Source organism: Vicia villosa, linkage group LG3 (genome assembly GCF_029867415.1).
Source record: "Vicia villosa cultivar HV-30 ecotype Madison, WI linkage group LG3, Vvil1.0, whole genome shotgun sequence".
Classification (NCBI taxonomy): Eukaryota; Viridiplantae; Streptophyta; class Magnoliopsida; order Fabales; family Fabaceae; genus Vicia; species Vicia villosa.
This window is the reverse complement of record NC_081182.1, coordinates 89,339,971-89,412,059: the sequence shown is the minus strand read 5'-3', so window position 1 is coordinate 89,412,059 and position 72,089 is coordinate 89,339,971. Positions and strand designations below refer to the sequence as shown.

At 33.8% G+C, this 72,089-nt stretch overlaps 2 protein-coding genes, 1 long non-coding RNA gene and 1 pseudogene across 3 annotated transcripts; 2 read left to right on the top strand and 2 right to left on the bottom strand.

The window, feature by feature from the left end:
• Positions 1–2,052: 2,052 nt before the first annotated feature.
• On the bottom strand, positions 2,053–2,532 carry LOC131658504 (uncharacterized). The gene has a single exon (XM_058927790.1). The coding sequence runs from the start codon at positions 2,530–2,532 to the stop codon at positions 2,053–2,055; it is 480 nt and encodes a 159-aa protein (XP_058783773.1).
• A 28,501-nt stretch (positions 2,533–31,033) lies between these two features.
• On the top strand, positions 31,034–38,731 carry LOC131662144 (probable disease resistance protein At4g27220; annotated as a pseudogene).
• Positions 38,732–45,935: 7,204 nt separating this feature from the next.
• Positions 45,936–47,098, top strand: LOC131662145 (uncharacterized). The gene is made up of 3 exons (XR_009301403.1): positions 45,936–46,318; positions 46,411–46,950; positions 47,043–47,098. It is a non-coding gene; the product is annotated as an uncharacterized LOC131662145 (long non-coding RNA).
• A 13,226-nt stretch (positions 47,099–60,324) lies between these two features.
• Positions 60,325–62,338, bottom strand: LOC131656309 (UPF0481 protein At3g47200-like). The gene is made up of 3 exons (XM_058926050.1): positions 62,204–62,338; positions 62,079–62,114; positions 60,325–61,990 (listed from the first exon to the last, which is right to left on the bottom strand). Exons 1-3 carry the CDS (start codon positions 62,228–62,230, stop codon positions 60,545–60,547), a joined length of 1,509 nt encoding a protein of 502 aa, XP_058782033.1. The 5' UTR covers positions 62,231–62,338; the 3' UTR covers positions 60,325–60,544.
• Between the last annotated feature and the right edge of the window lie 9,751 nt (positions 62,339–72,089).

Genomic DNA, 72,089 nt, shown 5'->3' with positions numbered 1-72,089 from the left:
ACTTTGAAGTTAAGCACATAACTAATGTTTTAAAAATTGGACTGAACATCAAACCGAATAGGGTACTAGATCACTGATTTATTGATCGAACCATTGAGCCACTAGTCGAACTGCATGACTAAATTAGATTGAACTGGATAATTCTATTGAATAAACGGGTCCCTGTAACAAAATAATATTTTTATTAAATCGATCGAACCGAATGACTCGATCTCTAAAAAATCATAGAACACCTACAAAATTTCAAAATTTTAAAATATCATAATTTCCCATTATAATTAATTGTTCAAATTTTAAATATAATCATCACACACAACAAAGCAATACAAATTACAAATCTAAATAAATTTAAAAGTAGATCTAATTGCAAATAAGAGAAAATTGTTCTAAATAATATTTAAATAAAGTCTAATTACATTTTAATCATATGTATTTTTAAAAATATATTTTAAAACGGCGTAGTTTTGTCTGAGAAAAAAACATGCATTTGACCAGTTAGTTTTTCAAAACTGAAAATTCAGCTGTTTTTATCAATTTATATCAGTTTTGGCCGATTTTTACTGGTTCAATAGAATGCACAATCCAACAGTCAAATTAGATCGATGACCCTTCCAATATTCATTTTGATCCGTGCGACGGATTAATTCGGTTCATTTTTAAAAAACTATGAAACTTAAATAATGAAGAAAATAAATTGAAACTTTTTAATAATTTGTAGGGATTAATATATAATCATACGGTATTAGTTTCTTCTAGAGTAGACATGGATAGAGGAATGCTCAATAAAATACAAAATTATGTTATCATCTATATGTGTATGTATGGCTCAATAAAATATTTTTAAAAAACCGAACCAACCGAACCGAACCAAACCGCATTAGTTTGGTTTGGTTTGGTTCGGATTTTTTTTAAAAGCCAACCGAACCAAATCAAACCGCACTATTTTTTCTCTTGCGGTTCGGATGATTTTTTTCGTCAAAACCGCCCAAACCGCACCGCGAGCACCCCTAATGCTCAGTCCTTATTTTTGTTCCTTTTTAATTCTTTCTTCTTCCATGTCAGTTTATTTTCCCAAAAAGAAATAGGAACCCAAAACCCCCCATTTTGTGATGGAAGTTCAATTTATGTGTTTCTTCTCCTTGCTTAACTTGTTTTCATCACTCAATGAATGAATGCACTTTACGTGTTTGTATTAATGTTCTTCCTTACATTACCGCTATTTTACTTTATTCCATCCTTCTTCTTTTCTCCACCATATATTAGGGGCTACAATACATATACATGAGTTGTAAGTTGTAACAAACCAAAAAAGAGAAAGGAGAACTTGAAATAAGGTAATTTTTTAGTCTTTTAAATTAGCTGTTGCTCATAACACTAGCATGCTTGATAACATAGCGTACCGGCACCCGTGCCACATATACCATATTTAGGTTACTTATTATTATTATTATTATTATTATTATTATTATTATTATTATTATTATTATTATTATTATTATTATTATTATTATTATTATTATTATTATTATTATTATTATTATTATTATTATTATTATTATTATTATTATTATTATTATTATTATTATTATTATTATTATTATTATTATTATTATTATTATTATTATTATTATTATTATTATTATTATTATTATTATTATTATTATTATTATTATTATTATTATTATTATTATTATTATTATTATTATTATTATTATTATTATTATTATTATTATTATTATTATTATTATTATTATTATTATTATTATTATTATTATTATTATTATTATTATTATTATTATTATTATTATTATTATTATTATTATTATTATTATTATTATTATTATTATTATTATTATTATTATTATTATTATTATTATTATTATTATTATTATTATTATTATTATTATTATTATTATTATTATTATTTTTTTATTTTTTTTTGAATCAATAAATTTTGATTAATTCAAAAAACAGTTTTTACACGGCGATCGCTCACGATCCAGCCAAGCACAAATCAAATACACAAGGGGGGGCTAAACAAAAACTGCACCCCTAACTCATAAGACTTGCAATATGACTCCTATACTTCTTAATGTTCCAAATTCTATAGACAATTCTATCTATAATATCTTTCTCAATATCATTACTGGTAGAGTTACCAAAAACCCTGTCGTTCCTCAATTTCCAAGCAGCATATCTAACTTCCGTTACAGCACAATTTAGAATACTAGCTCTCCATCTCCTTCCCTTACAATTACGAGATATCCAATCTACTTCTCCATCCCAAGGCAATGGATTATGAACAACTTGGATCCATCTTAAGATCTTCACCCAAACATCTTTCAAAAGAGGGCAGCTGAAAAAGAGGTGGTTCAAAGTTTCCTTTTCCTCACAGAAAACACACCTGTCATCCTGAGTCATCCCAAAATTCTTCAATCTCACTTTGGTGGCCAATCTCCCATTACAAGCAAGCCAAAGAATGAAAACAGCACGCGGCCTTGCAAAATTACCAAACATGAGATGACTCCACATAGGTCTCGGTTCGGTAGTTTTAATTGCAGTGTACACCCTCTTAGCATGGAAAGGCCCATTATTATTATTATTATTATTATTATTATTATTATTATTATTATTATTATTATTATTATTATTATTATTATTATTATTATTATTATTATTATTATTATTATTATTATTATTATTATTATTATTATTATTATTATTATTATTATTATTATTATTATTATTATTATTATTATTATTATTATTATTATTATTATTATTATTATTATTATTATTATTATTATTATTATTATTATTATTATTATTATTATTATTATTATTATTATTATTATTATTATTATTATTATTATTATTATTATTATTATTATTATTATTATTATTATTATTATTATTATTATTATTATTATTATTATTATTATTATTATTATTATTATTATTATTATTATTATTATTATTATTATTATTATTATTATTATTATTATTATTATTATTATTATTATTATTATTATTATTATTATTATTATTATTATTATTATTATTATTATTATTATTATTATTATTATTATTATTATTATTATTATTATTATTATTATTATTATTATTATTATTATTATTATTATTATTATTATTATTATTATTATTATTATTATTATTATTATTATTATTATTATTATTATTATTATTATTATTATTATTATTATTATTATTATTATTATTATTATTATTATTATTATTATTATTATTATTATTATTATTATTATTATTATTATTATTATTATTATTATTATTATTATTATTATTATTATTATTATTATTATTATTATTATTATTATTATTATTATTATTATTATTATTATTATTATTATTATTATTATTATTATTATTATTATTATTATTATTATTATTATTATTATTATTATTATTATTATTATTATTATTATTATTATTATTATTATTATTATTATTATTATTATTATTATTATTATTATTATTATTATTATTATTATTATTATTATTATTATTATTATTATCTAATTCATACCTTAATTTTTTTAAATGTCATATTCTATACTGGTATGAGTATCTGCACCGAGTACCATATTCATACCTATGTATCATAGGACAATCCTCATCGTAAAAGGGAATTTTGTAAGTTTGAGTTGTGTAGTTTTTGCTCATTGCTTGTTATATCCTACTTGTATATTCTTTATCTCACTTTCCTCTAGATTGATATCATAATTTTCTAAGAATTAAAGAAATTTAAGAATATGTTTTCAATTTATAAATTAATTAAAATCAGCTGAATTCATTTTATATTTTATGCTAGCAAATTAAATTTGAAATAATATTAAACTATTAGGAAATATATATATATATATATATATATATATATATATATATATATATATATATATATATATATATATATATATATATATATATATATATATATATATATATATATATATATATATATATATATATATATATATATATATATATTTTGAAAGTGGTATTTGCTTATAACCCAAAATCATTGTATCACCGTAGACAAAATTGTGTATAGTTTGTTTTTTGTTCTGCTTATTGTCATAAGCAATTACATAATATATCATAATTAATTTTTACATAGATCTGTGGATGTTTTATTTGTATCACCATATATTATAGTTTTTATTTTTTGTTGATCGCGATTTTAAATTAGTCTTGTTGTTCTTCGGGTTTTGTTTTGGTGGTAAACTTATTTATATGTTATATTGTGTTGAAGTATCTCTTATACTCCCAATTTATAATTTCTTTTTTATGGTTAAAACAATCCTAGCTTTAAACTTTATATATGTGGCTGGTTTAATGCATAATTTGATGAAATGTTTCTTGGAGTGTGTGGGATGTTGAGACATATTATATTTTGAGGGAGAGCATATAAGTGAATGAATTAATAGTTGAGGGGGTCGTTGTGATATAAGTGTGAGTTAGAAATCTCTTATTGCTTGAAAAAAGTAGAAGTCGATCAATATATGACTAAGAGGACCCATGAACCTAATGTCTTAAGTGGTATCTCTCACTTGTGTGGTTGCTCTTGACCCAATGTGGTTGTCCCCATCATGACCCATCACCTATATACCTTAAATCCAAAATATTTTGTTTAACTTTATGCGTTGTCATACCCCAAAATTTGCCCATACTATTTCTCTAATACAAATTCAAATCAACACATAAAGCTTCAAAACACACTCTCCTATACAAAACTCTGAAACCATGTTTTGGCTCACTCAGAGGAAAATCAGTGAATCAAGGGATCCAAGACATCTCATATGGCTCAATACATCTCACATTATCTCTATGACAAGTATCAAGGCTCATTTCAAAGAATTGGTCGCTCAATTGTTCAGGAAGTCAACAGTCGACTAAGTTAACCTAGAAGTCAACTGTGGTCAAAGTAAAGTCAAAACTCCTGATTTTTTGTCAAGATCCGCATATTGAAGTATAATTCACCACTTGATCAAGAATTGATCATGGTTCATCAAGGAAAGATCAAAAATCAACAAATCAAAAAGTTTCTAAATTAGGGTTTTGTATAGGAAAAGTCAACTGAACTTTGACCAGCCATAACTCTCACATGGAACATCCAAAATTTTCCATTCAAAGCTCACTTTGAATGAAATTTGATTCTCTACAAAATAGTGTCTCACATGCCAAGTCTAAAATTGCTTCATTTGAGAGATATGGACCAAAACATTATAGGTCCTTTTCAAAAGTCAACAAAAAGACACTTTTTTCAAAAGGACATAAAATGAGCATGGAAAATCATTTTGATATGAGACCAAAGACACTGGTTAGAGGGCTCTCTAAGGTTTCTAAAAAGTCCTAGAACACTCCCATACCTCAAAAATTGAGAGAGATAGGCCTTGTCAAAGTTGGACTATTTTTGAAGGAAAAATGTGAAAGAACTTGGATTTTTTACAAAATAAGCCCAAGTTATTTTGGTTCAATCTTGATCCCCAAGTATCCAAAGGCCCAAAAGCTCTTTCCCACGAAATTATATGATTTATTTGATTTATTATGAATTTTTAATTCATTTAAAAATGATTAAAATCAAATAAATTACTAGAAAATCAAATATTTTATAAAAGATGTGATTTGGATCTATTTTAATCATCAAATATATTCCAAAATCAATCTAATTTCGTGCATAAATAAAATTGGACAAGATTGAATCAATATTGGCCTATTTTAGAAAGTTTCATAACTTATTTCCAATCAAATTTTCTCAATATGCAAATCAAAGATTAAAGGAGATTTGATTCAATTTATCAATCCTAATTCATCCTCTATAAGTATGTGAGCAAGGCCAGACACAAGGTTTCACGTTTTTGCAGTCAAAGAGTTCCATACCCGAGCTCCCAAGTTCAAGAAAAAACTCAAATTGGTTTTAGGAATTGGAGGCGTTTCAAAGAGTTTCAAGCATCCCAATACGTTCCCTGGATAATTCTGAAGCTATCCAAATCATTCACATCGAATCACACGTTCAAGAACTTCTCCAATCTCTCACGGTTTGTAGTTATTGTTTTTTGTTCGATTTGCATGTTGCACGCATTCTCCATGAATTTAGATGATATATTTGTGATTATATGAGTATGTAGATCGTTTCTGGAAATTTTGGTTGAGTTTGAACGCATGAATAAGGATCCACCATGGACGGATTTTAGAGCTCCGAATTAGGGCTTTACGATCTAGCCTAAATTAGATCAAATTAAAGCCGTGGTTAAGTTCGTGTGGAAAAACCGAGTCCATCCCTGATCTTATCTTGAATTTCTATGCATATATGTGTGTTGTAAGCATTTAACAGGTGTGATAGATCAAGACTTTGTTAGACGCTGGCCTTAGGATCTAGAGGGGGGGTGAATAGATCGTTCACAGTTTTACGGATTTAAACGACTTTTCAGCGGAAGTAATTCTGAATCGACTCGCGTCTATTCCGAACCACTATCGAAACGATTATATATGTGTTTAAAAGAACCAGTCAAAGACTTGAAGTAAATGATAAGAGTATATGTTGCAGAATCAAGACGTTTCTCTTATGAAAATCAGATTAACTTTTTGTATGATGGACAATGTTTGCAATGCAAAGAGTGATAGAAACAAATATACAAACACTTGGTGATAATGATCAAATTGAAGGTAATTCAATGTGTGATGGATTGTGATGTTTATGAACGAACTTAATTCACAATCTTAACACTCGAATTGTTGATCAATTTGCTATTATAACCAAATATGAACAGAATGTAAATGAAAAGGTAAAAGCGACAAGAACACGATATTTGTTTAGGCAGTTCGTCGATCGTCCTCGCTACGACTACGTCTGCCCCCAATTCCAAATTGAAATTGGGTAATCTTTCATTAATGTTGAAAGTAGTATATACAAAGAAGGTAACAAAGCGATAAACGATAAACCAATTATGTCGATCCTTTGAATCTTTTCCCCCTTAATCTTGAACAAGATCAAGGTTATCCAAGAGCTTCACTTTGATTCCCTTCTGCAGTGTCTTGATTCCTTGAACTCCCCGTTCCTCAATCGTTACACTCAGCCGAATCCTCAATGAACGCCTCTTGATAAAAACCCCCAAGAACCACCCGTCGTGGAGGACAAAACCCGCAGATTTTATTCACCAACAAACCCCACAAACCTTCACCCACTAGGAATCTTCAATTCCGTTCCATGGACGTTATCGAACTCATCACTAACCCGCAACGCAAGAATGATTATGTGTAATTGTGTTGGAGATGATGAAGAACGAAGATGAGAAGCATTTGTGTATCTTTCAGTCGTTGGTCTTGTTGAATAATTAACATGGAATGATATATATAGTTGCTGGTATGTTGGAGCAGAGAAAACACATAATTTGGGAAGTTTTCAGCAATTAGGTTGACCTACTTTAGTGCTTAGGTCGACCTAACAGAAGCAGAGTTGAAGTTGTCCCAGTTAGGTTGACCTGTTAGGTTGGCCTAAAATCTGTTAGGTTGACCTACTGAAGGTTTAGGTCGACCTAAAGTCAGTTAGGTTGACCTGTTGAAGGTTTAGGTCGACCTAAATGCAGTTGTTTCCAGTTAGGTCGACCTGTTGAAGGTTTAGGTCGACCTAAAGTCAGTTGAAATGCATTTTTGTGACTTTTCTTCAGTTTAGGTCGACCTAGGAGTGTGGGTAGGTCGACCTAACAGTGACATCTGTAAATCCCTTCAGTTTAGGTCGACCTAGGAGTGTGGGTAGGTCGACCTAACAGTGACCTTGTCAGTTTTGCTGAGTTTGCTCTAGTTTTGAGTCGACCTAGGGCTTTGCTTGGTCGACCTAACAGATGCAATACCATTTTCTGAGTGATTTGAGCTTCATAATCTTCCATTGTCTTGAGTCATTCATTTATGCTTTTGTATTTGGTTGCTTGTGATGTTTGCCATGAATCAAAAACTCATTTGTGAGTGTATGCTTGTTCTTACAAACTCCCCCTTTTTGATGATGGCAAACATTTGATTAAATGACGAAAGCTCCCCCGGTCTTGTATGCGTAAGCTCCCCCGTACTAAGCTCCCCCGTACTCTCAACTCATCTCCCCCTTTGTCAACATCAAAAAGAAAGAAACCAGGAGAATAGTAGAAGAGAATAACAAAATAATCTAAACAAAACAATGTCTTACATAACACAATAGTAAAGAAATAGAGCATAATATCCAAACATATTTAAAGGTACAAACCAAGCTTAAGTTCAAGTAATAAAAGACATAACAACATGACAGAAATGAGATGCAATGCAATGAAATGAACTAATGCAATACTCGCTAACGTTTGCCCAAACATGTTAGATGTATGCTTATTCTACTATTTTTATGTCCAAACATGATATGTTATGAGTAATGATGAACAACATATACATGTAAATGAGATAGGTGGAGAAGCATATAAGAAGTCACTATAAACATGTTAATTGACAGCATATTATAGCATCAATGATATTTTTGTAAGTGAACAACAAACATGTTACCACTTTCTCAATTGTAGGTATCTCGTCATCATTTCGTATAATGAAGTATATTCCTCTAGTCAATGTGGAATGATGCTTGATTTGATGATGAACTACCTTCATACTGAGAGAGATGTTAACTTGAGCATAATCAATATATATATAAAGTAAAGGAATAAAATTAAGGAAACAAACGCATTTAGCTCAAAATTAGAGATATCTAATATCCCTAATTCCCTATGAATGTTGAAGAACTGCTCCGTTGCAAGAGGTTTGGTGAAGATGTCAGCTAGTTGCTTCTTGCTCTTCAAGTTTATGGCACTTGTGTTGTCGCACATGATGGGTATACGATCAAGCTTAATACCAAAGTCAAGAAGTTGTTGCTTGAGCCATAATATCTGCGCACAGCAGCTTCCGACAGCTACATATTTTGCCTCAGTAGTAGATAATGCAACGGATACTTGTTTCTTGCTATGCCAACTTATCAATGAATTTGAGAATAGATGACATGTTCCACTGGTGCTCTTTCTATCGGATTTGCAGCCAGCAAAATCTGAGTCGGAGAATCCTACCAAATAACACTCATTTCCCTTCGGATACCATAGGCCATATGTAGGAGTTCCACGTAGATGTCGCAGAATTCTTTTGACAACTTTTAAGTGAGATTCCTTTGGACAAGATTGATATCTTTCTCATCTTTGTCTAGGTTAGTATTTGTTGCCATAGGTGTGTCAATCTCTTTTGCTTCACTCATTCCAAATCTTTTGAGCAGCTCCGTACAGTATTTAGTTTGATTCACAAACGTTCCATGACTGAGTTGCTTGATTTGTAGGCCAAGGAAGAAATTTAGCTCACCCATGAGACTCATCTCAAATTCACTCTGCATAAGCTTAGAAAAATCTTTGACAAGTTTTGCATTAGTCGACCCAAATATAATGTCATCTACATAAATTTGGACTAAGAGAATATCTTTATCTTTTCTTTTAATAAAGAGAGTAGTGTCAACTTTACCCCTAGAGTACCCTTGACTAAGGAGAAATTTGCTCAAACGTTCGTACCAAGCCCGAGGGGCTTGTTTAAGACCGTATAGAGCACGTTTCAGCTTATAGACATGAGTTGGATACATGTAATTCTCAAAGCCGGGTGGCTGAGCAACATAGACTTCTTCATTTATATAGCCATTTAGAAAGGCACTTTTAACATCCATTTGGAATAGTTTGAAGTCTTTAGAACAAGCATAAGCAAGTAAGAGACGAATAGCTTCGAGACGTGCTACAGGAGCGTATGTCTCTTCATAATCAATACCTTCCTCTTGATTATAACCTTGGGCAACTAATCTAGCTTTGTTTCTAGTAATAACGCCGTTTTCATCAAGTTTGTTACGAAAAACCCATCTAGTGCCTATTACTTGATGATCTCCCGGATGAGGGACTAAGTCCCAAACATCATTCCGTTTAAATTGGTTTAATTCTTCTTGCATGGCCATTAGCCAATGCTCATCAAGTAATGCATCCTTAGCGTTTTTCGGCTCAACTTGTGAAACAAAAGCAAAATGATGACAGAAGTTACTTATCTTTGAGCGCACGCCCCTTGAGATGTCTCCTATTATATTGTCAATTGGATGGTCTTTCACATTTTTCCAGGCCTTGGGAAGTTCTTCATTGTTTGAGATGCTTTCTTTTTCATTTTCATTGTGAGACTCATCTTTCTCTCTCTCAGCATCTTTCTTTACAATACTTTCATTTTCGTCTTCCTTATTCTTGACAATGTCTTCAGTGGACGGACCTGCACCATTATATGAAAGACCTTTCTCGACATATTTTGCATAAGATTCATCAAAAGACACGTGTACTGACTCTTCTACTATAAGTAATCTCTTATTATATATCCGATATGCTTTGCTAGATTGTGAGTAACCAAGGAATATTCCCTCATCAGCTTTAGCATGTAGATGTTGTTTACTCTTAAGCCCTTAAACATAATGTCTCTTTTCTTAGTATGTTCTATTGTGCAGCCAGAATTTGTAAACATTACTTTAAAATCTTTGTCACACAATTAACTTATACTTAAAAGATTATGTTTAAGACCTTCTACTAGCAGCACATCAGTTATAGTAGTGGTAGAAGGGTTACCTACACTTCCTTTACCAAGTATGACTCCCCGATTGTTATCTCCATAGGTGACATACCCCTTTTTCTTTGCTTGAAACTCAACGAAAAGAGATAGGTCTCCAGTCATGTGTCTTGAACATCCGCTATCAAGGAACCACAACCTTTCGGCAATGTCAAGACACTTTTCCTGCAAGATTAATTTAAAGAGGGAGGTCCCCAATTTTCATTGGGTCCTTGGTAGTGAGTACACAATTTGTTGCACTTAGGCAACCATTGAAATACTCCTTTAGGAACTAAAATTCTCCTAAATTTGCATTTTTCAATGGTATGTCCTTTTTTGCAACAATAATGACAGGTAATATGATGAGAATATGGAGTTTTGCTAGTTGATACTTTTGGTACAAAAGTGTATTTACTATATAAAGGAGTATACGATCTTTTGCCTTTGTCGGAATGTTTTGCTCCATTTTTCTTTAGATATTTGTTGTATCTTCGCACAAACAGTCCCATTTCCTCATCATCGGAGTCTTCGTCATCACTTGTGTCACTATCCTTTGGCTCTCGTTTTGAGGTCTTGGAGCTCGAAGCTTTTAGAGCTATTGACTTCTTCTCTACCTCTTTCTCCATGTTCTTTTCTTTCTTTGTCCTTTTCTCATGCATGTCAAGGCATTTAAGGTGTTGTTCATGTTCCTCTAGTTTACCAAATAGAGTTGTGATGTCTAAAGTGTTTAGATCATTTGCTTCCTTTATTGCTGTAACTTTGGGTTGCCATTCCCTGTTCAAGCATCTTAAGATTTTGTTAGTAGCAACTGCATTGGAAACAGGTCTATCAAGTGAGTTTAACCGATTTTTCAGATGAACGAATCTCTTCTGCATGTTTTCGATGGATTCACCATCTTCCATGTGGAAGAGTTCGAACTCTTGAGTTAACGTATTGATCCTAGCTAGTTTGACATCATCCGTTCCCTCGTGGGCAACTTGCAATGTGTCCCTCATAGCTTTAGCTGATCTACAATGGGAAACGCGATAGTATTCATCAATTCCTAGAGCTGAGATTAGAATGTTTCTCGCTTTCCAATCGTATGCATATCTCTTTTCATCTTCAGCATTCCAAGTATCTTCTGGTTTTGGAACAACTGCACCAGCTGCATTTGTCATGGTGATCTGAAATGGACCATTGACAATAGCTGTCCAGATGTTCCTATCAATTGCATTGATATGGACACACATACAATCCTTCCAATAGCCGTAGTTTTCGCCGTTGAAAACTGGAGCTCTATTATGAGCCCCTTTAGGTCCGGAAGCCATCTTTCCAATAAGTGTTTCACGTAGCACGGAATAAACCAGAGCTCTTGATGCCACTTGTTAGACGCTGGCCTTAGGATCTAGAGGGGGGGTGAATAGATCGTTCACAGTTTTACGGATTTAAACGACTTTTCAGCGGAAGTAATTCTGAATCGACTCGCGTCTATTCCGAACCACTATCGAAACGATTATATATGTGTTTAAAAGAACCAGTCAAAGACTTGAAGTAAATGATAAGAGTATATGTTGCAGAATCAAGACGTTTCTCTTATGAAAATCAGATTAACTTTTTGTATGATGGACAATGTTTGCAATGCAGTAAGAGTGATAGAAACAAATATACAAACACTTGGTGATAATGATCAAATTGAAGGTAATTCAATGTGTGATGGATTGTGATGTTTATGAACGAACTTAATTCACAATCTTAACACTCGAATTGTTGATCAATTTGCTATTATAACCAAATATGAACAGAATGTAAATGAAAAGGTAAAAGCGACAAGAACACGATATTTGTTTAGGCAGTTCGTCGATCGTCCTCGCTACGACTACGTCTGCCCCCAATTCCAAATTGAAATTGGGTAATCTTTCATTAATGTTGAAAGTAGTATATACAAAGAAGGTAACAAAGCGATAAACGATAAACCAATTATGTCGATCCTTTGAATCTTCTTCCCCCTTAATCTTGAACAAGATCAAGGTTATCCAAGAGCTTCACTTTGATTCCCTTCTGCAGTGTCTTGATTCCTTGAACTCCCCGTTCCTCAATCGTTACACTCAGCCGAATCCTCAATGAACGCCTCTTGATAAAAACCCCCAAGAACCACCCGTCGTGGAGGACAAAACCCGCAGATTTTATTCACCAACAAACCCCACAAACCTTCACCCACTAGGAGTCTTCAATTCCGTTCCATGGACGTTATCGAACTCATCACTAACCCGCAACGCAAGAATGATTATGTGTAATTGTGTTGGAGATGATGAAGAACGAAGATGAGAAGCATTTGTGTATCTTTCAGTCGTTGGTCTTGTTGAATAATTAACATGGAATGATATATATAGTTGCTGGTATGTTGGAGCAGAGAAAACACATAATTTGGGAAGTTTTCAGCAATTAGGTTGACCTACTTTAGTGCTTAGGTCGACCTAACAGAAGCAGAGTTGAAGTTGTCCCAGTTAGGTTGACCTGTTAGGTTGGCCTAAAATCTGTTAGGTTGACCTGCTGAAGGTTTAGGTCGACCTAAAGTCAGTTAGGTTGACCTGTTGAAGGTTTAGGTCGACCTAAATGCAGTTGTTTCCAGTTAGGTCGACCTGTTGAAGGTTTAGGTCGACCTAAAGTCAGTTGAAATGCATTTTTGTGACTTTTCTTCAGTTTAGGTCGACCTAGGAGTGTGGGTAGGTCGACCTAACAGTGACATCTGTAAATCCCTTCAGTTTAGGTCGACCTAGGAGTGTGGGTAGGTCGACCTAACAGTGACCTTGTCAGTTTTGCTGAGTTTGCTCTAGTTTTGAGTCGACCTAGGGCTTTGCTTGGTCGACCTAACAGATGCAATACCATTTTCTGAGTGATTTGAGCTTCATAATCTTCCATTGTCTTGAGTCATTCATTTATGCTTTTGTATTTGGTTGCTTGTGATGTTTGCCATGAATCAAAAACTCATTTGTGAGTGTATGCTTATTCTTACAGACTTTTCGTAGCGTTTCCATCGCAAACGCTGTAAAAGGGGCTTCTGGTTGTTGGGTGAGGAAGACGGTACGTGGCACTCTCCGGCTGGCCCTTTCAAATTTACCCGCGCGCGTGTATTCAAAAGGGGATGAATGGATCTGATGCGTTTTGTCTCATGCACGTATGGTGGTCCCTCACGCAACATCCGTCAGATCTTATCCAAGGCAGATCCAACGCATCTGAAAGCGAGGGTGTATCATGCTCATCAGCGCGCAACCACACTGGATTATAAGTTAAGATTTTTAGAATTTTTTATTTATTTTTAATTATACAGTCCCTTTTTATTTGTTTTAATATATACATATGTTATTTTCTTTAACTAAAGTTGTTTCATATATATATATATATATATATATATATATATATATATATATATATATATATATATATATATATATATATATATATATATATATATATATATATATATAAACTACAAAAGTTTTGTTTTTTTTATATAAATTATTAATACTTATTATTTATTTTGCATAATATTTAATATATGTATTATTTATAAATAGTGATTTAAATTGATTTAATTATTAAAAACCTTTAAAAATTCGTATTTATGTTATTCTAGCTCCAAAAAATTCATGAAAATTATTTTACCCTCGATTTTATTTTCTTATCCCGATTTAATTAATTAGGTCGAGAGACCAATAATTAATTAAATCGATTGTGTTACGTTAATTCAATTTTTGCCCTAATCAGGGTTCACGACGAACATTCCAATACACTGAATATTTTCTTTTCGTGCCTTGCCTTTTCAGGGTTACCTTTCAACGCTCTCCGACTGCGCGCCACATCAAATACGAAGCTAAGTATTTAACTTATTTTATCTTAAAGGTCTATTTTGTTTCCTTTTGATTTTAGGGTTTGCCCTTATATTTATTTCTGAACTGTGCATACATTCATCTTTCTCTATTACTTGCTTTGCCATTTTTCAGGGTTAACCTCTAAGGCTTGCCTCCGAATGCCAACCATATCAGATCAAATTAAAAGATAAGTATTCTTCCTGTTCTAAATACTTGTTTATTAAGTTTTATTTTTACTTGTTAAATTAGGGTTAACCCTAATAGTCTCTGAACCGATAATGCACTCACTATATTTTGCCTTCTTATTTTCCCGCCTTTTTCAGGGTTTGTCAAATTGCCAAAGCTACGAACATTGGTAACCCTAAACCCTGTCCTCAATTATTACTTATGTTAAACCTTTTGTTTTAATTATATCCCGCTGGTTTCAATTCCCCTCTCCTCCGCTGGTTACAATTCCCCTTCCCCATTATTATTGCTTATGTTATTGTGTGGTTAGTAATCTTAGGGAGTGCAAGCCTTTAAATTAATTTAGATAATTAATTACAAGATAAAATTTCTGAATTAATCACGTGATTGTCGCACCCACGCACACTTTTGGGGTAACCTCTCTGTTGCCTTGTTGCCTGTTGCCTTGTGTTTTTTTTTGCAGAATAGCCATGTCCCTCGAATACGAGGATATCTCAGCCATGCTGCCTCGATAAATAAAGGTCATGCGACCCTAATGATGCTGCCTTCGATACACTGATATGACCTCGACCCTCGGAAGTTGCCTACGAAAAGGCTGAGATATCCTCTGGTTGCCTACGAAAAAGGCTATTCTGATCCTTCCCTTAGACTACCTGCCTCTCTATGGTATGGGTCAGTCTTATGGCGAAGGATATTTCGACGACCCTTCAACCTCCAAATGAAAGGCTTCCTGCCCTCTATGGCATGGATAGACCCTTTCACCCGGAAAGGCTAAAAGAACATTTTTCATCTAACCAGGTAATTGCCCCTAATTGCTTTGCCTTGCTCTAAAAATATTTTCCTTACACTTTTTCTAAAACACTTTCAAGGCTACGCTCATTTACGAGCTAAAGTCCTTGTTTCTTCATCTTCTATACATTTCTAAACTTTTGGTTTCAAAACGAGCAAAGCAATTAAGAGCCCATGGAAAACCATGGATGCAAAGGGTGCCTTACACCTTCCCTTTGCATAATTACCCCCCGAACCCTATTTTATTTAAAAGGTTTTTCCTGTTCTTTTAGCCTTTCTAATTAATTTGGATAAAATAAAAGTCGGTGGCGACTCTTGCTTACCGCGACATTTCGGTTATAAAAGTCAGTTCACCGTATTACAGAACTGGCGACTCTGCTGGGGATAAATTTCGATAAAAGAGGGGTTACCTTAAAAGTTTAGGATTCACCTTAAATGTTTTCTATTGTTTGCTTTGTTTGCTTTAATTTTGCAGGGTTGTTTTGGGTATTTTGCTGTGTGAAAGATCCTAACCCGGATCTGAGTACCTTAGGTATATGGCATGAGATCAAGGAGACTGCACAGCGTATACTGATGTGGTTGATCTGATGGCCATCGTTAGTGTGACACATTGGTTTGTCCTGGTGTTCCTTGGGATCCAACCTGAGGAAATGCTTGGCTGCTGCGTGGTGTCATTAAGCACTAATTCGCCCTTAGAACCTTAGTCGAACTTGACTTTGGCCTTTTAGAAAGTAGCGAGATGGCTGGCTTTGGTTCCGACTGAAGTTGGTTGATACTCGAAGCTACACTCATATGGACTGGACTTTCAGGACCTTTTCGGTTGGCGATTCGATTACCGAACTGAGATAAGCGCCTTCGAGAAAGGTCAATGATATGAGCTCCCTAGAACCCGATCTTTATATAGGACAGGTTTGAACCGACTAAACTTCAGGGGGAGGGTACGCACCTTTGGACTACATGCAAGCCTAACCTTAAGGCAAAATTGTGTGACTTGTTTGTGTTTGTTATCTACTTGACATCATGACATCATAAACATCATAAGCATCATAACATCATGACTAACCATTCGAGGACCAAAGAATTCATCTTTGTTCTGTTTTGTAGGTCATGGAGACTAGAAACACCATTCGAGTTAACTTTGTGAAGATACCTTCCGAACTAAAAGAATTGGTATTAGAGATTCCTGGAGGTTCCCGATTCACTGAAAGACATGGTCTCTTGCCTAGTTTGGTTACTTCAGGTTTTGACGAAGAAATGATGAGTGTACTATTTCAATTCTTCAATCCCGAGCATCATTGCTTTACTTTCCCGGATTATCAGTTGGTACCTACTATGGAGGAGTTTGCTGACATACTTGGACTCTCCATCCGAGATCAGATTCCGTTCACTGGTTTGGAAGAAATTCCAAAATTGGAAGTTATCGCTTCTGCTTTACATCTTAGGAAATCTGATATTGAAGGTCATTGGGAAACCAGAAGTGGAGTCAAAGGGTTCCTCGCTAAGTTCTTATTCGGAAAAGCTCGCATGTTTCTGAAGTCCATGAGTTATCAAGCCTTCGAAGACATATTAGCTTTACTCATTTATGGTTTAGTGCTATTTCCTAATCCTGATCAGTTCATTGATGTGCATGCCATAAAGATATTTCTGACACGCAATCCAGTTCCTACTTTGCTTGGGGATATCCTACACTCTCTTCACACTCGTACTATGAAGAAACGAGGGACTCTTATGTGTTGCATACCTTTGCTATCCAAGTGGTTTATTTCGCACTTCCCTCGCTCAATAATGAGGAACGACCAAGGGCTGAAATGGCATAAGAGGATAATGTCATTTTCTCACTCTGATATCCGTTGGCTTTCCTTATCCAAAGAGGATGTTACTATCATTGATCGTTGTGGACAATATCCCAATGTGCCTTTACTTGGCATACGAGGGGGTATTACTTATAATCCTTGCTTAGCTCTACGCCAGTTTGGATATGCTCGACGAGATGGTCCTCATCAGATGCTTATACAAGGGGTTGTGTTTGATTATGAAGATGATGCTCAAAACCACCGCCGGAAATTTATACGAGCATGGGATATGGTAAATAGAACTGAAAGCAAGAGTTTGGGGCAAAGGAACTCCATTCCTTTAGGACCTTACCTCAAATGGGTACGCACTCGTGCTCAACGACTCCTCATGCCTTATCCATATATCCGACCTGTGATTGTGGAACCCGATTGTGAAGAAAAGGTTCCTCAAGTTATTGCTCATCCAGACATGCCAACTGACATCGAAGAATTAAAAAGATCTTGGATTCAATTAAAGGAAGAAAGAGACACTTTTGAAGCTCAGTTTCGCGCTAAGGAAAAGAAAGTATTAGAGCTCACAAAGCTACTTCAAGCGGAGCAAGGCATCAACAACTTCATTGGTTCAAAAAGGAAGCGTCCATGGGAGACTTGAAGACTTTTGTTTTTATTATTTTTTTCCTAGTTTATTTTATTTCTAGTTTTATACTTTCATTATTGTAAAAGATAATAATAAAACAATTTACAATTTTTTCCTTAAGTATTATTAATAAAGTTTCTTTTTGTTTGGTTTTAAACAAATTTGAATTCCAAGGTCCTCGAAAACATTGCATATGCATAATCATATCATTCATAAACATCGCACCACAGGTTTTATAAATACAAATGCCTCATCTTTCTGATGTTTATTTCAGTAGGAAAGATGGATCTTGAACAATCTGTCAAGAATCTCCAAGCTCAGAATGCTGAATTTCAAGCCTTGATCTTGAACTTGTCCAAGGGGCAAGATGAACTGAAAGCTCTCCTGACTAAGAAGACGAAGACTCAGAAACCCAAAGGAGTGATCAACCTGGGAAGAAGGTTCAAAGGTCGTCCTAAGAAGGTCGAAGAAGCTGAAATTCCTAAGGATGAGGAAGAAGAAGAGCATGACGGCGACGCCGAAAGTGATGTGGGCTCTGATGGTCTAGGTGAGGAAGAAGAAGAGGATCCTCAAGACGAGGATGAAGCTGAGGAAAAGTATAGGCTACTAGAAGAGCGTCTGAGAAGCGTGGAAATTCAGAAGGTACCTGGGCTGGATTTTGAAGAACTAGGACTCGTTCCTGGAGTCGTTATTCCTCCGAAATTCAAAACTCCCGCATTTGCTAAGTATGATGGAGTCTCCTGTCCCAAGATGCACTTGAGATCTTATGTAAGGAAGATTCAGCCTCACACTGCTGATAAGAGGCTCTGGATCCATTTCTTTCAGGAAAGTTTATCTGGAACTCAACTCGAATGGTACTATCAACTGGAGGGTGCTAGCATCCGTACTTGGGAGGATTTGGTTGTTGCTTTCTACAAGCAATACCAATACAATTCTGATCTTGCACCAACTCGCATGCAACTACAAAGCATGTCTATGGGATCTAAGGAAAGTTTCAAGGAATATGCTCAAAAGTGGAGAGATCTAGCTGGGAGAGTCCAACCTTCCTTGACTGATAAGGAGTTGGTGGACATGTTCATGGGCACGCTAACTGGACCGTTCTATAGTCACTTGCTGGGTAGCTCCTCGTCTGGATTTACTGATCTTATCTTGACTGGAGAACGTGTTGAGAATGGTATTCGAAGTGGGAAGATTCAAGTGGGCTCATCTTCTAGTACTACAAAGAAGCCATATCAGGGGAGAAACGAGTCTAATGCTGTTCAAAGTCAGAAGGGCCGTGGTAAGAATGATCAGAACCAATCTGTTGGGGCTGTCCTCATCTCCACTCCAACATCTCAACAAGCTCCTAGACAAGATTATCAACGCAAAACTGATAGACCAAGGAGACAATACACCCCGATCAACATGTCTTTGTCTCAAGCCTTACAACATCTATTGAAGGCTAAACTGATCACCTTGAAGGATCCCCCGAAGTTTGTCAACACTGCTAGTCCAACTTATGATCCCAAGGCTACATGTGCTTATCATTCCAATGCTCCTGGACACCATACAGACAATTTTTGGGCCTTGAGAAATAAAGTCCAAGACATGATAGAAGCTGGCGAAATCGAGTTTGACGCCCCAGAAACTCCTAATGTCATCACTACTCCTATGCCAAAGCATGACAATACCGTTAATGCTATTATGGACACAATCCATGTCTATGATGTAAGAGATCTGTCAACTCCTCTCCCTGACATCAAGAGAAAGCTGCTGCGAGCTGGTTTATTTCCAGGTTGCGACCCTGATTTGTTATTACTGTGCATTCCTACCTAATGGCTGTGAGAATCTGAAAAGAGGTATCCAAGGATGGATGGATCGTGGCACCATCAGGTTTGAGAAGACTCCTTCCGTTGAGGAGTTGTGCGAAGGTTTCTCCCGTGGTTTGAAGTTCGAAGATGTATCCGTGATTTCCAAAGTCCCGCTAAAGATCCCTACCAAAGCTCCTTTCAAGATTTCTGCTGAACCTCGTGTGGCTCCGATTATTATCACTAAACCTGGTCCGATGCCATACTCATCTGATAAAGCCATCCCTTGGAATTATGGTGCCGAGGTCTATGTTCAAGGAGTTAAGCAAGAACTTGAATCTGATGAAGTTTCTGAAAATGCCAATCCTGATGTGGGTAATATTGCTGGAACTAGTAAAGTGACAAGAAGTGGAAGAGTGTTTTCTCCAGAGATCTCTCCAAACACTGCTTCACCTGCTGCTACTATTATACCAAGTGCTGATGATCGTGGTAAAAGACCACTGCATGAACCTGAGACCGTCACGGAAAATCCACCATCTGAAGAAACGAACGAATTCCTGAAGATCATTCGCAAGAGTGATTATGACATTGTTGAACAAATGGGGCATACTCCTTCTAAGATCTCTATGCTGTCACTCCTGAGTTGTTCCAAAACTCACGCCAAAGCTATGATGAAGTTTCTAGAGGCTGCCCATGTGCCACAAGAGATTACTGTCACTCAACTCGAGAATTGTATTGCAAACCTGACGACAGATAATTACCTTGGGTTCTCTGATGCTGATCTGAGTCCTAGTGGGAAGAATCATAACAAGGCACTGCATATCTCCATTGAATGTGGTGATACCACCCTGGCTCATGTACTGGTTGACAATGGCTCGTCTCTGAATGTGCTACCCAAGTTGGTGCTGGACAAACTCAAAGTTGACGAAATTGAGTTGAAATCTAGTGATGTGATAGTAAAAGCTTACGATGGCACAATGAGTACTGTGTATGGCGAAGTTGAGCTCCCGATCAGAGTAGGTTCCCAGACTTTCAATACTGTGTTCTATGTGATGGATATTCGTCCCGCCTATTCATGTCTACTTGGACGTCCTTGGATACATGGGGCAAATGCTGTGACTTCAACTCTCCATCAGAAACTGAAATACCCAGCGAAAGGCAAAATCGTCACTGTGTATGGTGAAGAAGAGTATGTGGTGAGCTTCATAGATGAAACCAAGTATCTTGAATTCACTGGAGAAGCTTTTGAATCTCCCCGTATAGCGTATGAATTAGTCCCCCAAGTGGTTCCCGAGACTAAGCACGTCTACACACCTCCTAAAGTTACTGGGGTTATTCCTGCAATGGCTTCTCTGAAAGACGCTAGAGCTGTGGTAGAAGAAGGTGGCTGCACCATTTGGGGGCAATTACCTGATATTCCATACAAGTCCAACAAATGGGGTTTAGGCCGCACTCCTAAGGATCATAAGGGAGAACAATATCCTCGTCCAGAAGGTTTGAAGCATCATTTCATCAGCAAGGGGGTCAATGCCATTGGAGAAGATGAAGATAATTACAACCTGGAGAAGTGGATCTTCCCAACATCAGACAAAGGGCTGGACAACTGGAAGACTGAAGACATTGTTTCTATCTCCTATAGTCAGAAGTAATTGCCGTTCTTAGTTTTATTTCCTGCTTTCCTTTTTTATTTCCAAGTTTAAATTATGTACTTCAATAAACAATAAACTCTAAAGCCGTGTGTCCTGCCCGAGGCACAACGGTCCATTATTAGGGCTTGTCATTTCATAAGCATATTTTCATTCAATAAAACATTGGACGTTTCGTATTCAAATTGTGTGTTCGCTTTTATTTTCCTTTACTTTTATAAGCTATGTGTTCTCACACACACCCACATGCACTGCAGATTCATATCCACTCTGGATCCTATTGATAACGACTCTGCTATTGCTAAATATGACTTTGAAAATCCGATCTACCAAGCTGAGGATGAAGTTGAGGAAGGTTGTGAAGTGCCTAGAGAACTTGCCAGATTACTAGAGCAAGAAGAGAAGACTATACAGCCGCACGAAGAGCCAATTGAGGTTGTGAACATAGGTACCGACGAAGAAAAGAAAGAGATCAAGATAGGGGCTAAATTAGAGGATACTGTCAAACAAAGATTGATTCAAATGTTACGAGACAATGTTGAGATCTTTGCTTGGTCCTACGAAGATATGCTTGGGCTCGATACTGATATTTTGGTTCATCGTCTACCTATCAAAGAAAACAGTCCTCCAGTTAAACAGAAGTTACGAAGAAGCAGACCTGACATGGCTCAGAAAATCAAGGAAGAGGTCGAGAAACAATTCAATGCTGGGTTCCTGAAAGTAGTGAGTTATCTGCCATGGATTGCCAACATAGTACCCGTACCCAAGAAGGATGGAAAGGTCAGAATGTGTGTAGACTATAGAGATTTGAATCGAGCAAGCCCTAAAGATGATTTTCCCTTACCACATATCGACATTCTGATTGATAGTACTGCACAATGCAAAGTATTTTCTTTAATGGATGGTTTCTCAGGTTACAATCAGATCAAGATGGCACCCGAAGATATGGAAAAGACAACTTTCACTACGCCTTGGGGCACCTTCTGTTACAAGGTCATGCCATTTGGGTTGAAGAACGCTGGGGCAACATACCAACGTGCGATGGTAGCCCTATTCCATGACATGATCCACAAAGAAATAGAGGTCTACGTTGATGATATGATTGCGAAGTCCAACACTGAAGAAGAACATCTAAACCATTTGCAGAAGTTGTTTGATAGGTTGAAGAAGTACAAGCTGAGACTGAATCCGAACAAGTGCACCTTTGGCGTAAGGTCTGGTAAGCTGTTGGGTTTCGTTGTTAGTAGTAAAGGTATTGAAGTCGATCCTGCAAAGGTAAAAGCTATACAAGAAATTCCTGCTCCGCGAAACGAGAAAGAAGTTAGAGGATTCTTGGGACGTCTGAACTATATCGCTAGGTTTATCTCCCATCTGACCGCTACTTGTGAGCCAATCTTCAAGTTACTGAGGAAAGATCAAGTAGTGAAATGGAACGACCAATGTCAAGAAGCCTTTGACAAGATAAAGAAGTACCTGCAAGAACCTCCGATCATGATACCACCTGCTGAAGGAAGACCTCTAATCATGTACTTAACAGTGTTAGAGAATTCGATGGGGTGCGTACTGGGGCAACATGACGAGTCTGGTCGAAAAGAGCATGCAATATACTACCTTAGCAAAAAGTTTACCGAGAACAAGATACTCACTGCTCGAGAAAACTTGTTGTGCTTTGGCATGGGCTGCTCGCCGACTAAGACAGTATATGTTGAACCATACCACTTTGTTGATTTCTAGAATGGATCCTATCAAGTAAGTGTTCGAAAAACCCGCTCTCTCTGGACGAATAGCAAGATGGCAAATGATACTAACAGAATACGACATCCAATATACAACACAGAAAGCAATCAAAGGAAGTGTAGTGGCAGATCATTTGGCCCAACAAGCTGTAGACGACTATCAATCTATGAGTTTTGAATTTCCAGATGAAGATGTGATGCTTGTTACTGATTATGAACAACCTGGCCCGGATGAAGGACCTGAACCAGGATCCCGATGGACTATGGTTTTTGATGGAGCTTCGAACGCACTTGGTAATGGTATTGGCGCTGTGATTGTCTCTCCCGCAGGTGGACACACCCCGTTCACAGCAAGACTATGTTTCGACTGTACCAATAATATGGCTGAATATGAAGCATGTATCTTGGGACTCAGAGCTGCTATCGACTTAAGAATCAAGTTCTTGGAAGTATATGGGGATTCAGCCTTAGTAATCAGTCAAATCAAAGGAGAATGGGACATGAAGCATCCTAATCTCATGCCTTATAAAGATTTGGTGCTATCTTTAATTCCACACTTCGAAGAGATTAATTTCGAACATATTCCCCGAGAAGAGAATCAACTAGCAGACGCGTTAGCTACTATGTCATCCATGTTCAAGGTCAGATGGGACAACGAGGCTCCTATAGTCATTATTGAAAGATATGACGAACCTGCATACTGTTACGAGATAGTTACTGACGAGGTTGAAGAGAAACCATGGTTTCACGAAGTAAAAAGATACCTCGAGACTCAAGAATACCCTGAAGGGGCATCCATCAATGACAAGAAATTCTTGAGAAGGTTCGCATCCAAGTTCTTTCTAAGCAATGGAACCTTATACAAGCGCAACCATGATTCAACCCTGATTCGTTGTGTGAACAAGAAGGAAGCTGAAGAGATCATGGAGGACATGCATGATGGCACTTTTGGAACCCATTCTAGTGGGCATACTATGGCTAAAAAGATTCTGAGAGCAGGCTACTATTGGTCCACTATGGAAACTGACTGTCACCAACACTCAAGAACTTGCCACAAGTGTCAGATATACGCCGATAAAGTACACGTGCCTCCTGTTCCTCTAAATGTGCTGACCGCTCCTTGGCCTTTTGCAATGTGGGGCATTGATATGATCGGAGAAATCAAACCTACCGCGTCCAACGGACACCGCTTCATCCTTGTAGCCATTGACTACTTTACCAAATGGGTAGAGTCTGCTTCCTTTGCTTCCGTAACCAAGAATGTGGTGGCTCGATTCATTAAGCACAATCTCATCTGTCGGTATGGCATCCCCGAGAGGATTATCACTGATAATGGTACCAATTTAAATAACAAGATGATCACCGAGCTCTGCACACAGTTCAACATCAAGCATCACAACTCTTCTCCATATAGACCAAAGATGAATGGCGCTGTGGAAGCCGCCAACAAGAACATAAAGAAGATTGTACAGAAAATGACTGTGACTTATAAGGATTGGCACGAGATGTTACCATTTGCTCTTCACGGTTATCGTACTTCTGCACGTACATCGACTGGGGCAACCCCGTTCTCATTAGTCTATGGCATGGAGGCTGTGCTACCGATCGAAGTTCAGATTCCATCCTTAAGGATCATGAAAGAGGCAGAGCTAGACGAAGATGAATGGATTCAAACTCGACTGGATCAGATAAACCTGATTGACGAAAAGAGGCTTGCGGCTGTTTGTCATGGACAATTGTATCAGAAGCGTATGATCAAGGCATTCAACAAAAGAGTCAAACAACAAGTTTATCAGGCCGGTGACTTGGTCATAAAGAGGATTATTCTACCACAAGGTGATCCTAGGGGCAAGTGGACTCCCACCTATGAGGGACCATTTGTAATCAAGAAGATCTTTTCCGGAGGAGCCATGATACTCACTACTATGGACGGAGAAGACTTTCCACAGCCTGTGAACGCAGACATAGTCAAAAAATACTACGCATAAATATGACCCGCTAGGTCGACGTACCTAGGCAAAAGTAAGGGCATCCCGTCAAACCAAAAGGGTTTGAGCAAAAATTAGGGATATATATATAAAAAATGTACACCCGGCAAGTTGAAAACCCGAAAGGGCGACTTGGGCAAAAAAGGGTATCCTGCTAGACTGAAAACCCGAAAGGGCGGCCTAGGCAAAAGTTAAGGATTAAAGTGTACGACTATGTCTCGTTCAGATCTCTCATCAGTCAGATACATCTACAACATCAAGTTCAAAGGGCTCAGAACGATTCAATCATCTTTCTCCAACAAGCAAGGGATGAGATGCTCGAAGACATAATAGCAATAGCAGAATTGAAACTCAATAGGATTGTTTCTACATAGCTATTTTTCCTTTGTTTTTATTCTGTACTTTTTTCAAAAACACACAATATGTTCTTTATTCCGCCTATTCATGGCTTTTCTTAATACAAGTTACTTTCTTTACTTCAAATTTTTCATTTCTTTTTCGAATACGCAAACGTCTAATGTTAACTTTGAACGAACATATGCATATGAACATGATTATCATTTATCTTTGCTTTCGTAAAAATATCTATTAGATCGTTAGGTAGGAAAGACGAAGAGACAATGTCTAAAGTAACCCAGAAGTCCTTCTTTCAAAGTCTACAATCTGAAGGAATCCCCGCAGAGCCAGAAGATCATATCCCCACAAAGTAATCATTAGGATGATACTTTCAAAAGTTCTCGTCTCGACAAAGACAGGGCTCCCCAACAGAGCTTACATCTTCAACACTACCAGTCATCCAACATGTTGCTCTTCTACAACATGGTTTATTAATATCTCTAAATTAGGGTACATCAAACTACTAATCACTCCCAAGCAGAAACCATAAATCCCCAGCTGAGCATTTTCAAGACGAGATCAGACAATAAAATCCCAAGGATACAGAGATTTATTTTCTCAATCAAGACAACATAAATCATATTCACATACCACATGGCATAAACGTATTCATACAATTGCATACACATTCATACATAATACATAAAGCATCGCGACAAGTGCATACATAACATGCGAGGTTCTCATTTATTTTGAGAATCCCGTCACACAAACGCATTGCATGCATCATGACATGGCATAAAGAAAACTAACTTTACCTTTTTCAGGTTACTACTGCAGTAAAAAATAAACATTATCTATCTTCAGATCTAAGTCGATACCTTTGACGGTTCCTTAATGATCTACCTTTGGAGTTAAGTCGATACCTTGGACGGTTCCTTAATGATCCACCTTCAGAGTTAAGTCGATACCTTGGACGGTTCCTTAACAATCTACCCTCAGATCTAAGTCGATACCTTGGACGGTTCCTTAATGATCTACCTTTTGGAATCAAGTCGATACCTTGGACGGTTCCTTAATGATCTACCTTTTGGAATTAAGTCGATACCTTGGACGGTTCCTTAATGATCCACCTTCAGAGTTAAGTCGATACCTGGGACGGTTCCTTAACAACCTATCTTCAGATCTAAGTCGATACCTTGGACGGTTCCTTAATGATCTACCTTTTGGATTTAAGTCGATACCTTGGACGGTTCCTTAATGATCCACCTTCAGAGTTAGGTCGATGCCTTGGACGGTTCCTTAACAATCTATCTTCAGATTTAAGTCGATATCTCAAACGATTCCTTAAACAATCAACTTGCCAAAATCTAAAAGCGGTAACCTCGGACGGTCCCGTAACAATCAACACTCAAACAACTACTTCCCAAACACTCCAAACATAATCTGATGCATGATTTATTGGATGACATCTTCAAGCCCATCTCCGACAAAGGTCCCTACGTCAGCTAGGGCAAATTTCTTGGTATTCTAGTATTCAATCATCTTCCACCTTTAGATACCGATTGGCATACAAACCACTCTACATCTTCAGGTTTAAGACAATTGAACAGGGGCAGCTGTCATACCCCAAAATTTGCCCATACTATTTCTCTGATACAAATTCAAATCAACACACAAAGCTTCAAAACACACTCTCCTATACAAAACTCTGAAACTAGGTTTTGGCTCACTCAGAGGAAAATCAGTGAATTAAGGGATCCAAGACATCTCATATGGCTCAATACATCTCACATTATCTCTATGACAAGTATCAAGGCTCATTTCAAAGAATTGGTCGCTCAATTGTTCAGGAAGTCAACAGTCGACTAAGTTAACCTAGAAGTCAACTGTGGTCAAAGTAAAGTCAAAACTCCTGATTTTTTGTCAAGATCCGCATATTGAAGTATAATTCACCACTTGATCAAGAATTGATCATGGTTCATCAAGGAAAGATAAAAAATCAACAAATCAAAAAGTTTCTAAATTAGGGTTTTGTATAGGAAAAGTCAACTGAACTTTGACCAGCCATAACTCTCACATGGAACATCCAAAATTTTCCATCCAAAGCTCACTTTGAAGGAAATTTGATTCTCTACAAAATAGTGTCTCCCATGCCAAGTCTAAAATTGCTTCATTTGAGAGATATGGACCAAAACATTATAGGTCCTTTTCAAAAGTCAACAAAAAGACACTTTTTTCAAAAGGACATAAAATGAGCATGGAAAATCATTTTGATATGAGACCAAAGACACTGGTTAGAGGACTCTCTAAGGTTTCTAAAAAGTCCTAGAACACTGCCATACCTCAAAAATTGAGAGAGATAAGCCTTGTCAAAGTTGGATTATTTTTGAAGGAAAAATGTGAAAGAACTTGGATTTTTTACAAAATAAGCCCAAGTTATTTTGGTTCAATCTTGATCCCCAAGTATCCAAAGGCCCAAAAGCTCTTTCCCACGAAATTATATGATTTATTTGATTTATTATGAATTTTTAATTCATTTAAAAATGATTAAAATCAAATAAATTACTAGAATATCAAATATTTTATAAAAGATGTGATTTGGATCTATTTTAATCATCAAATATATTTCAAAATCAATCTAATTTCGTGCATAAATAAAATTGGACAAGATTGAATCAATATTGGCCTATTTTAGAAAGTTTCATAACTTATTTCCAATCAAATTTTCTCAATATGCAAATCAAAGATTAAAGGAGATTTGATTCAATTTATCAACCCTAATTCATCCTCTATAAGTATGTGAGCAAGGCCAGACACAAGGTTTCACGTTTTTGCAGTCAAAGAGTTCCATACCCGAGCTCCCAAGTTCAAGAAAAAACTCAAATTGGTTTTTGGAATTGGAGGCGTTTCAAAGAGTTTCAAGCATCCCAATACGTTCCCTGGATAATTCTGAAGCTATCCAAATCATTCACATCGAATCACACGTTCAAGAACTTCTCCAATCTCTCACGGTTTGTAGTTATTGTTTTTTGTTCGATTTGCATGTTGCACGCATTCTCCATGAATTTAGATGATATATTTGTGATTATATGAGTATGTAGATTGTTTCTGGAAATTTTGGTTGAGTTTGAACGCAGGAATAAGGATCCACCATGGACGGATTTTAGAGCTCCGAATTAGGGCTTTACGATCTAGCCTAAATTAGATCAAATTAAAGCCGTGGTTGAGTTCGTGTGGAAAAACCGAGTCCATCCCTGATCTTATCTTGAATTTCTATGCATATATGTGTGTTGTAAGCATTTAACAGGTGTGATAGATCAAGACTTTTCGTAGCGTTTCCATCGCAAACGCTGTAAAAGGGGCTACTGGTTGTTGGGTGAGGAAGACGGTACGTGGCACACTCCGGTTGGCCCTTTCAAATTTACCCGCACGCGTGTTTTCAAAAGGGGATGAATGGATCTGATGCGTTTTGTCTCATGCACGTATGGTGGTCCCTCACGCAACATCCGTCAGGATCTTATCCAAGGCAGATCCAACGCATCTGGAAGCGAGGGTGTATCATGCTCATCAGCGCGCAACCACACTGGATTATAAGTTAAGATTTTTAGAATTTTTTTTATTTTTAATTATACAGTCCCTTTTTATTTGTTTTAATATATACATATGTTATTTTCTTTAACTAAAGTTGTTTCATATATATATATATATATATATATATATATATATATATATATATATATATATATATATATATATATATATATATATATATATATATATATATATATATATATATATATATATATATATAAACTACAAAAGTTTTGTTTTTTTATATAAATTATTAATACTTATTATTTATTTTGCATAATATTTAATATATGTATTATTTATAAATAGTGATTTAAATTGATTTAATTATTAAAAAACTTTAAAAATTCGTATTTATGTTATTCTAGCTCCAAAAAATTCATGAAAATTATTTTACCCTCGATTTTATTTTTTATCCCGATTTAATTAATTAGGTCGAGAGACCAATAATTAATTAAATCGATTGTGTTACGTTAATTCAATGTTTGCCCTAATCAGGGTTCACGACGAACATTCCAATACACTGAATATTTTCTTTTCGTGCCTAGCCTTTTCAGGGTTACCTTTCAACGCTCTCCGACTGCGCGCCACGTCAAATAAGAAGCTAAGTATTTAACTTATTTTATCTTAAAGGTCTATTTTGTTTCCTTTTGATTTTAGGGTTTGCCCTTATATTTATTTCTGAACTATGCATACATTCATCTTTCTCTATTACTTGCTTTGCCATTTTTCAGGGTTAACCTCCGAGACTTGCCTCCGAATGCCAACCATATCAGATCAAATTAAAAGATAAGTATTCTTCCTATTCTAAATACTTGTTTATTAAGTTTTATTTTTACTTGTTAAATTAGGGTTAACCCTAATAGTCTCTGAACCGATAATGCACTCACTATATTTTGCCTTCTTATTTTCCGCCTTTTTCAGGGTTTGTCAAATTGCCAAAGCTACGAACATTGGTAACCCTAAACCCTGTCCTCAATTATTACTTATGTTAAACCTTTTGTTTTAATTATATCCCGCTGGTTTCAATTCCCCTCTCCTCCGCTGGTTACAATTTCCCTTCCCCATTATTATTGCTTATGTTATTGTGTGGTTAGTAATCTTAGGGAGTGCAAGCCTTTAAATTAATTTAGATAATTAATTACAAGATAAAATTTCTGAATTAATCACGTGATTGTCGCACCCACGCACACTTTTGGGGTAACCTCTCTGTTGCCTTGTTGCCTGTTGCCTTGTTGCCTGTTGCCTTGTGTTTTTTTTTGCAGAATAGCCATGTCCCTCGAATACGAGGATATCTCAGCCATGCTGCCTCGATAAATAAAGGTCATGCGACCCTAATGATGCTGCCTTCGATACACTGATATGACCTCGACCCTCGGAAGTTGCCTACGAAAATGCTGAGATATCCTCTGGTTGCCTACGAAAAAGGCTATTCTGATCCTTCCCTTAGACTACCTGCCTCTCTATGGTATGGGTCAGTCTTTTGGCGAAGGATATTTCGACGACCCTTCAACCTCCAAATGAAAGGCTTCCTGCCCTCTATGGCATGGATAGACCCTTTCACCCAGAAAGGCTAAAAGAACATTTTTCATCTAACCAGGTAATTGCCCCTAATTGCTTTGCCTTGTTCTAAAAATATTTTCCTTACACTTTTTCTAAAACACTTTCAAGGCTACGCTCATTTACGAGCTAAAGTCCTTGTTTCTTCATCTTCTATACATTTCTAAACTTTTGGTTTCAAAACGAGCAAAGCAATTAAGAGCCCATGGAAAACCATGGATGCAAAGGGTGCCTTACACCTTCCCTTTGCATAATTACCCCCCGGACCCTATTTTATTTAAAAGGTTTTTCCTGTTCTTTTAGCCTTTCTAATTAATTTGGATAAAATAAAAGTCGGTGGCGACTCTTGCTTACCGCGACATTTCGCTTATAAAAGTCAGTTCACCGTATTACATGCGTGTTCGAACATTTATGCTTAATTTTGATCTATCGAAGCAATGTTGAACATTTATCCCTAACTTTGATCGACGGTAAATGATTTAGATGACGAGTTTTCTGATTGATTACACGAAGAAAAATTTGGAAAAACCGTTAGACAGAGCGCTGAAAGAACTACGTTATATATGTTGTTTCACTTGCATTGCTAAGGAATTTGAAGAAGAAAAAGCTTGGTTGGAAGCAGAAAGGACAGCTGTTGGGCAACGTGTTAAAGTTGCAAAACGAAGAGGAAATGATGTTCAAGCCAATGCTATTTTTTGGAAAGAAGAAGCTGATAAGATCATTCAAGAAGACACCAAAACAAAACAAAAATGCTTTTTTGGATTATGTCCTAATTGCATATGGCGATACAGAAGGGGAAAGGAACTGGCAAATAAGAAGGACCAAATAAAAAAACTTATGAAAACCGGAAAGGAACTTGCAATTAGACTCCCTGCTCCTCTTCTAGATGTTGAACGATATTCATCCCGACACTATATTTCTTTTAAAAGTAGAGAATCAAAATTTACATACATTACGATTACGACAGTGTCATTTTCTCCAGATATTAAAAAGATTCAAGATGATATTGCTGGACCTTTGGGATTGACATTTGATGGCTGTAGTGAATCATACAGACCTGTAAAACTATGGAAAAGATTAACCAATGGTGAAAAGATTCTTCTAATATTGGATGATGTTTGGGAAAATATTGATTTTGAAGCAATAGGGATTCCATATTCAGACATTCATAAAGGTTGTAGAGTTCTTGCAACCTCACGTTGTAAACAAGTATTCAACACAATGAATTATGTTAAGAGAATTGAACTGGGCCTTTTGTCAGAAGAAGATGCATGGATCATGTTTTAAAAATATTCCCATATGAGTAATGCTTGCCCAAAAGAAGTGATTGATATTGGACGTGAAATTGTAAAAGAGTGTAAACAATTACCAGCCGCAATTGCAATTATCGGCAGTAGTTTAAGAGGCCAAGATCAACGAGTGTGTAAGAAAAAATAGAGGGAGATGGAAGGTGGTGGAGAAGAGAAGGATAGAAATTCCAAAATAATAAAGATTGTTTTTATTTTTATTTTTAAGGAAGATGATATGTTGTTTTTTCATATATTTCATTAAGTTGAAAATACTACAAATATATAGAACCAAGCAATGAACTTACTTGTTATAGTGGAAGTAAAATCCAAAACAACACTATTCTAAATAGTAGACTAAATAGTAGACATCATTAGATTTGGTCTACTTTACTATCTTGACAAGCAAGAATCTAATTATTATAAAAAACAAGACAAGTAAAGTGACATGACAAGCAAAGTGACATAACAAGCAAAATGACTAAACAAGTAATGTGACATAACAAGAAAAGTAATATGTTAGAAAAATATCAATTTCTAACACTCCTCCTTGATATTTTTCTTGAATACTCCAAGCATTGATCTCAATTCTTCAAACTTTCCCTTGGAAAGAGCTTTGGTCATTATATCTGCAATCTGATTTTCTGAACTGCAATGCTCCAAACTGATTTCTTTTGACTTTTCAGCTTCTCTAATAGCATGATATTTAACCTTGATGTGTTTGGTTCTTCCATGCTGGACTGGATTCTTAGCTATGGCTATAGCAGATTTGTTATCCACCCATATGACAGTAGCGTTGTTTTGAAATTGTTCCACATCTGTTAAAATCTTCCTTAGCCAAATAGTTTGATTTGCTGCTGCTGCTGCAGAAATATACTCCGCTTCTGCTGACGATTGGGCGACAACTTCTTGTTTCTTTGAATTCCATGAGAACACAGCACTACCAAATGAGAAAACATAACCAGAGGTACTTTTTACATCATCTACACTTCCAGCCCAGTCACTATCTGCATATCCTTGGAGCTCTCCACTCTCATTTTTCAAAAAACACAAACCATAATCAGATGTACCTTTTATGTACCTCAAAACTCTCTTAGCTGCACCAAGATGAACTTGACTTGGAGAATGCATGAACCTGGAAAGTAAGCTAGCAGCAAACATTATATCAGGCCTGGTTGCTGAAAGATACAACAAACTTCCAATTATACTTCTATAAATAGAAGCATCTGCACTATTATCACCATCATCCTTTGATAATTTTTCATTCACAATAAGAGGTGTGGGAACAGACTTGCATTTATCCATATTAAACTTCTTTAATACCTCCAAAGCATATTTCTTTTGAGAAATAAAGATTCCAGCACTTGACTGAAAGATCTCCATTCCAAGAAAATATTTCATTTCACCCAAATCTGTCATCTCAAATTCATTCTCCATATCTTGCTTGAATTGACTTAGAGAATTGGATTTATTCCCTATAACCAACAGATCATCGACATACAATGACACTATTAGTTGCAGTTCATTCTTTGACCTCTTCACATACAGAGTAGCCTCATTTTCACTTCTTTTAAAACCTTTTTGCAAAAGATAACCATCAATTCTGCTATACCATGCTCTTGGTGCTTGTTTTAAGCCATAGAGGGCTTTGTGAAGCTTGTAAACTTTATTTTCACTTCCTCCAACCATAAAACCTTCAGGCTGGTCGACATAAATGTCTTCATCAAGCAATCCATTTAAAAAGGCTGATTTAACATCAAAATGATAAATTTTCCATCCCAATTTTGCTGCTAAGGCAACCAACAACCTAATTGTATCATGTCTTGCAACAGGTGCAAAAGTGTCAGAAAAATCAACACCGTGTTGTTGAAAATAACCTTTTACCACCAATCTGGACTTAAGCTTATTTATAGATCCATCAGGATTGAGTTTGGTTCTATAAACCCACTTAACACCAATAATCTTTTGATTTTTTGGTTTGTCTACAAGCTTCCATGTTTGATTTTTCTCTATCATCTTCATCTCCTCCTGCATGGCAACCTTCCATCCCTCAATATTAGCAGCTTCAGCATATCGGGTAGGCTCTAATGTAGCTATATTGCACCTGGCATAGATATCATCCAAGGTTCTAGTACCTCGGGTTGGAAAATCCGCATCAATATCATAACTTTCTTCTTCATCTTCTGAATTTTGATTCTCCAAACTATCTTCCATAGACAATACCTTACTTGAACCTTCAGCTTGACTTTTCTCCCAATTCCATTTAGAGAAATCATCAAATTTTACATCTCTGCTAACCAGAATTCTCTTGGTCTCCAAATTATAAATTCGATACGCTTTGGAGCTACTACTGTACCCCAAAAATATACCGATCACAGACTTTGTTTCCAATTTATCTCTTTTCACATTTGGAACATGAACATAGCAGACACATCCAAATATCTTTAAATGTTGAACAGACGGCTTTCTTTTATACCATGCTTCAAAGGGTGTTTTTCCCTTCAAGGCTTTGGTAGGCAACAAATTCAGTAAGTACACTGATGTGTTGACAGCCTCCGCCCAAAAGGTTTTAGGAATATCTTTCTCAAAAAGCAAACATCGAGACATATCCATGATTGTCCTGTTCTTCCTTTCACTCACTCCATTTTGTTGAGGAGTGTAAGGAACAGTAAATTGATGTTGGATTCCAGCTTGCTCACAAAAAGTTTTAAATTCTCCTGCTGTATACTCAGTACCATTATCAGATCTGAGCTTTTTAATTTGACAATCAGCCTCTTTTTCAACCATAAGTTTGAAACTCTGAAATGTAGCAAACACTTCTGACTTCTGCCTTAGAAAAAATACCCAACTCATCCTTGTAAAATCATCAATAAATAGCAGAAAATACTTGTTTCCATTTAGAGATGTCGTTGGCATCGGACCACACACATCAGTGTGTATGAGCTGTAACTTTTCAGAAGCCCTCCAGGTTGACGCAGCAGGGAATGATAATCTACTTTGTTTTCCATATTGACATACATCACAAATGTCAACAACATCATCAATGACTGGTAAATTTTCAACCAAATCATGAGAACTCATTTGTTTTAAGGTTGAGTAACTAAAGTGACCCAACCTTTTATGCCACAAGGAGGAATCACGAACAGTACTTGGAAATGCATGCATGGTTGTTTGCTTCCACTCTACTGGAAAACTTTTACCTCTCATTTCAACAGTCATTAACTTAGATCCAGAAGGATCTATAATAGTGCATCTCATGTCTTTGAAATGCAATGAATAGTTCTTTTCCATCATTTGTCCCACACTTAAAAGACTTTGATTTATTTCAGGTACAAATAAAACATCTGAAATGTATTTGATACCAGAGGGAGTTTCAACAGCTATGACACCTTTTCCTTTGACATCAACATGTTCTCCATTGCCTATAGTAACTTTAGAGTAGAAGGACTTATCAAGTTCCTTAAAAATGCCAACATTATGAGTCATGTGATTGGTGCACCCACTATCTATTAGCCATGTTTCTTTGCTACTATTGACTAAATAGCAAGAAGCCATGAATAATTGATCATCTTGTTGGTGGTGTTCAACAACTTGGGCTTGTTGTCCCAGCAGGTTTGCTTTGTTTTTGCAAACCTTCTCCACATGACCAAGTTGATTGCAAGCTCTACATTTAACTCCTGGCCTGTACCAACAATACTTCTCTAAATGAGTATCTTTTTTGCAATGTTGACAAAGTGGAAACTTCTTTTTCCAACTCTCTCCTTTGTTGTTGATTTCCTCCCTTTTTCCTTTTCCTTTTTTCTCACCAAAAGGTTTTTTTCCAAAACTATTGTAGCTTTGGTTTTTGCCTTTGGTGTTGGCCACAAAAGCACCTTCAACATTTTCTTCCATCCTTAAAGATCTTCTCTGCTCAGTAGCTTGCAAAGCATTAACAAGCTCTGCGAGTGTGATTTGAGAAAAGTCCTTAGTTTCTTCTAGAGAGGATATTTTTGCTTCAAACCTCTCTGGAAGACACACCAAAATTTTTTCCACAACTCTTTGATCACTAAGTTCCTCTCCTAGCAATCTGATTTGTGAAACAACCTTCGAAATTCTGTCAGAAAATTCTCTAACAGTTTCAGTTTCTTTCATTTTTAGTGCTTCAAACTCCCTTCTTAAGTTCAACACTTGCATCTTCTTTGTTCTTTCACTCCCTTGGAACTCCTCCTTCAACTTGTCCCAAGCTTCTTTTGCAGTCTCAAGATTCAAGATCTTGATAAATATATCATCATTTAGTGCTGCATGTATTATGGCTAGTGCTCTTCCTTCTTTTGCCACTTCCTCATTGTGATTTTTTATTTGAGCAACTGTTGGGTTATTTGGGAGAGGTGGTGGGTTGCTTCCATTTTCCACAACATCCCATAAACTTTGAGCTCTCAAATAAGCTTTCATTTTTGCAGCCCACAAATGATAGTTTTCTCCTACAAACATAGGAGGTGGAGGTAAAGAACTAGTGTTGGAAGCCATTTATGGTGTTTAAAGGTTTTTGTGAATTTTATCAAGTTGGTTTTCTTTCCTCACAGACCCGTTAAGATCAATGAAGCTCTAGATACCATGTAAGAAAAAATAGAGGGAGATGGAAGGTGGTGGAGAAGAGAAGGATAGAAATTCCAAAATAATAAAGATTGTTTTTATTTTTATTTTTAAGGAAGATGATATGTTGTTTTTTCATATATTTCATTAAGTTGAAAATACTACAAATATATAGAACCAAGCAATGAACTTACTTGTTGTAGTGGAAGTAAAATCCAAAACAACACTATTCTAAATAGTAGACTAAATAGTAGACATCATTAGATTTGGTCTACTTTACTATCTTGACAAGCAAGAATCTAATTATTATAAAAAACAAGACAAGTAAAGTGACATGACAAGCAAAGTGACATAACAAGCAAAATGACTAAACAAGTAATGTGACATAACAAGAAAAGTAATATGTTAGAAAAATATCAATTTCTAACAGAGTGCATGAGTGGGATATGAAATTAAAATCCTTGAAGAAGCATGTATCCTATCACGGGGTTGATGATTATATGGTTGAACTTTATGTATGGTTGAAGTTCAGCTATGATTATATAAAAGATGAAGAAGCCAAGGAATTGTTCCTCCTATGTTCTGTATTAGGAGAAAATGAAGAAATTTCTGTTGAAGTTCTAACCAGAATTTTAATAGGAGCCGGGCATTTCGAGGAAGATTATAAATCCTACAGCGGGGCTCGTGACCAAGTAGTTGGAGCCAAAAATAAACTGCTAGATTATTATTTGTTGTCGGGGGTCAGCGAAAAACATGTAAAAATGCATGGTTTGTTTCGTGATATGGCTCAATGGATAAAAAGCAAAAAGATTCAAATGTCTTTGTTTGAAAGGAAAGTAAATATTCAATATTTACCAGGTGAAGGGAAGGACATGGATTTGTTATGCCGTAAGTTTGGTGATCCCAAACTAGAGATTCTATTTGTCAACGTGGATAGAGATGAAGAACGCAAATGTACGGAAGTTCAAAATTCTTTCTTTGAAAATATGACCCAGCTTCGAGTTTTGTGGTTTTTAGGCAATGACTTTACACGTCTCTCATTACCATATTCAATTCAGTCATTGACAAATATTCGTTCTATATTGGCTAATAGTGTGGATTTAGGAAACATCTCTGTTTTAGGAGAACTGCAAAGCCTTGAAACTCTTGATTTGGTTCGTTGCACAATCAATGAACTTCCAAAAGATATTGCAAAACTAAAGAAATTTAAATTGTTGAACCTGGAGAATTGTAGAATTAGAATGGATAACCCATTTGAAGTTATTGAAAGATGCTCATCACTTGAAGAGTTGTATTTCATAGATAGTTTTAATGGTTTTTGTGGAGATATAACATTACCTCAGTTACAAAGATATCACATCTGTAAAGGGGGGCTGTAATGGATGATTCTCTGACAAAATATGTGGTTTTTCCTACAAGTGATGATGCATATTGGTTTTCAAAACAAACACTGAACTTTTGTATGCAAACAGCAGAGGTTCTTCGACTAAATGGAATTAAGGGTAGGTGGAGAAATCTCATGCCTGAGATTGTTCCTACAAATCTAGGTAATGAAGATCTTGTTGAGATTTATTTGAGTTATATTTCACAATTACAATACCTTGTTGACACTATTGGTTATCAAATGCCAAATGTCCTGTCCAATTTGGTTGTACTAAAACTGGATAGAATGGAAAATTTGGAAGGACTATTCAATGGTGCTCTTTCCTTTGACTGTTTTAAGAATTTAAAGAAGGTGTCAATCAAGGACTGTAAACATCGGCGAAGCTTGTTTAAATGCAAGCTAAATCTCTCTGGTCTAAAGGTTCTCGAATTGGAGGTTTGCCCAATGTTAGTTTCCCTATTTTCTCAAGTGTCAACTTTTAGAAGCCTGGTGCTACTAGAGACATTGAAAATAGCTCATTGCGAAAGACTGGAGAACATTAGAGAGGAGGAATCACAAAGCAAAATAAATGACAGAGATAATAGTAACAAATGGCATGGCTCAATGTTTCCAGAGCTAAAAGTCCTTGATATTGAAGGATGTCCCCTATTAGAGTCTATGTTTCCTTTTCTCGTTGTTCAAGATCTTCCAGTACTACAAACTCTTAAAATTAGAAGATGTAATGGGTTGAGATACATATTTGGCAAATACCAACATGTGGAATTCCATTCTCTAAACCAATTGGAGCTCTGCCATTTACCAAAATTCATTGATATGTTTTGTGAATCTAAGCATCCCATATCATCGTCTGTGAAGGGGTCATTGGCTGATGTTGATCAACCGCAGGACAACTCAGTGGCACTGGCATCAGTAAGCCTCTCACCTTTTTCTATGGTTTGATACTTTCTCACTTCTTTAATATTTGGTTTGATTTTGGTTATACTACATGAATGTTTGGTTTGAATTTGAATTTCTTTTCATTGGGATTACATAATTACATTGCAGGAATCAAATTCATATCGCCTTAATATATGGGAGCGTGCTCAATGTCTTCATATACAATCAAAGATCCTTTACAATATTAAAAACATTAAACTATCTCAGTTCTCCAAGATAAAATCGGTATTTATCCTATCCATTGTTCCAAAACTGTCGTTGGAAAGTTTGACAATCAGGAACTGTGATGAATTGGAGCACATAATAGACTTTGGAGATTATGATACTAGCAGCAATAATTGGGGAAGTATCTTCCCAAATTTGAAAGAGCTCAACATTGAAGGTTGCCCGCAATTGAAATACATACTTGGAAGCGACACTCTCGATCAAGAAAACGACATTAAGATTTTGCTTCATCTTCCGAAATTGGAATTTCTAAGTCTTCGCAATCTGCACAGTTTAGTCGCGACGTGTCCTAAAAAATATCATATAACATTTCATCCTTCGGCAAAACTTGAACTAATAGAATGTCCTCTGGCTACTATCAAATCTATTGGTAATTTCATAACGCACCCCGTGTTAGAATCGCTCGACAGTACAATCATAAAGGTATCAACCTTATTCCAAGAGTAACTCTGCATTGAGTTACTCCACTTAATAGCTCATTTTAAATATTAAGTTTCATCAATCTTTTGCTAAATTAAAAGTTTTTATAGAGTGGATCATTTGTATAAATTTTTAGAAGAAATCGACAATTACAATTATGTAATCAATTAGTGGGCATTTACTTATGTTTTTTTAAAACAAGATATTGTAAGTCCAACTGAATCTATTAGATGAAGTATCAAATCATTTTGTGTTCACGGTTGATAAGAACTTTAAACTCATCGGTCGAATTTGTAAATCAATGATTTCAATCTTACTTGAAGAAATCTATTAGTTCGAAATTGATGATTTCATAACACTTCACAGGAATATGGTGATGACCAAAGAGCCACCATACCTTCGTGTTCAATTTCCACAAAAGAGCCACTTGCTGGGAAAGTTGAAGGTTCACAGGAAACAAATCAGATTAAAAATCTAGGTGAATACTTTTTGGATCAATTTTCATTTCTTAAACTACTTCATCGCCTATTTTAGTTTGAACTCTCTTCATTTCCACATTTCCACATGCTGTGCAGGTTCTCCAAATGGGACTGAAGTTGAAGCAACATCTGGATATGAAATCATCATTGTGTCAGACGAGTTTGAAATCATGGAGACAAAAAAGAAACAACCAACAAAGAGAAAGCAAGAATCTGTTGCAAACGTTCCTGGATTAGTGATGCCTTTAGCAGCAAATTCAAAAGTAACTAGTCTCTTGACTGTTTTTCTGCATATATAGGAAATGAATTATTGTATAGCAACTCTCAAAAGTATCTCTTTAATTTTATGCAGGGAATCAAGTTAATAACATCGCCAACTCATTCAGAACAAAATATTTCAACGTCGGTGCCATTATTTAATTATGAGCATAAATCATCTTCACATGTGAGTTTACTGTATAGAGCCAAGCTTATAAACATATAATTCATCTTACTAGTTATAGTGTTTTTTATTCATTGATTGCCCATGACCATCAAATTTGATCTATAATCAACTGGTAAGTATTTCTCTAGTGAAATCTGGACCACCTTTCTAAAACATATTTTGATCAATATTGTGAGGTACTGTCATAGTAAGAATCTCATATCAAATGAACTTTGGGCTAAACATATATTTATAAATGGAAAAAGTCTTCACCTTACAAACCAATTTGGTCGAGTTTTCAGTTAGGTTAAACCCAACCTTCTAAGTGATCATACAAATATTAACAATATAGAGAATTTGATACTCGTTAACTATTTTAATATGTGTAGGAATATTGTCTTGGCCAAATAGGCATACCCGCCTTTTCAATTTCCACTACAGAGCTCCTTACCATTGAAGATGTTGATCGTGGAGAATCACACGAAACAACTAAGCCTAATAATCAAGGTGAATACTTTTTGATTCTATTTTCTTTTCTTATGCTACCTAATCATCCTTTTGATTTTGAACTCTCTTAATTTTCTGATGTTATTTAGTTTCTCTAAACGACGACCCTTTCATGAAAGTAAGCTCAAGTACTAAGAAAAAGATTCTTAAGGATGATGATAAAGTTAGAGTTTCAAAATCTAGACCTTCTACTAGCATCATATCACCTATTGCACTTGAGTTTTGTTCAACACTTTCTAAAGGTATTTATTGCTTCATTTTATTTTTAATTAAAATTTTTGTTCTCAAAGAAGCAATAATATTATTTTCTATACTTTTAGGGGACACTTCTCAAATAGTAGAAGATGCATTGAAATTCTCTCCAAATGCATCGTGAAAACTATTTTGATAAGGAATGGTTGGAGGTGTTGAAATGCGCGATTTGTTTCCTGAGTTCAATTCTTTCAAGATGCATTGTGTTACAAGCTACTGTTTCTTCAAATGTAAGCAACATTGAAGAATCAATTTGACATGTGATCAAATTAGCTAACCACAATAACTAACTGTTAGTTATAACTGTTAAGAAATTGTTAGTGATTAGTATCCAATAAGAGCTTGTGTATTGTACATAGCCGTGACTTTACTTGTTCTATAACTAACAATTGTATCCTCCTTTTAAATTCAATGAAGTTAGTTGAAATTACACTCAATCTTCTTGTTCATAATATGGTATCAGATAGAACAATATAGCTTAATTTTTATCATTCTTATCCTTTTTCTACTGAGTTGATTTTTTTCTTTGACTTATTCCTCAAGACAAAGTTCTTGATTTGTTCATCACATTCTTCTTCAATTCAATTTTTGTTAAATATCAAATCTTTCTTGTCCTGCAATATCCCAAATCTGCTTCAATATAATAATACAAATTAATAGAGTCCCTTCTAATAATTATTAATTTCACATAATATAAAAATACACATAAAAAAAATCAAATTGATAAACTAAAAACCAAAAAACATGGACATATAACTTATACAGAAGAAGAACGGTCAAACAAACAATCAAAACATCAATACGAACAGAGAGATGGAAGGAATCTGTTTTGCCGATGATCTTTCGACAGAAGGAAGGAAAAAATTCCATTGAAACAAATGAAGACGAAAAGAAGATGGGAAGGAAGATGAAAAGAAACTTTTTGTTTGATATAAAGAAACTGAATAATATAAAAGAGAATGATAGACAGGTTCGTTGAAGAGAATAAATTTATAGATGAAGGGAAGAAATAGAAAGGGACTGTGGTTTAAAATCAGTGAAATTTTCAAATAAAGTCAATATTGACATTGTCTTCGTATATATATTAGCGCTAAAAGTGATCAATGATAACGAGGATCATGATTCAAAGTCTATTAAAGATTGTGGACTAAGTGATAATTGGCCAAAATGATTCAATTGAAGAGGAATTAAACTCACTTTATAAGTGACTCAATTTTGGACCTGTAGTCCGAATACCTCAAGGTGTGAAACCAATTAGATGTAAATAAGTTTTTGTGAAAAAACAAAATAAGAATGGCATAAAGCTTGATTTATTGCTCAATGATTTTCACAAAGGCCTAAGATTGATTTTGATAAAACATATCCACTTGTAGTGGATTCAATCGATTTTTGATATTTAATTAGCCTTGTGGCACATGAAGGGCTTAATTTGAACATGATGAATGTTATGACATATTATTTATATGGTTCACTTAATAGTGACATTTACATGAAACTTTCTGAAGGGTTCAATTTACCAGAGGCACGTAATTTTGGATCTCAAGAAAACTACTCCACCAAATTGAACAAGTTTCCCTATGGGTTGAAACAGGCATGTGGTATAATCACCTTAATGAATATTTACTAAAGGATGGATATACAAATAACTCAATTTGTCCTTGTATTTTCATAAAATGATGTGGAAAAGGATTTGTAATAATAGTTGTCTATGTGGATAACATAAATATTACTGGAACTCTTGAAGAGCTTCCAAAAGCTATAAATTGCTTAAATAAAGACTTTGAGATGAAGGAACTAGAAAAGACAAAATATGTCTAGCTCTGCAAATTGAATATTTGGATAAAAGAATATTTGTACATCAAGAAGGCCATATAGAAAAGTGTTGAAATGCTTATATATGGACAAATGTCAGATGTTGCCTACTCCAATATGGTTGTTAGATCATTAGATGTGGAGAAAGATCTTTTTAGACCTCGAGAAAAGGATGAAAATTGCTTGGTCCTGAAGTATCATATCTCAGTGCAATTGGAGTACTAATGCAACTTGCTAATTATACACATCTTAATATCTCATTTGCGGTCAATCTATAAGTAAGATTGAATTATTCGCCTACACGAAGACATTGGAACATAGTCAAACATATACTTCGCTATCTTAGAGATGCAGATTACTTGTCAGACCATCACAATGGTAGATCAGAAACAAGTTATTTGTTTACATGTGATGGTAAAACCATTTCATGGAGATCTATAAAACAAATCATGACAAGAACTTCATAATATCCTGCATAACTAGTAACACTACATGAAGTCACTTCGAAGAAGACATTTTAAGCAACGATTACAAAGAATATCGTCTCATATATAAATGTATGCATGAGGGGGAGAAATACATACGTTTTTTACTCTTTTTCCCTTCACCATGGTTTTGTCCCACTGGGTTTTGCTGGTAAGGTTTTTAACGTGGCAATTCATATTCAAAGGATATTGTACTCTTTTTCCTTCACTAGAATTTTTCCCACTGGGTTTTTACCAGTAAGGTTTTAAGGAGGCATATCCTCAATGGACATCCAAGGGGGAGTGTTATGAATTAATATTATTGTGGATGTCCATATATATTCTTGTCTTCCATCTTCATATTCCTTATCAAGTGGTATAGTAAAGTTATGATTTTTCTTCTTCTTAATGTCCTATAAATAAGGACCACTTTGCAATGTAAAGAGAACTCCTTGAAGAAGATAATAGAATACCACTTTCTCTCTTAATTTCTCTCCTTCATCTCTATGTTGTTTTCATTAATTTCATAACAATTATGAATTTGTTATTTTTTATTTACATGCAAAAGGATATGAATCTTACATTTTTATGGGAATAAGAGGTAACCATCTATAACCTCTCCCTATAAATTATTTTCACTGTTTTATATATATTTTTTAAATTAAATATATTTTATAAATATTTTAAGAATTTCCAATTAGTTACCAAACACGTAGACATGAATAAAATTTTCGATATTAATATTCCATGAAAATTATTCCCATAATTATAAATTTAATTCTTAAAACGAACATATCCTAAAGTTTTTCTTATGGATAGAAAATGCCTATATCCCATATTTTGTTATGCCTTGCTTAACTTGTTTTCATCACTCAAGGAATGTATTTAACAATGTTCCTTCTAAAGAGAATCCTTACATTACCTCTCTTTTACTTTATTCCATGGCCGGTGGGTCATACGTGCCGTCGTCGTTCCCTTTTCCTTGTTTCTTTTCTTCGTCCTTATTTTATGTCTCTTCCACTCTTTTTTTTTTTTACCCTTTTTTTATTTTTTATTTAATCACGTTTTACTCCAAATCAAAAAAAATTGGACCCACAGCCTGGGCAATGGCCCACCCTAACCGGGCGGTAGCTTCGCCTATGCCGGCCACCTCTCCCTTCGAGTCCGACGATGCCCCCACCCCTCCGAGTCTGACCGTCCGACATCCGCCCCACTGCCCACTCGCCTCCAAGCTCAAGCTAGTCCGAGTCCGGAGCGAATAGCCACTCGCAACCTCCGACGAAACTCCGGTATTCTCTTGCTTTTCCTTTTTTCTTGTTTCATGATTGTTCTGCTATTCTGCTTGTGAGTTTGTGGTTGGAAAAGAAATTTTTGATTTATGATTTGAGGAAGAAGAAGAAAAGAATGCAGCTTATTTTGCATTTGCAGAGAGAGATATTTTTGATTTATTTCATGTTTGATTTTTCTGCATAAATTATTATCAATATTGGGTTTGTTGTTATTAATTTTGCAGCTTATTGATTTTGTTGATTTGATACTTGTTTACATTGTCTTAAAAATATGGAGGTATTAGATTTTTGTGTTGCAATTTAATTTTCAAATGGAGATTTGAGGGGTACTGTTTCATGTTCAGAAAATTTAAGTTTCAAATGGAGATTTGAGGGGTACTGTTTCATGTTGAGAAAATAAGAATAGGAAGAAGATAAAGAGTAAACAGATAACTTGTTTCTATTTTTTTTCATTTGTTATTTTACTATATTTGAATAAATTGTAAATTGATATAATATTGATAATAATATCAATATACTGTATAAATTTGTTTTTATTCTTTTTTTTATTTATTTTAAACATGAGAGAGATCATTTATTTCTATTTTTTCTTTATTTATTTTATAAAAAAATATTGATAATAATATCAACATACTGTATAAATTGTTGACTGGTTGTTATTGACTGTTTGATTTGTTTCATTCAATGATTTGCCATCATTTCTAGGAATGATTCGTATAGCTTCATCGAGTGCATGTTGAGAGTAATTTTTTATTTTGGTCTTGGCTTCAATCCTATTATGTTCTTTCGGATAACTGTAATTTCCAAATTTATTGAGTTAGCTTTGACATTATTGGTGTCGACAACATCTGTTGAAAGAGTTTTTTCAGCAATGAAAATTATCAAGTCTAAATTGCGCAATAAGATCAATGCTGTGTGATTCAATGACTTGATGGTGTGTTACACCGAGCGAGCGATATTCAAGTCATTTGATGATATTGTTCGAACATTCACTAGAAAAAAGTCTCTGAAAGGACATTTGCCTCGTGATTTTATATAACACGCCATTGTAAAGTTATATTTCTTTTTTTTTTATTTTAAACTATACGTTTGTTGACAAAATGAAAAGTCTGTTTTATTTTGCCCAGGCTTTATAATCTTTCTGGCTTCGCCACTGATTCCATCCATTCTTCTTTTCTCCGCCATATATTTGTCACTACAATATATATATATATATATATATATATATATATATATATATATATATATATATATATATATATATATATATATATATATATATATATATATATATATATATATATATATATTTGGAGAAAGACCAAGATTGTTCATACCACTTTGCTCAATACCAACTTGTGGAATTCTGTTCCCTAAGATAATTGGATCTCTGTCAATTACGAAATTTCATGGCTATGATTGCCGAATCTAATCATGGCTCAAAGTTTCCAAAACTAGAAGTTCTCCATGTTGAAGAATGTCCCCTATTAGAGTCTATATTTCCTCTTGTCTCTTCTCAAGACATTCCAGTACTAGAAACTATTGAAGTTAAAAGATGCGATGAGTTGAAGTATGTATTTGGCATATACCAACATGCGGAATTTCGTTCACTAAGCAAATTGCAGCTCTGTCATTTACCAAATTTCATTGCTATGTTTCGCGAATCTAATCATCCCATATCTTGGTCTGCAAAAGGGTCAACATCTTCCGTTCCATTGGTTTGATACTTTCTCACTTTTTTAATTTTTGGTTTGATTTTCGGCACACTACATGAATGTTTGGTTTGATTTTGAATTTATTTTCATTGCAGGAGTCAAATCCTTATCGCCTTTATATATGGGAGCGTGCTCAATGTCTTCAAATACAATCAACGATGCTTTACAACATTAGAACGATTGAATTGTCCTAGTTCTCCAAGATAAAAACTGTATTTATGGTATTAGTTGTTCCCAGAATGAAGGTGGAATATTTGACAATTAGGAATTGTGATTCATTGGAGCACATAATAGACTTTGGAGATTATGACACTGGCAACAATAACTGGGGCAGTATTTTCCCAAATTTGAAAAAGCTCTACATTGAAGGTTGTGCAAAATTGAAATATATATTTGGACTCGACACTCCTGATCAACAAAACAACATGGAGATTCAACTTAATCTTCCGACATTGGAATTTCTAATTCTTCTCAATCTGCGAAGTTTAGTCGCCACGTGTCCCAAAAGATTTTGTACAACATTTCATTCTCAGGCGAAACTTAAACTAATAAAATGTCCCCAGGCTGCTAACAAATCTATTGGTATTTTCAAAAATGTTTCAGATTCAGAATCTATGGACAGTCCAAATCCAACGGTATCCCTTTATATACTTTTTGCTCACATAACAATATACAGAAGCAATTGTTATAAAAAAAACCTCTTAACACTTGATGATTTTAAATGCAGGAATATGACATTTATCTTGAAGAACAACACGAAACAACTCAGCCTAATAACCAAGGTTGATACTTTTTGGATCAATTTTCTTTTCTTATGCAACCTCATCATTCCTTTGATTTTGAACTCTCTTATTTTCCCCATGTTGTTCAGTATCTCTATATCATGATGCTTTCATATTGAGAAACTAAGCTCAAATATTGAGGAACATATTTTAGACCTTCTCCTAGCACTACATCTCAGTTTTCTTTAACACTTTCAAAACATATTTTATTGCTTCATTTTATTTTTAATTAACTTTTTGTCATCAAAGAAGATATAATATTATTTCCTATATTTTCAGGGGACACTTCTCAAAAAGTAGAAAATTTAGGTTCTTCTTTGTTTGTCAGTGTCAATGGGGAACTTGAGCAACTAGTCTCAAAGAAGTATTTGGATTATGAGAACTGGTCTCTAATGACTGATTTCCTTGTGAAGCATCCTTCTGTTCGTTTAAAGGACACTTCACTGAGTAATAAAAACAAGGGATATGCCTACAACTGCCTTGCAAAGTTATTGAAATTCTTCCAAACACACGGTGTGTTGGATGTCTTGGGTTCAAGTCACTTTGAGTTTGTTGAGTTAATACAAGATATGCGCAAATTCCCTTTTGATAAGGATTGGTTGGATGGTGTTGAAAAGCGCGATTTATTTCCTGATTCGCAATTCTCTCAGGGTGCATTGCGAAAACTAATGGATTTCAAGAAAAAGGTTACTGAAGAAGTTGGAGAGAAGCGTTTGAAGATATATTTATTTAATCAACATGTGGAAGATCTTAAGCATCAATTGACATTCCCTGAACAATTGACACCCTCTGAAGCTGATTTGTTGAGTATCATTAAAGAAGAGGCTCAAGTATCAGAAACTAAGGCTGCTTTAATTGCTCCTCTTGGCTATTAGATTATCTTTTATTGTTGGATATTTATTTTTTAATCATGTATTAATTTTTTTTTAATTGTTAGTTGCTCTGTACTCTTTTTTCCTTCCTCAAATTTTATCCCTGTGGATTTTTAGGAGAAGGTTTTTAATGAGGCAGATGTGAAAAACTTTTAGTAATCCTCCAGGAATTGTAATTTTATTCTATTTTTATTTATAAATAATATTTTCTAAAATGTTGTATAGTAATTAGATACTAACCTTGAGGTATCAACTTCCATGTATTGTAATCTATAAAAGAACTAGTACCTTATTCTATCTGGGCACTTTAAAATTGTTATTAATTGTTGTATTGATGTTGATGTAGCTTGTGTGGAAAAAATGCATATCGTTGAGCTCAACCTTAAAAAAATTATCATAAATTAAATTATTCTATTCTTAGCTTTTAAAGAGAAGAAATGATCATTGTTGTGGATGTAAATTCAAATTGGGAAAAGCTAAGCTTACACTGTTTTTCAACACTTACACCGTAAATGTATGCATAAAATATAATAATTTTATATTTTAATATTAGAGTATAATAGACCTATGGGCCTTGATATTTGTAGGCTGGTAGCAGTAAGGCCCATTAGTGGGTTGGGCTAGCTAAAGCTTAGGGCCAACTGTATATAGTTAGCACTGTTGCATTGTATGAAGGTTAACGAAAACAATTATCCATTGAATAATAAACAAGAGCATCATCATCTTCTTCAGAGAATCAGAGATTCAAAGAAGATGATCCTTGATCATTTCTATCATGGTATCATTCGCGTGTAACGATCTTCTCCGCTTCCGCAATCCGTCGTCTTCTTGAACATTTTTCTCTCCTCTGCAAGCTGAGCTAAGCTCCTTCCATCGCCTTCTTCCCTTTTTCAAGATTCATCCATGGCGTCTACAAACAACGATGGATCACCGATCAGAGATCAAGAAACCTCCAACGTCTTCGCTTCAAACAAGTCGAGCAACACGTTTGGACCAAAACTATCCATCAAGCTGCAAGAGAACAATTACCTGCTCTGGAATCAACAAGTTGAAGGAGTAATCCTCACTCAGAAGATGCACAAACTTGTTGCCAATCCACAAATTCCGCAGCAGTACAAGACGGATCAAGATCGCCTTTCTGGTACGTTTTCTCCTGAGTACGAAGCTTGGATTGTCCAAGACCAAGCCGTGTTCATCTGGTTATTATCCACTATCTCTGAGTCAGTTCTCCCTAGGGTTCTTGCGTGCAAACACGCGTTCGAAGTTTGGGACAAGATCCATCAATACTTCAACGCACAGATGAAAGCAAGAGTTCGTCAACTAAGAGTTGAATTGAAATCCACCAAGAAAGGTAACAAATCTGTTACTGAATTTGTGCTACGCATCAAAGCTATTGCGAACTCCTTGCTAGCTGTTGGGGACTCAATTACAGAGCAAGATCAAGTTGACTCCATCCTCAATGGTCTACCAGAAGAGTACAATCCTTTCGTGATGCAGATGTATGGCTGCCCTATCCCACCGTCCCTATGCGATGTGGAAGCATTACTCTACGTGCAAGAAGCACAGCTTGACAAGTTCCGTCAAGAACTAGCTGCTAACACCGTTTCAGCCAATGTAGCACACACAGGCCATGGAGATGCAAGTTTCAGAGGCTCTCAATCAGGCAACCGTGGAAGAGGTCATAGACTTGGTCGTGGTCGTGGCCGTGGCAGTGGCAGAGGACGAACCTTCACTGGTAGCACGGGGAATCGCCCTACATGTCAGCTATGTGGGAAATACGGACACGCTGTCTATACTTGTTGGCATAGATTTGATGAGAACTTTGAGCCAGAGAACTCACAGTCTCAAAATGTGAACTCTTCCTCCACCAACCAGGCATCTACTCAGGAGGCGACTCAAGGAACAAAGCCTGTTGCAATGATGGCAACCACACAGGAGTACTCTCTCCCAGCAGACTTGGAATCTCAATCCTGGTTTGTGGATTCAGGTGCTTCTCATCACCTCACTCCCTATGATTTATGTTTACATTACAAAAAGCCATATGTAGGTACCAATCGTGTATATGTTGGAAATGGCCAAACTCTAACAATACAATCAATAGGATCCTCCTTCTTTTACTCACCTTTACACCCTAAGTACAAACTAAAGCTCTCAAGTGTTCTTCATGTACCTACTATAACTAGAAACCTATTGTCAGTGTCCAAGTTCTCTGCTGATAATCATGTTATGTTTGAATTCCTTGCTGATAAATGTCATATAAAATGTCAGGTTTCTAAGCAAATTCTGGTTGAAGGAGTGCTAGATGCTAGTGGCCTTTATTGCTTCCCTCAACTACACTTGCAGCCCACTTCTTCTCACCATCACACCAATGGTCTTAGACCTGATTCAAATGTGCATTCTTTTGTAGTTTCAAATTCCAGTGTACATAATTCAAACAAATGTAATATCAATACTATTTGGCACCATAGATTGGGCCATGCAAATTTCAATTCTGTTTCATCTGTTCTAAAACAATGTAATATCTCTGTTTCTAATAAAGAAAGTTCTGAGTTTTGTACATCTTGTCATATTGGTAAAGCTCGTAGACTTCATGCTCCCTTAACCAATACTGTTTATGAAAAGCCCTTTGACATTATCTACACAGACTTGTGGGGTCCTTCCCCTAATCCCTCAAGCTCAGGGTACAAATACTACATTGCCTTTGTTGATGGCCATACTAGATATACCTGGCTGTATTTCCTTAAACAAAAATCTGAAGCTCTCCATGCTTTCACACTATTTCACCAATTTGTACAAACTCAGTTTAATGTTAGAATCAAGGCTGTCCAGTCAGACTTTGGAGGGGAATTTAGGCCCTTTACAAAACACCTATCTGAACTTGGGATAGTGCATAGACTAACCTGTCCTCATACCTCCCATCAAAATGGTTCTGTTGAGAGGAAACATCGCCACATAGTGGAAATGGGTCTCACTCTCCTAAGTCACTCATCCATTCCTCTTACCTATTGGGATCACAGTTTTTCAACAGCAGTTCATGTCATCAATAGGCTCCCTACTTCTAATCTGACCTGGGCTAACTCTCCCTTTCATGCCTTGTATGCCAAGCAACCTGATTATCACTCCTTAAAAGTGTTTGGATGCTCTTGCTTCCCTTTACTCAGGCCCTTTAACAAACATAAATTTGAAATGAGGAGCCAGGAGTGTGTATACCTAGGTCTGTCTCCTCAGCATAAGGGATTTAAGTGTCTAAGCAAAAATGGCAAAATCTACATCTCAAAAGATGTCACCTTCAATGAAACAACTTTTCCCTTCTCAAAACTCTTTCCTGAGTGTGACTCCACTAGACACTCTACCTCTGCCTCAGGTCCTCTAAATATCTCCTCTTTTCCTCTAATGTCAGGTTCACATAGTGTCACCTCTAGAGGTCCATCTTTGAACACTGCCCCTCAAGAAAGTCCAGTTGTTCCCAACACTCCCACCCCTCAAAGTCTGCACAACCAAAATTCTCCTTTCCACACTCCCAATCAGCACAGTGTCTCTCTTAATCCTGCTCAGTCAAGTCTTCAACCTACTACTTATAGGTCTAGGACTAATGACAGAGTTACCCCTACTAGGGATGAAGCACACAATAGTCTGACAACCTCAGGTGCCAGGCTGGCTCCTATAGACACTCAGGAGTCCAGTCAAAATCAAATTCAAAGCTCTCCTAGTCATGATAGTATACAATCTGTCTCTGCTGCACCTACATATCCAGAGGATATAACACAAAATATATCTGCAGCTTACAAATGTCCAAGGGATAATAACATTACCAGTCCCAGTCAAAATGACCTAACTTTGCACAGTCCTGCTAACTTAGATCCTGAGGATCTCAACACCCAACACCTCAATGACCTCTCTCCTCCACATAGCCCAAATAAGGTACCTGCAGGCTCCATAAGTGAATTGCATGAAGCAAATCTGTCTGATTCTTCCCTATCTCCCATTATTGCCTCAAGTAAGCCTTTGGTGTCTCATGTTGCAAACAGTCACCCTATGCTCACCAGAGCAAAGACAGGACATTCCAAACCAAAGACTCTGTTGGCCTACACACCTGCTGAACCAACTACCATAAAACAAGCTCTTGCTAGCCCTGAGTGGTTCCAGGCTATGAAGGAAGAATTCACTGCTCTTCAAAATAACCAAACCTGGTCCCTAACCACATTACCTCCTGGTAGAACTGCTGTAGGTTGTAAGTGGGTCTTCAAAATTAAGAAGAATGCTGATGGATCAATTCAAAAATACAAAGCTAGGTTGGTGGCTAAGGGCTTCCACCAAGAGCATGGTTTTGATTACACTGAGACCTTCTCACCTGTGGTTAAACCTACAACCATTAGGGTTATCTTAACTCTTGCCATTACCTACAAGTGGGAAATTCAACAAATTGACATTAACAATGCCTTCTTGAATGGCAATCTCAAGGATGAAGTGTATATGATCCAGCCTCCAGGATTTGTCGATTCTGATAAGCAGCTTGTTTGCAAATTAAACAAAGCACTTTATGGCCTAAAACAAGCACCTAGGGCTTGGTATGAGAAATTAACACAGGCCCTTCTTCAGTTTGGGTTCACTGCCTCCAAATGTGATAATTCCTTATTTGTTTTTTGTTCAAAAGGCATCACTATGTATGCCTTGGTATATGTTGATGACATTCTACTTACAGGATCTAACTCAGTGATACTTCAAGATCTCATCCATAATCTGCATTCCATCTTTGCTCTAAAGAAACTTGGTACACCTAGCTACTTTCTAGGGATTGAGGTGCATTTCTGCCACAATGGAGCTATGCTATTATCCCAGTCCAAGTATATTCAAGATCTGCTAGCAAGAGCCAACATGCCTACTGCAAATGGGGTGCCTACACCAATGCTCAGCTCGTGTAAACTCAGCAGGTATGGCAGTCAACCTATGTCTGACCCTCATCTCTACAGGTCTGTTGTTGGTGCACTCCAATATGTAACCTTGACACGACCAGACATTGCATTCAGTGTGAATAAGGCATGCCAATTCATGGCATGTCCCCTTGAAACTCATTGGGCAGCTGTCAAACGATTGCTTCGATACCTCAGTGGCACTTGTAAGTTTGGTCTCTTACTATCACCATCTGTATCCTCTACTAAGTTCTCTTTGCACGCATACAGTGATTCCGATTGGGCTAGCGACCCTGATGATCGTCGCTCTACGTCTGGCTCTTGCATATACTTTGGTCCCAATCTTGTGGCATGGAGTTCCAAAAAGCAATCCCTTGTTGCTCGTTCCAGCACAGAGGCTGAATACCGGGCTTTGGCACATTCAACTTCTGAAATCTTATGGCTTGAATCACTTCTGACAGAGCTGCAAATTCCCTTCCATACTCCTATGCTACTGTGTGATAATCTCAGTGCTGTCATGCTCTCACACAATCCGGTCCTTCATGCTCGCACAAAGCACATTGAACTTGACATTCACTTCGTTCGTGAAAGAATTGTCGCAGGTAACATGAAGATTCAACATGTGCCAGCTGCTATGCAAGTTGCAGATACCCTTACCAAACCTCTAGGCACGACTGCCTTTCAGGAGCTGCGCAGCAAACTCAAAGTGGCTCACATTGATCACCTTCTTTCAGTTTGAGGGGGGGTATTAGAGTATAATAGACCTATGGGCCTTGATATTTGTAGGCTGGTAGCAGTAAGGCCCATTAGTGGGTTGGGCTAGCTAAAGCTTAGGGCCAACTGTATATAGTTAGCACTGTTGCATTGTATGAAGGTTAACGAAAACAATTATCCATTGAATAATAAACAAGAGCATCATCATCTTCTTCAGAGAATCAGAGATTCAAAGAAGATGATCCTTGATCATTTCTATCATTTAATAATTTACTCTACTTACGATTGTGTGCAAGACTGTTTTTCCTTTGTTATTAAATACGTGTACGAATACGGTGTAAAAAAAGGGTAGCACACCTTATTCAAATTTTCTGAATGCTGCACAATCTGTATTCGACTACACAAATGTTTTAGCCAAATACACATTCGAATCTTTGTATTTTTTCAACACCAAAAGCTTTTCAAATCAGTACAAAGTTTCATGATTGATTTTGAATATTTGCATCATTATGAAGAGGTGTACTAGGGTGTATAATTAGTGTTGTACATCTGAGAACAATTTTTTAACCACTTTCACATTTTTTCAAAATCACACCAAAACTTTTTAACTGTTCATATTTATAGTGCTGTTAGTTGGGATGATTCTAGAGGTGTTTTTGACGGGCATGTTGGAGGTTCCTTTCGACATGACGATATTTATAGGAAAGCATTGAAGTCCTTGGTTATGTGAAACAACTAGATCCAACTCATCAAATGAAATCAATGAAATCGCCATCGATTGTTTATTTATCCCACGAGATGAGAAAGGAAAACATCGACTAAAACCTATAGGAAAAAACAACCAAAGGTCTTACGACCAAGAGAAAAGGTAAGGGTGTCGGTTACGCAATTGGAGAAGGGGTTAGCACTCCTTACGTCTGTCGTACTCGACGGGAAACGCTCTTGTTAGTCTAAATCTAAGGGTGTTATCTAAAAATCTAAACTTAAAACTAAAGGGAAGCACACGAAGAAAGAAGAGAAAAGAAACACGGGAAAAGAAAGAAAATATATACAAGATTGTGCTCGTTCAGGTCCCGCGACTTAATGCCTACGTATCCTGATTAAGGAATCAGATGAGCCGTAGTTTGGCTCAAAAGATTTTGTGTGTGTGTGTGTGATGTTAAACGTCGCATTCAACTGCTGCTCGACCTTTAGAGACTTACACAATAGTCGTGGAACGGAATTAACATGTGCTTAAAAAGAAAAGAAAATAAAATCGAACAAAATATTTTAAAAGGAAAAGAAAATATAAAATATGAATATATACAAACATAAGTAGTTAAAAAGGAAAATAAACAAGTTAACATTTGATCATTTAATTAAAAATTGATTAAATTAATTAACCAAAATTAAGGAAAATCCATTAATAAATTAATCGACTTTACTTAATAGAGATCAACTAATTAAATCAATATTTAACTAATTATTTAAAAGATAAAAGTGTGAAATAAAATCAAATAAGAGAATAAAACTAATTAAAATATTTTTGTATTTTTTAATAAGAAAATAAAAATAGATTCCAAATTTAAAATGAAAACATGTTTTTCAATATCAATCATCAACTAGAAATTACAAAGCAAACACAAATAAGGTAAAAAGATAACATGGGTTGCAAGAATGAACAGATGGGGGTGTAACATTGGGTAATCCTCTAGCCCATGCAACTTGGCCCAAAAACAGAAGAATCTTCCAGGAGGGGGTATGTGAACCGAAAACTGGGTGTGTGCAGTATGGAAAGCAGATTGGGCTTTATTGATCTAAGCCCAACATAAGCAAAATAACAAAAAAACCCTAGTTGGTAAAAACGTGAATCGTCCGCCCCTACCTTCTTCTGTCTCTATTCACGCTAAGACCATCTTCAATGGTGCAACCCATTTTTGAGTTCTTTATTGGTCCCACCAGCTATATCATCTCAAAATAATTTATTTAATTTATATTTTATTGGTGTAATTCTAATGGGTCCCACAACTTTACCTCATAAATTAATTTGATTGGGTACCACAATTTTTTACTAGTTACATTGCAATGCAACTGTACTATGACATGGCAAATTGTCTCAATATTTAATTATTATATTGATGTCCAGCTGGAGAACTCAAAGGAAAATACTACCATTGGAGATGCCCTAAGACTCTGCTTCCAACTTATGTTCTAACTCTGTTCCTACCTTCTCTCTACTTTTCAACGATTTTAATAAGCATCTTGAATGGTATGTTCACAAACTATCCCAATACATGATTAATCTCATATACTCGTGATTGCTCTCATTAATAACTAGGTGATCCTTGTCACCAATTCACTAGGTAGTCACACTTACCAGTTCTAATGATATTCAAGTCTCATGCCATCATAACATGATTCATTCAAAACATGTAATCACATATGTTCCATACAAAGCTTGTTCTATCATGTGACTACTTGTCTGTTGTACACACAGCGGTACGATTACGTCCAAGCATCACTATATAACCCATTTCATGACTTAAATTATCTTTCTAAGTCATTTACTTAGTGCCCTTAGGTTTACCTCACTCTGTTAGCTGGAGATTTCGACTGGAGAATATGTTTCTCAAAGAATTAGAGTTCGAAGAAAAAATGGCTTTCAATGGCCATTCCCGAGAATAAATGACTTTCAATGGCCATTTCCGAGAATGTTATTTATGGTGAAGATACCTAAAATCGAAGCTGAATCGAGATAGGTTGTCTTCGAGACTTAAATGTTTTTTGAAATACGAGGGTACTGAAGCTTGTAGTATTTCGTTGCATTCTCACTAAAGAACACGTTGTCACGTATCGAAAGAGGATTCAGGCGGGAGGATTTGAATTTCGAAATATTCTGTGTAACCCAACAAGGACAAATGGCGCCCCAGGGATTCGAAACGCATGCATGTGAGCAACGTGGCATTTCGTTAGCGTAGGACCGTTAGGGTTGAATTAGTATAAATAAGGGTCTTAGTATCAGGACCCAAGGTGTTCATTTTGTACAAATCACTCACAAATCACTCAAGTATCAAGTGTTAAGAAAAAGAGTTCGCTGAGAAATGTACGTATGACACCACACTTAAAATATGTTTGTATTTCTATTTACAGAATCAAAGTATCTTTAAATTTCCTTTACTTTTTCGCCTAGTCTTTCCTTTAATTCAAGTTTCTTTATTTTCTTCGATAAGGCTTTACATTCTTGCACTTTACATCTTTGAAATTTACATTTCTTTTACACATTCGTCAAAGTTATATTTACGTTCGTAACCAGTTTAATTTTAGTTGTGTACTTTGTTAGTTTATTTCGCAAGTTATTTATATGTTCATACCATAAACAAGTTTTCGAAGCAAAACAAGAGACCGACAAACATGAACCAAATTATCTCGAAAGACAATTATTTGACTATGTCCTAGGATCAATCTAGTCGATCCTGCGAGTAACCAAAGTATATTTATAGTTTGGAGGACTAGCGGTTGTTTACCGTAAATCACCGTAAACACACTCATAAGGTTTAATCATGTTATTTTGCATTCATTACGGTCAACAAGTCATATTATAATTCATGGAACACAATGCATAATCAACAAAACAACAATTCATGCATAGATTATGGAATGAATCTCATAAGAAACACAACAACAATTTATAACCATTACACACTAAGGGAATCCTATGGTTTCTTCTCATCTCTTGATGAGGCATTGGATTCACTTTCCAATGTATTCAACCTCATAACAACACGAGGACAATTCCCGTCTTATGGTGGAGACAAGGAACCAGCTCATTACAAAATAAAGCATAGAAGAAACACAAATGATAATCTAATATGTCCTAATAAACCCTAGGAAAATTCATCACACGTCATACCTCATTCTAACCTATTTCACTTTCACTTCACATTGTGAGTACCCGTCAAATTATCCTATGATGGGGTTAACCGGACTCAAGAGAAATATATAGTGGAATAACTCATACAGACATCTGTCTATGTTATAGTTCTTTGCGTTATCTTTCTAATGCTTCCTACCGCGTCTAAAATGGATTTACGAAACTAAATCTATAACTGTTTTAACCTAATTGGGAGTCTAAGGTAAAACTTACTCGATTGCATATAACTCGATCGATTAATATCAATCTAAATTAGTATATGCATATATAATAATTGTATGATAGGGAAGAAAAGATATAAAGGAAAATATCTCCATTGATATTTTCTTTATATTATTTCCTCTACTTGAGTAATTGACTCATTATTAATGTTACGAAAATGTTCCCTCTGGTACTAATTAACAAAGGCCAGTCTATTTTAATTAGGTTTAATCTCTTTTGAGTCCATTGGTTACTCTATTGGTCTCGATTGACAATATTCAGAGCACCAAAGAGTATACGGGTATTACACTTTTGTAGTGGTGAAATAAAATTTGGTAGCGTTACGAAATGTACTTTTTGTAGTAGTGACGAGAGGTAGTTGAAAATGCAGCATATAAAGATATGAATGATAAATTACAATTAGAAAAAAAATGGAGGAACATAATTAAAAGAAAATATTATTATACAAATTAAAAGAAACTCTCAATATATTTGTCACATAAAATTATTTTTACCACATCAAACTATTTTTGCCACATCACTCATAATTCTATGTGGCATATTCTAAAATTTATCTTCAATTTTTAAAATTCAAAATCACATAGAGTCTCAACTTGAGGTCACGAGTTCGAATCCTAAAAAATGTAAAAAAACATATTACCCTAATAACTACTTACAAATTTTAATAAAACTTATAATGTAATATTTTTATTTTTCTTGCAATTATTTTTTAATTATACGCCTCACAACTAATTCCTTAACTTTTTTTGATGAGATAGATATATGCATTGGACAAGATATTGTAAAAAAAATAGGCTTCGAATGCCTTTTTTATGTTCTCTTCTTTTTTGGTGGATTTTTGTACCGTCCCCCACTTTTTTTTGTGTATCTTTTCCTTTTTCAATATATCATCTTTATGCAAAAAACTTACGTATTCACATACAAATTTATAAAACAATACTTCTATTTTCGTTGCAATTATTTTTTAATTAATAAAATTAAAATAAAAGAAATTTTACATAAACTTGTTTTTGTCACCTCAAACTATTTTTACCACAACACTCATTATCATATGGCATCTTCCATAATGTATCTTCATTTTTTAAAATTCAAAATCACATAGAGTCGCTAATTGAGTTCACAAGTTCGAATCTTAAAATAAGCAAAAAATGTATTAATCTAATAACTACTTACATATTTTAATAAAACTTATAAATCAATATTTATATTTTTCTCGCAATAATTTTTTAATTATATGCCTTACAATTATTTTCTTAACATTCTTTGACGAGATTCCTATTGGCATTCGATAAGATTTTGTGAAAAATAGGATTGAAATGTCTTTTTTTAGTAGGTTATTTTAGTCCCCCGCTTCTTTTTTGTGTATCTTTTCATTTTTCAATATATCATCTTTATTAAAAAAACTTACATATTTTCATAAAAATTTACAAACAATATATTTATTTTTTCTATCATTTATTAATAAAATTAAAATAAAGTAAATTTTACATTTTTTTCCATATAATATATCTAAAATAATTTTAGCTTTTTATTTATTTAAAAATATTATACTACTCTTTCATCGTACTATTTTTAACATTTGATATTAAAATTACTTTGCAAAATTTCAAATACAACATAAGATCTGCAAGTTTTTTTATACAATTTTTACCCTAAATCTTCTCATGTATTCGTTTTTTTATTTACTTTTTATTTTGCTGTATATGTGAGATTTTAGTTGTTTTGGTACTATGTAGTGAATGCGTGTATCCGTGTTATTATGTGTTTATTACATTCTTTTGAAAGTACTCCCTAGTAAATTAAGTTGATAAAATTAACATTTGTGTGTCATATTTTAGGTTGAGAATCACAAAAAATACAATATAATACATATATAATTTTCTGATAGATCAATAACATACTCAAAATTCAACTCACTACAATATTTTATTCTTATTATAAGAAGTATTTTGAAAGATATGGATTTAAAATTCATTTTGAACTAAAATTCTAACAACACAAGAATCACTTCAACTAAATATACTTAGTTAACCGAGTATATTTTCTAAAATTCATCAATTCTCAAAAGACAAAATCAAGTATTAAATTTATATTTGAGGTCACAAGTTCAAATCTCAACAAATACAAAGAGATTTTTTGTCTCTTGAGGACTTTATAGATTTCTTCTATAATTGTGATAAGATTTCTTCCCCTTCAATGAGAGCTATTGTGTCGGTCGTTTGGCTTGCTTCGACTTGGATGTTGTGGATCAATCGCAATGCTATCATTTTTAAAGATGAATCCTTCAGTTTTATAGATTGCATGTCGGAGATTGTTAGCTTATCTTGGAATTGGTTGTGTTCTTTTTACAAGAAGGCGCCGTTATGTAATTACTATGGTTGGAATATCCAACCTCTTTTATGTTTTAACTTGTAATTCCTTTGTATTGGGGTGGAGCATCCCTTTTGCTCTCTTTAATTCCATTGCTTATTAAAAAAAAAATATATATATATTATTTCAAATATCATTTTTTAATTTTAATATAATAAAATTTAAAATTTAATAGCCATATATCATCTATATAAAACAAACTTACTTTTTTGAGAGATTAATACTCCTATTAATTATTTCAATTACATAAAATACAAAAAAATAAATTACACAACGGCGCACAGCGCGCAGAAATTAAAGCTGAATGAGTCATGAACATAGAAATTAAAATGAAACTGAAGTTAAATTGACATAAAGAAATAAGTGACAGTGAAATGCGGTTTCAAGGAGACAAACCACATTTCATTTTCTTTTTTGGAAAGTCAACTGGGAAACAAACTGCATGGTTACTATTTTTTGGGAAAATGATAGGAAACAACTGAGTAACAAGTCTGGACAACGGTGAGAATACCTACAATGGAAAAAGCATAGTTGTAACCGGTCTTGAAAAATTCGTGAACATTGTAACACCAGTCGAAAAATTTGCAAAAGAGATGGAGCAGAAATATGAACACTTTAGTGACGTAATTTTTCGTAGGAATTGTGTTCATGGCATCAAACATGGCGAAATGATTTAAGTCAATAATACGACGATCAACACCCTTTGCGATTAAATGGAAATAAGCCACCAGATCTCTATTGCTCAGCTTCAATGTGTCGTCTACTACTATGACTCCCTTGTCTTTTAGTAGTTTAACATCACCTGTACAGCATATCAAATCGCTGAAAAGCATGGCAGACGAAGTGCATACACTAAGCCTGTCAGTATCTGATACAGAACCACTCTTCAATTTTTTCTTATGATGCTCCCATGCGATGAAACTCCGCCAAGTTGCTTCTGTTTGGTTGTTGATTACTAGCTTTGGAATTCTTAGTATCCTTTTTTCTCTGTTGAACTCGGTGAAAGCTATAAAGTTCTTTTTATCGGGTACGTCAAGACATTCGATTGTTATACCGACAGCTTTGAGTCTCGTGGCACAGCGATTTAGATTTAGTTTTAGATTTGGATCTTGATCTATATCTCGATATTGGTTAATGAGTTTGTCATCAGGTATAACATTTTCCTCTTCCTCTTTCTTTTTCTTTTGATCAATCCATTCCATTTCCAGGTAGGAGTAAGCAATATCAAGGAAGTGGACGGTGGATTTAACCATCAATTTCCCCGAATAGCCGAAGACAGGAAGAACCAGATTTTGTATGAACTCTCGCATTTGGGGAGAGGAACCAAGAAGATTTGTGAACAATATTTCAAGAATATAAATCGGTATCTGATTATCCAATAGCATCAGATCGCTCATGACATAGTCCATCTTTTTTACTTCTATTCCGGGACTAGTGCCATTAAATGGTATTGGTAACTCTGAATCATACTTAGATTCACAAATGATTAGTTCTAACAGAAAACACCCGTCAAATACGATATTCGTTGCAAGATCGTACCTATCAAGTTTGATTTTATCTACGTAGCTTGCACGAACAGTTTCATCTATCTCCAAAACTGCTTTCATACAGTTTTCTATTGCATCCAGCCCAAATGTTCGACTAAGAAGAGTGGTGACGCAGCGCCATTTGATCTCTTCCGCTTGTAATAGCTCCCTCCTTTCTTTATATTGGGGGCCAATGGAAACAACTTTTGGAATGTAGGCACTCTCATTCGATTGCCGAAGGTTGTCTGGAACAACGGGAATGCTATACGGTTCACATGTTTGTTTGCGTACAGAACTCAGCAATGCTTTAGTACTTTTCTTCCATCTTATGTACCTGCTACTATTTTCTTCCGGATCCGTAGCCTTGGGCTAACAATGATATGTGGAAATGATTGGTGTTAGATTTAAATCATTAATTAACTTTGCAAATAACAATGATACATGGAAAGAGAGATACCTTTGTAGTTTCTGTAGATGGATCCGTAGCCTTGGACTAACAATGATATGTGAAAATGATTGGGTGTTAGATTGAAATCATTAATTAATTTTGCAAATAACAATGATATATGGAAAGAGAGGTACCTTTGTAATTTCTGTAGATGCATGCATTGTCGCTGAAAGTCTGGTTGACAAGCTTAAAAGACTAGTTGATCAAGCCAGGAAACTTAAAGAAACAAATTGTTTTTAAATTGCATTTATTCAATATTCTTTTTCTGTTGTTTCTTTGCTGCTCTAATCTAAAAACAAATTGTTGTTTATATAATGAGTGCCTTGTTGTGAATATTGCTTTCATACTGACGTGTTAAGACTTGAGATAGGTTTTTCTTAATGCATGTTGTTTACATTTTTGATTCGATTACTGCTACTTAGAATTTTGTAAACCCTAAATCATGGATTTCTTTTTAACTAGCTGTAAAGTTTTTCACTGATTGAACCTTTACTTTATATATTAAAGAGGTTGCTTCAAGGACTGCTACTTTACTTTATTCCATCCATTCTTTCTGTTTTTTTTGGGAACATATGTTAATCACTACAAGGCACATGAAGATTCAAATACTAGCTTCTTTTTTCTTTAACCATTTTAACCTCATAGAAAGTAAATAATATGACAATATTATGTTATTAATTAGTTGTTGTAAGTGGATAAAAAAATCAATTAAATCAATAATTAAAATCAAATTAAAAAAATCAATTTTTTTCGTTCAAAAACTGAATCAAACCGATGTGGCTTGTTTTTTTCGATTTTTGGTATTAATTTTTAGAAACTATCAAACGGCTAATAAAACCAACAAAGGAATATAGTTACCGTATTGGATAAGTTTTTAAGAAAGCCTAATTTGATTGATTTACAATAATAAATGAATCAATTGAAACAACTTGAAGAATGTATGAAAATTTAAAATCTTTTTTTTTGTTGTTATTTTTTACATTTTTTTATTATAATTATCTACTTTATTGTTGACATTCTCAAACAAATTTTTCTAGTTTGTGTGTATGTTTAAATTTATAAAAATTGATGAAATGCTTTGAGATTAATAATATATGAATTATTATTATTTTTTTGTTATTGTTTACTTTATTAGTGACATTCTCAAACTTTAGTTTGCGTGTATCTTTTAATTTTTAAAAATCGATGGAATGCTTTGACATTCTCAATCTATTTTTTTTGTTTGTGTGTTGATTAATTTTTTTTACATTGAGTTTTAATTATTTTAGGATTTGTTTGAATAATATTGTCAATATATTTATATTATAATTATTTTTTATGATTTTTTGTACTAATATAGTTATTATACATTTTTTTTAACAACAAAATGAGTTAGTTACAAATAAAATTAAAAATATAGGTTGTTAAGTTGAAATTGACATATAAATTATTTTTTAAAATTTAAATAATTTTAAAAAATATGGTCAATTGTTTATTTTTTATTTTTATTCTCATTTCTTTTTATACATGTATCCTTTTTTAGATATTTATTTTAAGTTGTTTGAATATGTGTCATGTGATGCAAAATATTTTTATATTTTAGTTGTTAAGTTTTGAAATAGTTAATGTAAAACTTTCAATTTTTTCATAAAGAACTACAATAAAAAAATATTATAGTGAGAATTTATATGAAATCTGTTATATAAGAAAAGTTGTTGTTTTAGAAATAAAAAAAATATTATTTTGTTAGTTTAGTCTAAATTAACAATATAGGAACAAAAAATTTATTTATTTTTTATTTTTTCCAACTCATTTTTTACTTTTCACTTTTTACTGTTCCAATCATTTTTCTCTTTTCACTTTTATAAGTTTATTATTATTTTTAATAAATTATTAATCAAAATATTCCAATAAATCATCCCTTACAACCCGAAAACAATAATTAGTTTATGATTATTTTAAATGATTGTTAATTTACATTTAAAATAGTATTTAATTTTAAAAACTAACTTTAGTAATTGAATATTAATAAAGAATAATTATAATTTGAAATGATGTTTATTTTAAAATATAATTTTTTTAAAGAAAATAATAATTTTAGTGTGAAAAAATATATATTTAAATTAACATGAATTTAAAAGTATACTTGAAAAGACATGTTATTAGATAAAATACAAAAATGTGTATCACTTATCATTAATTTTAATCTATATGATTCAAAATATTATTATATTAATATATGTCATTAATGAAGTTTATAAAAATAAAAAAATGTTTGCACAATTAAATATTAGAAAAATTATTTGTTATTTATGTCATTTCACAAATATATATTATTAATGTAAATAGGAATATATATATATATATATATATATATATATATATATATATATATATAGGAGAAAGTGTATTACTTATTCAATTAAAATATACTACTATTATTTAGGGTTAAATAAGTTTTTGGTCCCTATAAATATTCCAATTTTCATTTTTAGTCCCTCCCTGCCTTTAGGCAACGGTTTTTACAAGAAAACCGTTGCCAAAACCAGCTAAAACCGTTGCCTAAAGGCAGGGAGGGACTAAAAATGAAACTGCAATATTTATAGGGACCAAAAACTTATTTAACCCTATTATTTATAGTCAAATTCTATCGATTCAGATATTTTTGTAAATGATACCTAAACAAAAATAATATTTGTATACTAGAAAAAATATATTATTGATATAAATATTTTTATATACGAAAATGATATTTATGATTCAAAAAAAAAATTATTCAAAAAAGTTATACGAGAAAAAAACTATTATTGATTCAAATATTTTTGTAAACGATACCTAAACATAAATAATATTTGTGTATGGAAAAAATATATTTAATGATCAAAATATTTTTATGTATGAAAAATGTTATTTGTGATCTAAAAAATTTTGATTCAAAAATTCTATAAGGGAAAAAATCTATTACTGATTTAAATATTTTTATATACGGAAATTTACTATTGATCCAAATATTTTTCTAAATGATACCTAAAGATAAATAATATTTGTATACGTGAAAAAAATCTATTATTAATTTTAATATTTTTATATACGAAAGATGGTATTTATGATCCAAAAATGATATTTTCTTAGATGTGGAAAAAATTACTTATTATTGGCAAAAGATTTTATTTCTATAATTGTATACGGAAAAAAAATATATAATTGATTTAAATATTTTTATATACGAAAATTTATTAAATATCCAGATATTTTTCTAAATGATACCTAAACATTAATAATATTTGTATACGGAAAAAAACCTATTATTAATTTAAATATTTTTATATACGAAAGATGATATTTATGATCCAAAAATGATATACAGAATTTTTTTATTTATTTAAATATTCTATATACGAAAAAATCAATTATTAATTTAAATATTTTAACCTTATATTACAAATAAATATATTTTATAAACAAATATCTCTCTATATATATATATATATATATATATATATATATATATATATATATATATATATATATATATATATATATATATATATATATATATATATATATATATATATATAATGGATAGTGATATATGTATTATATTGTATTTAAATTTTTGAAATATGATTTTAAAATAAAGATTAACACCAAAAATATATTTCTCATAAAAGTATTGTTTGTTGTAAGTAATATGATAAAAATTACTATAACTTTGAATATTTTAAATAAAAAAGAATCTAAAATAATTTGAAAGATATTATATTAAAAAAATTCTTAAAACTTATCTATTATTTTTATAATTTAGAAATAGTTATAATAAAAATAGCAACAGTGTTCCATACGTTTTATGAAAAATAATATATATGTAAATAGTTATTAAGTTTATATACTTTTTCATTTGTTAAAATTTGAACTTGTGACCTCAAATAGAAATTCAATACATGATTTTATCTTTTGATAAGTGATGAATTTTATCAAATATACTTAGTTGGATTGATTCTTGTGTTGTTGAAATTTTTAGTTCAAAATGAATTTTAAAGTTATATCTTTCAAAATATTTCTTACAATAAGAATAAAATATTGTAATGAGCTGAATCTCGAGCATGTTTTTAATATATATATATATATATATATATATATATATATATATATATATATATATATATATATATATATATATATATTAGTGTATTTAAGTTTTTGCAATGTGATTTTAATATTAAATGTTAAAACTAAAATGTGTTTATCATAAGAGTATTCTTTATTTTGTAGTAAATTATATGATGAAAGAGTAGTATAGCAATTTGTTTATTTAAAAAAAAATTGAAATTATTTTAGATATATTACATGGAAGAGATATGTAAAATTTCTTTTATTTTAATTTTATTAAAATAAAGAAGAATTAAAAGAGAAATGAAAATATTTTTTATAAGTTTTATCAGAATATGTAAGTAGTTATTAGGTTAATATTTTTTTATAATTTTTGTTTATAAATTAAAAATTAATTGCACAAAAAATAGAAATTTTACTATATAAGTTTTATGACAATATTTAAGTAGTTATTAGGTTAATTTTTTTTTTTGTATTTTTCAAGATTTGAACTCGTGATCTCAAGTACAATCATTATGTGAATTTGGCTTTTGACAAATGAAGATGTAATTTAGAAGATGCCACATAAGATTATGAGTGATGTCGTAAAAATAATGTTATGTGACAAAAATAATTTTATGTGGCAAATATGTTAGGAGTCTGTTTTAATATATATAATAGATGTTACAATTGAAGGATATTTATACAAACTATCAAAAAAAGTGGATTACAAAACAACTTAAAAATATGCTAAAAAAAACCCAAACTCGGGCTCGTAACCGGCTACGCCAAATACTGTAACTGGTTACGCCTACTCAAACAGAAACCCAGAAAATGAAAAAAATTTGCTGTAATCGGTTACGCTATTTCCTGTAACATGTTACGGCCTCGACAAAACCAATGTCCAACTTGCAGAAGTGCTTATTTGATAAGCTATTTACACTAGTTCACATCCAGAAGCTTATACAATGCGTTTGAATTATTATGCACATCTAATACACCACCTTAATTCAAATGCTTCTAGTTCTTCAAGCCCAATCTCATCACTAACTTCTTGAATACAACATTTGTGACCCCTTTCATCTACAAATCTGCAACTTGTTCTTCGCTTCGACAGTATCCCAATCTCAGAGTCTCCATGAATCAACTCGCAATACCGACACTAAATTTCAATTCTGGCCGCGTATTGCACAAGTACCATAATGATCCAATCTATCTTCTATATTGCGTTGGATCCATATTTTGCTCATCATTACTTTTGCACAGTTGTAACATTGCTTCAGTTGGTGTATTGGCAGCATTACAATGCTCCATATCACACATTTTCTATATCTCAAGTGCATACTTCATTTGGTGCATGAGCAATCCTAATTTTGACTTGTGGAACTCTATGCCCAGAAAGTAAGTCATAACCCCAATGTCACTCATTTCAAACTCTTCCACAAGTTCATTCTTGAACTTAGAAATACCAACTCATTATTGCCTATGTTCAACAAGTCATCCACATATAAGAAAACTATTATCACATCTTTGCTCGCATCCGTCTTCACATATACACCATGCTCGAAAACACATTTCTTGAAGCCAACGTTGACTAAGAAACCATCTATGCGTTTGTTCCAAGATCTTGGAGCTTGTTTCAAACCATAAAACGCTTTCTTCAATTTGTAGACCCCTCCCTCTCTATTTGTCACAACAAACCCAGGGGGTTGTTCTACATAAACTCCCAAGTACTATTCTACACCGATTGACTTCTTTCATTCTGGTAGATCAACTAACTCCCAAGTACTGTTCTTCTCAATAAATTTCAGTTCCTCTTTCATCACACACACCTATTATGGATCACTTAATGCCTCTTTCATGCTAACGGTCTCAGATTTGGCCATAAGCCCAAAGTGAACGAAATCGTCATCATCATTGATTTTGTTATCGTGAAATACTTCACAATTTCGGAGTCTTTGAGGCAAACCACTTTGTGTAGTTAGTCGTCTATTAGGTTCCCCAATTTCAGCTTCCACAAGTTGTTGTTCAGTGCATGTAGCAACCCGATTTTCTGCATTTTCATTGTCGTAGTCGGTTACGAAATTCTCGTATCTGGTTTCGCCTTCTGCTACACCAGTTCCAACAACTTTTGGTAGCAGGAAATCGCGTCCGTATCCGGTTACGCCATTCTGGTAACCGGTTACGTGACCTGTCAAAGTAATTTTTCTACTATCAAAAGGCTTCAGCTCGTCGACCATAACATCCTAACTGATCACAATCCTATTGTTTGTAACATCTTTTCACCCTTGTCATCCAACTTCTTTCGAAGTTGACCCAGAACGTGTCGAAATGATATTGGACCGAAAACTCTCAAATGACTCAAGCTTGTTAAGTATTGTTATTAATTAAGGTTCTTGATTAAGTATTGTTTATTAGAAAGTGTAATCTTTCTATTGGGTTCCTCTAGTCACGGGGTGTGTGACTGTTTTATCACTGCGGTGATTGGAGGTGAGATATCAATTTCTCATATCTAGATGTTGATTTCTAGGTAGAAGTTGCACTGCCTAGGGATTAGGAGATAAGTTGAAAACTGAGACTATTTAAGCTTTGAACTAGTACTACTAATAGTGGATTTCCTTCATGGCATGGTAGTCCTCAAATTAGGTGTTGTTGCATTGACCAGAGTTAACAATTAATGTATTATCACTTTACGAAAAACCCATTTAACAACGGTTAAATATATATATATATATATATATATATATATATAATCACGCGGGTCCATGCCTTATTATGTAGAGTGTTGTCGTAAATGTGTTACTTACCATTACGGTCTTGGAGCCGTTGTTGTATTCTAGAAAGCGCGTGAGATATCACAACGGTTATTAACCGTTGTGATAGACCTAATTTTCCTAGGCTTAATTCTCAACATCAACAATATAATATATTTATCATCCATAATAATAAATTAACCTATATTTTAATTATAAAATTAAGAGAAAATTGCAAAATTAAAAATTAAAAAAATTCAATTTTAACCCGCCTTGCAAGGATGTTGTATAATAATTATAATAATAAATATTGTATGAGAAAGTCTTCTTCGAGGACTAATTATCAATGAGAGTATTATAGGCAATTTGAGATTAAAGAGTGTATATTTTGTTATAAGGAAAATTAAAAGGTGATATTTTAATGCAGAATAAATAAATTTGTATTAAACTCATTTAATAACATGAGAGCCATTTTGCTTCCATGATCGGCTTAAGTCTGTCTATTTACGAGCCTGTAAAATCATGCATTTGAAATCATATTTGACCAGTAGAAGCTGTTTGTTTCTTTCTTTCAGTCATTTTGTGTTTGTCTCTTCCACAATTTTTCAATTTCGTGACAGCTAAAATGTAAAATATGAAAAGCCATATAACATTAATTCAAATAGGAAAGAATAAAGATAAAGATATATGCACACTGCATACAAATGAAAAAAGGAATGGAGACATGTCAGGTCTTAGATGTTTTAGGATTTGTAACTATTTAGGGGATTTTGCTTTCTAATTGTTATGTGTTGAGACTTGAGATAGATTTTTCTTAATCCATGTGGATTGCAATTTTGCATCTGATTTCAGTGAACCATTAATTTTAAATTTTTGCTGTTTAGATTTTTCTTTATTCTTTTCCATTTCTCATAAATTTACAGAGTTGGATGGCTGATACATGAATATTTCTAGGTAGATGTAAAGTTTGGTAAGGATTGAACCTTTACTTGATACTAAGGAAAGAGATTGCTTCATGTACTGCTACTTTACTTTATTGCATCCATTCTTGTTTTTTTATGGATCATGTGTTAATCACTACAACGCACATGAAGATTCTTTTGCTCAACACCATCAAATACTAGCTAATGCAGATTGGAGAAAGATTGTTCATACAGCTTCAACATTTACTGCTGAAATAAGGTAACAAACAATCATGTTTTTTTTTTAATTAGTCATATTATTTTTTACCTTTTCAATTCAATCTTCGATTTTTCATAAACATACACAGTAGGATCCAATTACTACGACCTAGCATTTTGTTGAACCTTCTAATTTACTTGATACATGATTTGTGTTTCCAATTTTGAATTTGTTAAATATATAAACCGTACAGACGCAAATATTTACCTTTGGTTTTCTTTACACTTGAAAATTAATTGATTACAAATGTGTAAGTGAAACCAATCACTAATTGAAGCTTTATATCAATTATGACGAATTTCAAAATAGCTACTTTACTTTATTTGAATCCTTCCTCTTTTTTTTGGATCATAAATTAATCATTACAACACACATGCACATTCTTTTGTTGCAGATCATCAAATACTAGCTACTGCACATTCAAAAAAGATCAGGAAGATTGTTCTTCCTAGCTATTCAAGTTGAGCATTCGCTGAAAGTGAAGGAAATAAGGTAACCCAGTTTTAGAGTATTCGTTTAAGAGTATTTACAAAGGGTTTATAATTCTTCAACTTAAAATTTTATGTTTTTGTTTGATATATTATCATTTCAAGCATTAAAAAAAGGAAAATAACAGAATAGCTACTTCAGTTACAAAAATTATGCTTTGCAAGAAGGAGAAAATGAAAATATAAATATTAAAAAACCTCAAGATTCTAAACTCCAAGCAATTTCCTACTTCAATTTAAACAATTATATATACATGGTGACATTAATAGCTTATAAAGGGTCACTAATACATATATTAGATCTATAAATCATAAATGTTATTATCTCTGCAGCTTTTGTTTGTTGCAGAAAATAAATTACAATTAGAATATTAATTTATTTTATGTTGAGCTTTAATTACTTTATGATTATTATTATTTTTTAAAATAATTATTAAATATATCATCAATGATTAGGTAGAACTTATAATAGTATAAAAATAATAAAAATCTGTCGATGCACAGATACAAATTTGTTTAAATTTATTCAATATTGTGTTTTAATTATTTTATGATTACGTTTTGTTTTTTATTGTTAAATTTTAATTTTATTTTATAAAATTGTATTAAAATTTATATAAGTTAATTATTAAAAAATAGAAGAAAGAACGGATTATTATAAGAAATGTAAAAAATGTGTTTTAGAAGAAACTTTAATGCATAGTTTAAATATAATAATGAGTTATCTTTAGTTTATATATATAGAAAATTTTAACCTTAATTTACTTTTACCATAAGTGCTTAAAACTATTTTGACCATAAAACTAATTAAAAATTTGGTAGATATAATCATATAGTGATGGTCGAATGTATTTTAAAATATAATTGTATAATTATATTTAATATTATTTATAGAGTTTATAAGATTTTTCTTCTATGATAATATATATTATTTTAATTTTTAATCGTTCAATTATTATATTAGTCACAATCAAATTAATTAGTATTGGATGACAAATATCAATGGTTCAATAAAAAAATAATTTTTTAAATTTTATAGATCAAAATACATGTAAAAATTGTGAGTTAAGCTCACATTCTTGAAAAGAATGTTCTATAATACATGTTGACATATAATAATTTCAAAATATATTCTTGATGCACAAAAAATCTAAAATTATGAGAACCATGAGAACACATATCAAATAACTATACGAGAGTGGTGGCGGTGGCATACCTATTATATAAATTGAATTGAAATAAAAAGATTATAGTACGTGACTTTAGAGGGTGAGAAATATAGTCTCACAAAAATAATAGTTTATCATACTATAATAAAAAGATGAGAGTGACACAATGTTAACCTATTAAAATAAGAAATAATAGAAAAAAATTAAAATTATAATGTAAATACAATACATTTTTTGTGAGACAAATATCATGTGATCATCTTTGCAAACATAGAACTCATTTGCGAACTTCATGAGATCATCCTTAATATTCTCGCAAAATCCTTTATAGAAATTCAAATTGAAACCATCCGGACCGGG

Excerpts from the sequence above, each read along its gene's own strand:
- LOC131656309 (XM_058926050.1), bottom strand. The coding sequence starts at position 62,230 with ATGCATGCATCTACAGAAATTACAAAG. Across the intron at positions 62,115-62,203 it reads CATCTACAGAAATTACAAAG|TCCAAGGCTACGGATCCATC; the intron begins GTACCTCTCTTT and ends TATCATTGTTAG. Across the intron at positions 61,991-62,078 it reads CATCTACAGAAACTACAAAG|CCCAAGGCTACGGATCCGGA; the intron begins GTATCTCTCTTT and ends TATCATTGTTAG.
- LOC131658504 (XM_058927790.1), bottom strand. The coding sequence starts at position 2,532 with ATGTGGAGTCATCTCATGTTTGGTAATTTTGCAAGGCCGCGTGCTGTT.